Source organism: Chlorocebus sabaeus, chromosome 5 (genome assembly GCF_047675955.1).
Source record: "Chlorocebus sabaeus isolate Y175 chromosome 5, mChlSab1.0.hap1, whole genome shotgun sequence".
NCBI classification, from domain to species: Eukaryota; Metazoa; Chordata; class Mammalia; order Primates; family Cercopithecidae; genus Chlorocebus; species Chlorocebus sabaeus.
Window position 1 is genome coordinate 63131720 of NC_132908.1, and position 72089 is coordinate 63203808.

The following is a 72089-nucleotide window of genomic DNA, read 5'->3' on the forward strand; positions in this document are numbered from 1 at the left end:
CAAGACCAGTCTGACCAACATGGAGAAACTCCATCTCTACTAAAAATACAAAATTAGTCAGGCATGGTGGCACATGCCTGTAATCCCAGCTACTCAGGGGGTTGAGGCAGGAGAATCGCTTGAACCCAGTAGGTGGAGGTTGTGGTGAGCCAAGATCACACCATTGCACTCCATCCTGGGCAACAAGAGTGAAATTCCATCTCAACATATATTTAATGCTTACCACTAGTCCTTATGTTGTCTTTCTAGTCGTTTGGGTCATCTGAAGTTCATTTGCCAATGGATTTCTCTTTAAAGACTCAAAAGAACTGTATTTCTTGAGTTCTTGCATACAGGTAAGTTTGTTCCCTTTTGTACTTGAATGTCAGTGTTGATGGGCATAAAATCCTTGACTTACACATTTTTTCCTCAAGTATATTTAATATGTTACTTCTTTTTCTTATGTAATAAAGCATCACTTTCTAAAACTGTCATGACAATCTCATTTTGTTACCCTTTAAAATCACTGGTTCTTTGGGCCTAGATGCCTACAGTGCTTTATTTTTTTCTTTATGGTTCAGTAATCTTACTGGGATACATCTTGGAGTTGTTTTATTTCCATATCTCAGGACTAGAGTATACTCTTTCAATACGGAGTTTTTAAATCATTTTATTTCAGGAAAGTTTTGTTTTATAGTTTTGGTATTTATTCTGTTTTTTTGCTTTGATTTTCTTCTTCCGGGACTCCTATTGTCTACATATTGGATTTTCTTTGCTTATCTTTAATATTTGCCTCTTTCTCTTGATTTCTTTTTCCTATTTTCATTTGTCTTTCATTTTTAATTTTTTTTTCCTTTTCACCTCTTTCAATTAAGACATTTACAATGTTGACATTCTGTTCAGTTCCTTCCAGTTCAGCCTTTTTTTTTTTTTTTTAATGTGTAATTCTTGAGTTCTGTCACTTGGATTCTGTGTTTTTCTCATTCTGATTTATGGCATTCTTTCAAACATTGTATTACAATGTATTTCATACATTTGAAACAGAAGGTTATACTTTTGTTGTTTTGTGGCTTCTTTGTCTGCAAAAATGCTATTCTGTTCCTTATTCTCTTGCTCTCTTACAAAAACTTTGGATTGGCTTTGGTCTTGATTCTTTCCTGTGGCTCATTTTCATGTAAAACTAATTTTCCTGAACTTCTAGGAGGCATTGTTCAGAAGTTCGAAACACAGACTTCACAGGGCTCCTTCTTCTGTTGTTTTTGTCTGGTCAAAAATATGTGGCTTGCTCTCAGAGATTTCCTGGCCCTGTTTTCTCCTATTTATTTATTTATTTATTTATTTATTTATTTTTTGAGACAGTCTCACTCTGTCGCCCAGGTTGGAGAGCAGCGGCGCAATCTCAGCTCACTGCAACCTCCACCTCCCGGGTTCAAACGATTCTCCTATCTCAGCCTCCCGAGTAGCTGGGACTACAGGCGCCCACCACTACCCGGCTAATTTTTGTATTTTTAGTAGAGATGGGGTTTCACCATGTTGGCCAGGCTGTTCTCAAGCTCCTGACCCCGTGATCCACCCCGCTAGGCCTCCCAAAGTGCTAGGACCACAGGCATGAGTCACCGCACCCAGCCTTTCCTCCCACTCTCATCTGGACTTTATCTTTGTCTCTACCGTCCCTGTGTGGCTCAGTTTTGATTCCGCAGTCAGCAGTTTCTCTTGCGTGTGGGAGCCTCGCCTGGAAGGGGATCTTGGGCCATCAGTTTTAAGAGCCCACTAGGGCTTCCCTTGCATGCTCCCTCTATGGGTTGGAGCAAAATCTCTCCCAGAATTGGCTGGATTCTCTAATTTGCCTGCCATCTGCAGTCATTATTGGCTAATTTGCGATTTCCCTGCACTCAGGTTTATCGAAGACTCCATTTCTTTCTGCTGCTTCTGCTCACACAGTTGCTAATACCGTTAGATCGTGTGGCTGTCAGTGATTTTTTTCCCCCCACCGTGGTTTGGAATTTGTGAAGATACCTTAGTAGCTAACTTTGTTATAAATGTTGTCCATGTACCTTTGGTTTTGTTCTATAATTGCTTCATCTGGTTTCTGAGGGATCTAAGGACATTCAAAAACTATGTTGCTGACATTGATGGTTTTTTTCATTTGGGTTTTTTTGTTTTTCTCTTTTTCCCCTGTAGCCTTTTTACACTCATATTTTTTAAAAAAATGGTTGGGCGCAGTGGCTTACACCTGTAATACCAGCACTTTGGAAGGCTAAGACAGGCAGATCACTTGAGGTCAGGAGTTTGAGATCAGCCTGGCCAACATGGTGAAACCTTGTCTCTACTAAAAACACAAAAATTAGCCAGATATGGTGGCGCATACCTGCAATTCCAGCTACTTGGGAGGCTGAGGAAGGAGAATCGCTTGAACCCAGGAGGCGGAGGTTGCAGTGAGCCAAGATCGTACCTCTGCACTCCAGCCTAGCCGAGAGTGAGACCCTGTCTCAAAAAAAAAATTAAAATTAAAAACTTATTTTAGAGACAGGGTCTTGCTCTGTCACCCAGGTTGGAGTGCAGTGGTACAATCACAGCTCACTGCAACCTCAAACGCCTTGTGGGCTCAAGCAATCCTCCCACCTTAGCCTTCCAAGTAGCTAGAACTAAAGGTACAAGCTACCATGCCCAGTAATTTTTTTTTTTATTTTTGATAGAGACGGAGACTCGCTATGTTGCCCAGGCTAGTCTCAAACTCCTAACCTCAAGCCATCCTTTTGCCTCACAGGCATGAGCCACTGCACACAGTCAACATTGACTTTTTATTGTGTGAATTTTTGTAGTCTTCGAGTTTTTCACCACAATGAAGCATTACATTTTTAAATTTATGTCTCAGTTTGGTACATCACTTCTCCAGGAACGCTATCCCTGGATCTACCCTACACTAATACCAGATATCAAATTATAACCCTCAGTATAATGTGTCACAGCTTTGTACCCTTCCTTCACGTCACTACTCTCAGTTTATCATTATAAAAGAGTGTGATCATCTTACAGTTGAGGAAACTGAGAGCTTAAGAAGCAGAGGTAATTTTCCCAAAGAAATGAAGCTGTTGGAAGTTAGGAAATTCATCCAGATCTGTCCAACACCAGGGCCCTGCCTTCCTGTGTGTGGCATTACCCCGCAAGAGCCAGAGGTACTTCTCCAAAGACTGCAGTAGGCAGACACCAGTGTGAGGGCAGTATGCAGGGTGGAGCCAGAGGCTACAGAGAAAATGTTTCCCTAGCTGAAAACTGGGACATATGTGCTTAGCATGGAGGTCCTTGTGGGTCAGCATGGAAGCAAATCTATCTTATACAAGACGCAGTAATATACAATGGTTAAGTGCACAGCCCACAGAGCAGGGACACCTGGGTTCAAACTCTGGTTCTGCAACTTAATAGACCTCAAGAAAGTTACCCACCTGCTCTGTCTGTGCCTCAGTTTTCTCATCTGCAGAATGGCAAGATTTATTTCATAGTTATTTTGCAGATCCATTAAGTTAATATACATAAATCACTTAGAACATTGTCTGGCATATGATAAGTGCCCGACAATTTTAGCTATCATTATTACAAAAGAATGGGGGTGGGGAGAGGCTCAGAGTCTTCTGAGATTGGGGCTGTTTGGTTTTACTTTTCCCTTTAGCTGCATCCTCTATGCATATGGCTCCTGATACTCAGCCCCCATATTTGCACCCAAAAGAGCCCCCCATCTGGTCATATCATCCAGACCAATCAGGGATGAAAAGTTGGTTAAGGAATCAGCGTTCAGAAAAACTAGTTCCTTCTAGCCTTTGATAGACTCTCATTGGGTTTTTCTGGATTCTCCCCGCCCCCTCGCCCAAGCCCAAGTCCACAGCTTGAAGCTTCTGATAAAATTCTAAAATTCCTCCTCATCTCACCTCAGATAGGTGGGAGAAAATCAAGTTTGTACACTTCAGAGTGTCTTGATGGCCGACATTAAAGGCAGCATCAGCCCAGCCAGCAACGATGGGAAAATTTTAGGATTGAGGCTATGAGAACAGTTCCTCACTCACTAAGGAGAATATCAGAATGACCCAGCACCTTACCCACTCTATAGCCCGTTACTTAGCAGCCTCTCTTGCTAGGGCATGGAGGGCTCATAGAACTTGGTTTCTACCTAGTGCTGCGTTTTAACAGAAGACACCTTACCTTTAACCAAACAAGTGACTTCCTAATGGTGAGCTCTCAGGCACCATGGCAGATAGATGAAGCGATGGTTGTCAGTAACCTTCAAACACTCTTCAACTAGAACTCAGGTCCCCAAGCCAGAGTGAGGATGGAGTGTGGTCTTAACAATAACCTCAACAGAGAGAGTGGAGGTCCCATGTGAGTGGTGGGGCTGGATAACTTGTGCGGGAGTGAAGACCCGGGAGCCTCAAGTGCTGAGACAAGCAGACATCACTGACCACTCCAGAAAAAAACAAAGATGCCCAAAAGATGGAAAAAATGGGAAAATTACAAAGAAAAACCAGAATCCAGTGGGAGCTACCTGCATATACTTCTGTAGCTGCAAATGCCAAAGAGATAGGAGACTAATGGGCAAGGATAAGGTGGAACATTAGCTTCCGGGTGTCAATAACTCACAGGGAAACACCAGGCAGCCAGAATTACCTTCCTAGAGGGCAGGGGAGTGGGGTGAGAAGGTTAAGAGGGGACAGACCCTGGAGGGGAGGGGCTCTCTAGTAGCCAGCATAATGTTGCAGTGAGATCCTGAGCACTGATGCCTGAAAGTGTGTCAACAGCCATGCGCCCCAGCCTACCAAGAATGGCGTTATCCCACATTTAAGATGAAGAAACTCAGATGCAAAGAGGCCAAACAACATGCCAAGGATCCCACAATGACACATCAGTGGGCAACAAATTCAAATCCACGTCCTCTTGGCTCCAAAGCCTTTGCTCCTTATGACTGGACCATGGTCTAACTCCTGACTCTGTCACCACCTTGCCGTGTGACCTTGTTCTGATGACTTAGTCTCTCTGAATCTAAAATTCCTCATCTCAGAAACGGAGATGATTCCTTCAAGGCATATGTGTTTTGTAACTAGTGCAGTGCCTGGTGCCTAGAAAGTCTATCTGTGCCAACTTCCTACCATCCGTCATCCACTGCCATCTGCACATAATCTTTCAAGCAACCATTAATCTGCTGCCATCCTCCATCTTACCTGCCTCATTCTCTTCATTAAATCTATAGAAATTGCCTGCTAGAAAGAGTTATATAGCACTCGTGGAAAGTACATGGGGAAAGATTACTTTCATCAATGAATTCCAATAACTTTCACTTCCCTCCATGACATTTCAGAGCAGCCAAAATATGTGCTTTTCCTAGAGAGTCAACTGACATTTGGAGAATTATGTTTTCTGTCTTATTGCAGGGAGAAAATCCATCTAACCCTTAAACATCTGTCAATAAACCTGAGCAGGAGATCAGCTGAGGTCAACCCTCCAATGGCCTCCAAGGCCTTGTCTGGAAGAACACAAGGAGACCTGGCTGTGTGGCAGGAGGTGAAGGGAAGGACGGGGCCCAGGAGTGCTATCACCTGTGGATTCTTATCCTGACTTCAAGAGTCAGAAGGGCTTTCTGAGATGTTATAGCTCTATCTTTGCATTTCACAGATGGGGAAACTGAGGCCCAGAGAGGAGAAGCCACTTGTCCACATAACTGCTAAGTCTGAAACTTGCACTCCTAGTCCAGGAGATCAGCAGCCTGTCCTCAGGGAACTGGGGATTACCCTATCATCAAAAACAAATCCAGGCTCCATCAATTGCTGGCAGGATGCTGGGTCCTCAGCAAGTCTGTTTAGCCTTAGTTTCCTGATGTGGTAAAATAGGAATGACAAAGTCATCCTCACAGGATTTAAAGAAGTGAGGATGTGAACAGCCTGGCACAAATTTTTGCCAATAGTAGGTACTCAAATACAGTTACTTTTTTATTTTTTTATTTTTTATTTTATTTATTTATTTATTTATTTTTTGGAGAGACAGGGTCTCACTATGTTGACCAGGCTTGTCCTGAACTCCTGACCTCAGCAATCCTCCTGCCTCAGCATCCTGAGAAGCTAGGATTACAGACACATGCCACAGCACCTAGCTAATCTTTTTTTTTTTTTTTTTTTTTTTGGTAGAGATGGGGTCTCACTTTGTTTCCCAGGCTGGTCTTGAACTCTAGGCTTCAGGCAATCCTCCTACCTCAGCCTCCCAAAGTGCTGGGGTTACAGGCATGAGCCACTATGCCTAGCCCATTCCTCTTCTTGTCTAGAAGCAGACCTTGGCACAAGGATTTAAATGCAAGTCGTTTATTTGAGAAATGATCCCAAGAAGCCCCAGATGGGGAGTGGGGAAGTCAACAGGAAGGAGAGAAAGACCATGTAGAGAATGTTAATAAGTAGGGCACACTCTGGGCTCCTGGGCCCAATCCTTCTGGTGACCTCTAGAGGACACTGTGGAACCCCCCTTTCATCCTTGCTGAGGATGAGGAAGCTAATTATGTATTCACTAACTCTCATCCTTTGCTGGCTGAGGGCTGCTCCTAGGGGCCTCACAAAACTCCCCAGCACTTCCTGCCTGCCCTGAGCACCAGCTGAGCAAGCCCCAGAAGGCCCTGGGAAGGGAAGTCACAGGTGCTTGCTGTTGGAAGCCATCTACATGTGTGAGAACTGTGAGCACCAGTGGAAGACCGGCACTGCACTGGGAGCAGCTGCCACAGCCCAGCCCTTGTGCCACTCAGATCCAACCATGCTCCAAATTAAGCTTACTCTCTTCTGTCACTGGATTTTCAATGTGATAACAGGTTTCAGTTTCTTGTATACATAAATAAGCAAGCAAAGAAATTTAGAACAGGGGGAATCCTCCCATCTCATCCTGACCTGCCACTGAGCCTAGCTTTTTTTTTTTTTTTTTCCTAATTTTTTGTAATCGGGGTCTCACTATGTTGCCCAGGCTGGTCTTGAACTCCCAGGCTCAAGTAATCCTCCTGCCTCAGCCTCCCTAAGTGTTAGGATTATGTGTGTGAGTTGCTACGCCTGGTCCAGTGTGGTTCTTTATGCAAAGAAAGGCGAGGCACCCAGGCTGGAGTCCACGGTAATTCAAACAAATTTAGAACAGTTCTTGCTGGGACAGTTGGTCCTGAGATTATCATTAATATTCATCATCAGTTGGGCGCAGTGGCTCACACCTGTAATCCCAGCACTTTGGGAGGACGAGGTGGGTGGATCACCTGAGGTCAAGAGTTTGAAATCACCCTGGCCAACATAGTGAAACCCCATCTCTACTAAAATACAAAAATTACCCAGGTGTGGTGGCAGGCACCTGTAATCCCAGCTACTAGTAAGGCTGAGGCAGGAGAATTGCTTGAACCCAAGAGGCAGAGGTTGCAGTAAGCCCAGATCACACCATTGGACTCCTGCCTGGGCGACAGAGTGAGAGTCCCTCTCAAATATGTATGTGTGTGTGTGTATATATATATATGTATAATCAACCTCCTTGTTATAGGCTATATTGTATCCCCCAAAAAATTCATCTGTTGAAGTCCTAACCCCCAGTAGCTCAGAATGTGACTATTTGGAGACAGAGCCACGGAAGAAACTATCTAAGTAAAATGAGCTCAATTAGGGTGGTCCCTAATCCAATATGACTGATGTCTTTATAAGAGTCCTTTTGGACACGTACAGGCACAGAGGAAAGACCATGTGAAGACACAGAGACAAGATGGCCATCGACAAGCCTTTAGAAGAAACCAACCTTGCCAACACCTTGATCTTGGACTTCTAGCTTCCAGAACTATAAACAATGTGTCTGTTGTTTAAGCGACCTGGTCTATGGTAATTTGTTATGGCAGCCCTAGAAAGCTAATACAATCCTCTGCCACCATTTCTAGAATCCCCCTGGGCAGTTCTTCTATTAGTTCAGGCTCTTGCCACTCCATTCCTAAAGGGTCTGAGTTCCAGGTACCATGTACTGGTACCATACCTGTCACTGCTTGTTCATGGCTATCTCCAGGATTGCAGGCACCAAGAGAGGCCCCAGGTCATCCCCTGAATTTTAGACATGCTCTTTCCTGCCCCGGCTGTGTAGCAACTCTACTTCCATGGGATAACCATTGTGATAAGTAATCATTACCCCACCAGTATTTTAACTCCTTTCTCTGGCTGCTGGTGCACCAGCACAGAGGAGCCCAGTGTGGCCAGGCAAAGGCTGTGATTTTAGGGGAACCCTTGCTGTATTCCCTGGGAACCAGGACTTCAGTTCAGCAGAGCCTAAAGTAACAAGGATAGGAAATGCAAATCCCCGACATGAGTCCCTGGGAGTGATGGTGACAGGGCCCACTTCCGCATCCGGTTCTTGTTCGCACTCCAGGTTGCCATATCACCCCGTAATTGGATCCAACCACCTTCTACTAAGTGGGTCTCACAGGTTTTGTGCCAGTGACTGAGGGCAGTCCTAAGCTCCATCAACCTCCCCTTTTTCTCCTAGCAGCTCATGGATGTGGTTCAAGGAGCAAGTCCAGTCCAGTGTGGTTCTTTATACAAAGAGAGGTGAGGCACCCAGGCTGGAGTGCACGGTCATGTGCCTTCTCCCTTCCCACCCCTGTGCTGGGGTCCCCTCCCTCCTCACTGCACCCATTGTACTTGCTATTTCCATCAAAGCACATGTTCAGTTTGTCTGAACAATTAACATTATTGGGGGTGGAGGTCGAAGCAGGGGAAAACAGGTCTGAGCACCCCTTGACCCAAAGCCCACCCCACCCTACCCCTGCCCAAGGAGCCCTGCTTGAGAAGCCAGCTTTAAGAAATCTGGTTCTGAATCTGGCTGCAAAGTGTAACCAAAATATCCCACAAATGTCCTACTTTTCAGTGTGTAAAGTTAAAAAAAGTTTTTAGGAAACAGGTGTGTTTACTCTGAACGCAAAACAGCATTTGGTTCCCTTTTTTAATCTATGTCTTTAAGGCAGTCACAGCCGGGAAGGCTACTGGGTGGCATTTACATTTATGAGCAGGTTGATGCAGTTTCGTCTGCCAAGGTGCCACACTGAGGAACGAAAAGGAGTTGTTTTGGGGGGTGACAGGCTGTCATGGGCCCCATGCCATTCCCCAGCCATTGTGGGGCAGGGCTGTGGGAGCCCTTTGAGAACACAGAACCTTCTTTCTGCACAGCATGTGGCCTCTGCTCTGTCTCCCCTTGGATAAAAGGACAGAAACGCTTTCCATTGATGCTGACATTCAGCCTTGTTTCACGGTTTCCACAGAACCCATTGCTTAACTGTCTCATGACCAAAATAAAAGAGACAAGGCTTAAGGGGCACCTAGACATGTCCCCCACGTCTGCTGGAGCTGGCATTGCAATGAGATCATTGTGCTTTGTGCTGAGCAAAGACAGGGCTCTGGGCCTGGAAGCTTTTATTAAGAAGGGGTAGGTGGGGTGGTCTACACCTGCCCCCAGCTGATTTTCAAAGCTGTAGGGCTGGGAAGGAGAGAGCACAATGCCACAAAGTTCTGGACACAGCCAAGGGGAATGAGCATCAGTGGAGGATGCCTGGTTGCAAGCCCTTTGAACAAATGGTATAATAAGTGGGGACTGGGTTTGAGATTTCACAGACCTGGTAGAAGCCCCTCTCTGCCACTTAATGGCTGTACAACCTTGCATATGGGCCTTTCCTTCTCTGAGCTTTCATTTCATCATCTGTATACTGGGGATGACAATACCCATCTCACAGGAGCAGTGTGCGTCTTAGGTCGGGTTCCCTCTGCTTCCCTCAGAAGCAGACCCTGAGATGAGGATTTAGATCAAAGTGATTTTGTAGGAAGTTTCCCAAGAAAACCAGTAGGGTAGAGAGAAAAGGGAATCAGAAAGATCAGGCAAAGATGCTGTATCAAGGTTTCTGTGTGGCCTGTGAACCTACAGTGACCACCATCTCAACATCATGTCTGGGACCAGGCTGGGTGACATCAGCAGAGGCAGCTGGGGAGGGTGCTAGGGACCCAAACTAAATGCATGATACACTAACAGGGATCCACCTACAACCTCCCTCCCGCCAAACCCCAGCACCTCTCTTTGTGGGAGCCTCTATGCTGAGCTTCCCTCCCTAGGCTGGCAGGCAGGCAGAACAGGTGACCCACGGGCACCGAGGGAGAAGGGACAAGTCAACAGATGTGAGACTCAGACAAAATAGGTTTTGGAGAAGGGTCTTCTTGGCAAGACCATGAGATGTGACGCCGATATCTGCAGCAGGAGGAGTAAGAGGTGCTCGGCTGGGCTCTGTCTGACTTTGAAGGAATGAGGGAGGGAAGCAAGGGCAGGAAACCAGTAGAAACTGAAGTCCACAGAGAGGCGACAGCTTTGACCAGCTCCCTTCAGTGCCACACCTTAGCACATGCTGTCAGTTCCCTGGCCCAGCCCCTCGCCAGAGTCACCATTTCCCGAGCCCCTGCTTTTGTGCTTTTGCTTACAACAGCCAGCACCTGCGTCTCCCCAAGCAGAGGGCTGCCCTCAAGCAGCCAGGGTGGGGACCTGGAGCTGCCTGGGAATTCACACCGCCCCCCCACCAGCCTGGGGGTTCCTTAACCAAGGACTGATCCTCCTGGATGGGGCATCTCTGAGGCTTGTCCTACACCAGTGTGAGGGGCATGGAGTACAATGTCCCTTCAGTGCCACCCAGCAGGGGCACTCATGCCAGCCCTATGACTGTGGGTCACATCACCCCCTGCTCCTCCCTCTCTCCTAGCATGCCCAGACCTCTCACCTCTCATTCCCACCTCAGTTTCCCCACCTTTCACACCATTTCCCTGAGAGACTAGAGACCTGCTGTGAGGCTCAGCCTGCTGTACCTGGACCTGAGATCCTTTCCCCACCTATTCTAGCCTGGATCCTGTTCCTCCCACAGAACTCATACCCTGGACATGGTCTGAAACATCCTGTTGCCCGGCTCCCAACTCCACTGCACAGTGATATACTCCCCTTTTGCATGACCCTGGCTGGGGTTCCACCCCGTAGGTAACCAACCTAGCTGCTCAGTGATTTCTCCTGCCTTGGCATCTGGACATGACTCCCTCCGCCTTACACATCATGGAAGGCTGTGAAACTCTAAAGTGACTGGCAGGGCCAGCTTCATTGGCATGGGACTGACCTGGGCTGTCACCCAGGGCCTACACTTGGTTTAATGTTCTGCTATCACCAATTTACGGTGATCGTTTTTAAACATGAGTTCCCTCCCTCCAGGCCCTTCCAACCTACCTTCTTTCCTCTACCTCTCCCACCACTCCTCACTCCTTCATTGCCCTGCCCTAACTAAGGGCCCAATAGATGGTGACCTTTTAGCTAGGAGACCGAGGTTGTCATGGTTCAAGAATGGCCCAGGTTGGGGCTGAGCACAGTGGCTAACGGCTTTAAACCCAGCACTTTGGGAGGCCAAGGCGGGTGGATCACCTAAGGTCAGGAGTTTGAGACCAGCCTGGTCAACATCATGAAATCCTGTCTCTACTAAAAATGCAAAAATTAGCTGGGTGTGGTGGCAGGTGCCTGTTAATCCCAGCTACTCAGGTGGCTGAGGTGGGATAATTGCTTGAACCTGGGAGGCAGAGCTTGTGGTGAGCTGAGATTGCACCACCCACTCCAGCCTGGGCATCAGAGTGAGACTTCATCTTAAAAAAAGAAAAAAAAAGTCCTTAGAGGCAGGGAGTCCTGTGTTCTGCCCCCAGGCTGGCCGGGCCCCTGTACCTGGGATTTATGTACTCTACACTTATGCCTGGTGTATTAATTCATTTTCATACTGCTATAAAGAACTGCCTGAGACTGAGTAATTTACAAAGGAGAGAGGCTTAATTGACTCACAGTTCAGCATGGCTCGGGAGGCCCCAGGAAACTCACAATCATGGTGGAAGGGGAAGCAAGGCACCTTCCTCACAAGGTGGCAGTGGGGAGGGAGAGTGCTGGGTGAAGGGTAAGAGCCCCTTGTAAAACCATCAGATCTCGTGAGAACTCACTATCACAAGAACAGCATAAGGGAAACCGCCACCAGGATTCAATTACCTCCACCTGGCCTCTCCCTTGCTACATGGGGATTATGAGGATTACAATTCAAGACGAGATTTGGGTGGGGACACGAAGCCTAGCCATATCACCTGGGTCATCAGGTTAAGATGCAGGACTCTGTCAACACCAGGAAAGGAAGTCTTGAGCAACCTGAGTTTCTCAGCCGTGTTTACAGCGGCACTACGGCAGCCAGAGACAGAGTTCTCAGCCCTGGCTACAGAGAATCACCTGGGAGCTTTCAGTTATCCTGATTCTGTTGGTCTATGAGGAGGTCAAGGCATGAAGATGTCTTAAAAGCTCCCCAAATGACTCTTAGGTGCAGCCGAAGTTGAGCAGCGCTGATCCAGGTGCTGTGCTGGAGGCAGAACGAGCATCCCGGTGCCCTGCTCTCCACCAGCACAACTGGACCCACTTAGCCACACAGTGAAACCGGGCCCCGGCCACCCTGCAGCAGAGGTGAAGCCCACCCAAGGTCAGTAGCTGAGGGCACAGCCAGGGCCCTGGATGTTCTCCAGCCAGCTCCTCTGTTCTTCTCTCTGGCTCTGCTGGGATCCTGAGTCTTAACCTGCCCTGCCCTCAGCTCCGGTCTCTGGATCCCCTACCCCATCCACTTCCTTCTGGAGTAGCTACAGTGAGCTGAAGGAAGCTGTTCATTATTTTGACACAAGTCAAAACAATGTAATCCCATGATTACATTATTACATGATTATCCCATGATTACATGATTGTAATCCCATGTAAAAATCAACTCAAACAGGAATGCACAAAGGCCTGATCCCACCACCCCAACCTCATCCCAACTGTCATGTCCACCTGGAAGTTAGTTCACTGGGTCTTTGAAGATTTCAGATCTCTACATAATCATGGATTGTGGATGGAAGAGCCTAGAGGGTGGAGCAGAAGCTCTGAATTCAAGTCCTGCCTCTGTCACTTCCCAGCTGGCTCTGTCAGTCACTTCCCAGCTGTGCGCGTGGACACCGATGATGGGTAAGAAGATGTTGTGAAGCAGCTGCTGCTTTTGCCTGTGTCATTCATTCCTCACCCCCCGCATGTAGCTTCGAGGGGGCTACAGGTCAAAGACTCCCCTCTCCCAGGCAGGAGGTGGACACTTGGCCCAAATGAGGCTGATCAGACTCACCATCCCAGGAATTTCTATCTTGAATGGTGCAACCCAATAATTAAAACAAACAAACCATTTAGCCCCTTCATCTCAATGGGGGGGCAGCCTGAGGTCTGCTGGCTAAGTTCCCGGAGGTGCTGTGGCTTTGCCCTTTCAGGGAAATTGCTTCACTTTTTTGTTGTTGTTTTTGTGAGTTCTCCCACCTATCTCCTCCCAACAAATTCCTTTTTAGCTTAAGTTAACTACAGTCAGAATCTGCCGCTTACAGCTAAAGAATCCTAACTAGCATAACATGTCTTAGCATCCTCACTTCACAGATGAAAGAACTGAGGCCCAGAAGAGGCCAGGCTACATGTAAGGCTCTATATCCACTTAGTGAGAGAGTCAGAGCTTTAATGAGATCGCCTAACCCACACCTGTGCATCAGACTTGTCTCAACAATAGACATTGGCAAGAAAGTGCTGGAGAAATCATTTCTCTACAAAGAAATAAACGCAAGAAGGGACCCAGACGTAAAGCACCAATACCATTTGTTTGGGTTCAACGCAGAGTCCCAACCACCCCAACTGGGCAGTACAAAGACACCAACAGAATTAAAAAAAAAAAAAAACTTAAACCTCCATGCTCAGGACTGAACTTTCAGACAACCTGGCCCATGACTCATAAAGAGGGAACCCCAAAACTGGAGATGTTCCCTTTTTTTTATTTTTTAAGGAATATTTGTGATAATTATATATAGTTTTTAAGGTTAATGGCATCTTGATTCACAATAATGAAAGTTTCATTTATCTACATATTAGTGTCCTGAAGCTAGCTTAATTTACATAATCATAAATTACATTTCAACTGTCCTCAGCAGCTAGTTCCCCGTTTGATGAAAACATAAAAGGTAATTTTATTTGGGCTCAGTTGCATAAATACTGCATTTATGCAGCATCAGGAAATAGCATTTTAATCTAACCAGCAAGTTGGGCTCATTACAACAAAATTAGAATATTGGTTAAAACATCAACTCGTTCCCTGAGCGTCTTTGAAGGCCCTGGTCATTGTTGTGTTATTACCCAGTTGGTTTTAATTGTATTTGCTCAAAACTGGGAAAAGCTAAGTCCTCAGGATAAAAACATTCATTAGATTCCAGGTAGCCTGGAAGGTGCAGGTAGCCAGTGGGGCCTAAGATTCCAAGATAGCACCACGGAGGGGGACCAAGACCTGAGAAGGAAACTATTCATTATTTTGGTTTTGGTGGGTGTTTCTTTTTTTTTTTTTTTTGAGACAGGGTCTGGCTCTGTTGCCCAGGCTGGAGTGCAGTGGCCTGATTTCAGTTCACTGCAACCTCCACCTCCCAGGCTCAAGCCATCCTCTCACCTCAGCCTCCCCAGTAACTGGGACTACAGGTGCACACCACCACACCCGGATAATTTTTGTATTAGCATTTTTGATAGAGGTGGGGTTTTGCTATGTTACCTAGACTGATCTCAAACTCCTAGGCTCGAGAGATCCTCCTACCTCGGCCTCCCAAAGTGCTGGGATTACAGGCAAGAGGACCAAACCCAGCCAATTTTGACACAAGACCGGATGGTCCAGCATAAAAGTCAGTTCAGACAGGTGTGAACACAGGCCTGACCTCACCACCCTATCCCCACCCCGACTCCTATCCCCACCTGGAAGTTAATTCATTGGGTCTTTGCGGGTTTGAGCTCTCCTGTGGATCACTGGTTTCTTCTACAATGCCAGGACCTGAGCGAGGTGCAGTGAAGAACCCCAGATATACATGAAATCTTGCCCTGTCCTCACTGGCAGGAAATAAGATGCACAAACTGCTTTGAGACAAGGAAGAGGGAGCAGAAAGACCCTTCCTCCACAGAGGCTCTGGGAGGTGGACCAGCCTGGCCTGGCGGAGGGGGACACTGAGGCTCGGAAGGGTGAAGCCACGTGCTCAAGTTCACTAGCTACTGCGGGGTCAAGATGCAAGTCAGGAGAGGCTAGAAGAGATTCTCAAATGTTCACTGGGAATGTTGCACTCAGGTTCCCAGGGAAGCAAAGGGGAAGGCTGGGTGCAAAGCGGCAGTGGGATTCCCTGCGGCATCACCCTTGGCCACAGCTGCTGCAGGAAGCACCAGCCCACAGGTCAGCACCTGCAGCTCCCACCACAGCTGAGGGCTTCTGTACTGCTCTCCGAAAGACAGGTGAAAGGTAAAGTGAGAAAGGCACATCTCGTCCGCAATATCTTCAGAGCCAGCTTCATTCATACCATCTCTGGGCTCTGTGGAAGCACGACACATTTCTTACTAATCAAAGCTCTGTCTGATGCCCACGTTCTGCACAATGGAGGTCACAGCTGTCTGATCCATAGCTGGAAGCAGACAGAGGCTGCACTACATGGGAAATGGGTGGATTGGGTTGTTAGGTGCAAGGAATGAATGAATGTTCTCAGCTGCTCCTAGCATTTGTTCACAGAGTGTAGAAGCAGTGGGCAAGACAAGAGATTTGTCCCAGTGGAGAGCAGACCAGGGTGGGAAGAGGTGATGCATTTATTTCCAGTGACTCCTGGCAGGGAGTTAAGCCCTTTAGAAGAGGATTCTCAGACGCTACCATTCTCCGTAAACCAGAGAAGGGACAGAGGACCAGCGGATGCAACGCAACCAATTTACAGGATGGAGTGATCCCACAACAGCCAGCACAGCTCCCGGCTCCTCCACACGCGTGTCACATGGGTGCAGTTCTTTTCCTCTTTCACAGTGCTTTTGTGACATGCAGCACACCCAGGACAAACGTGCCTTGTGAAGACAGTGCTCTGAAGGGCAGCCTTTGTCAAACCTGGGTCTCCCAGGGAACCTGTTAAAACTGCAGAAGCCAAACCCCATCCCAGCCCCTCTGAATCTCCACTTGGTTAATAAGCATCCCAGGCAGCTCTGGAGGAGCCTGAGGAGAACACAGCTCTTTATCTCTTATGGTCTTCCCAGGAGCCAGGACTCTGGACCCCATCCAAATTCCTAGTCCCCTTCCTCCAGGAATGCATCTGTAATACCTCCCGAGAGCAGTTTAAACTCCCGACTTTAAGATAACAGCAAAAACGTTTGACCGAGGCCACATTCTATGAGAACACTTTGCTGTAATTTACTCTCTAGAACTTACAGGCAAATATTTGTTGAAGGAGTGATCCAGGGAACTCGGTGATTTCCAATCTCCGGCTTTTCCATTCTGAGGACTGGCAATGACCTTAACCAGGATAGCTGGGGAGATGCCCTCCAAGATGCTCTATCTGCTCATCCCTGCGTGCACTGCATATTTCTTGGGACAAACCGCACACTGGGATGTCTGTTTCTTGTTCCTGGACCCCTGGATCCTGAGCATTTGCACATCTATTGCTTAAGGCAGGCTTCAGGGACCTCCTAGTCACTGTCAGGTGGCTTCGGGCCAGGCCACTTTCCTCTGCATGTGAATATGTGTTCTCTCTGGTACAACCAACAGCCTCCTGGGTACCATGGCCAAGGGTTGTGCCATCTTAACTCTGGAGCTCAAACTGAAGCACATGGAGGCTTTGATACCTACTGTGTGACACCGTTTAACATGCCTCACTAGGAATAATTCAGGGCTGATGTTAAGGTAGTGAGTTTCCTGTCACTGGAGAGATCCAAGCAGAAGTTGATCTACCATATATCAGCAATGGCAGCAGTCTGTCACTAACAGCCATTAACCAAGGCATTGGACCTCTGGACCACGGATGTCCTTCCACCTCCAGGTGTGTTTGATTCTGTGAAATTTTTCTTTCTTTTTTTTTTTTTCTTAGAGTCTCCCACTGTTGCCCAGGCTGGAGTGCAGTGGCGTGATCTCAGTTCACTGCAACCTCCGCCTCCCGGGTTCAAGTGATCCTCCCCCCTCAGCCTCCCGAGTAGCTGGGATTACAGGCGTTTGCCACCACACCCAGCTAATTTTTGTATTTTTTGTAGAGATGGGGTTTCATCATGTTGGCCAGGCTGGTCCTGAACTCCTGACCTCAGGTGATCCACCCACCTCAGCCTCCCAAAGTGCTAGGATTACAGGCGTGAGCCACCTCGCCCAGCCCGATTCTGTGAATTTCAAATGTGACTTCCGCAACTGCGTCATTAAAAACATCTAAATTCTGCCCACACAGCTCTCTAACACTCAGACTGGTTTCGCACAAAGTTGTAAAATACAATTTAAATATCTCCTAAGTGTCAGAACCATGAGAAAGAAAAACAAATTAATCAACAAAGAATCCTGTTTCAACAGTTTTCAAGCCAGCTTGTGTCTGTCACCAAACCACAGGTGAAATGCTAATAAAATCCAGCTTACATCAACAGCATAATAATTTAAAGATGGCCTATTTTTCCGAAGAAACACATATATAATATATTTCCAGACATGGCCTTTTTAATGAATGTGAACTTTTTTAGAAGAAAATTATTAGAAGATAGCAAAAGTCTGCTGGAGAATAAAACGTGGCAGAGTCGCTGTTGAATGGCAGAGAAAATGATCCGGGAGGCCCATCAGCGGGGGCAAAAGCTGTCTTTTTCGGGTAATCTAGCAAGACGAATGCAGCAGGAAGCATCCTCAGAGAAGAGGCAACCAGCAAGACAACAGTAATGAAGTCATTTCACCTTTCTAGCCTAATTTGAAGAGACAAGGCAATGGGGCCTTGCACCAGCTCTGCATGCTGAGTGTGAATTGCAGCCGGAGAACCAACATGTGGGCTGAACCCATCATAGTGAGAACAGAGTCCCAGCAGACTAGGAGCTGACTCCCACCAGCCCTTGAACCTCAGCATTGCCCTGTACCATGTGACTTGCCTTTCTCAAGCCCAAAGCCTCTTCCTACACTTCATGCTTTTGCACATCTTCTTCTCTCTGTTCCTTCTCTCCTTATCCACCTGAACCTTATTCCAAACCCAGATTCAAAAACTACCTCCTCCAAGCTGTCTTCCCTGATCTGCTGTGTAATGTTGAATACTCCTTGCTGTGGGCCTGTGAGCTTTCAAATCCTGCACTCTGCCCACCATTACCCACTTTATTAGAACATTTCTCACTCTACAGTGTATTTCCTGCCTCCTAGACAGACTCTTATACTAGATTGGAAGCTCTTTGAGGACAGGGGCCATGTTGCAGACATCATTGTCGCCCTGGTGTAGACCGCAGAATTCAGCAGCCAACAAATGCTTGTGGAAGAAAGGTAAGAGCCAAGGTGGAAGGCATCACCTTAAAAAGCCATTGACCCAAATGTTTAGGCCACAAAATCTCCTTGAAATGTCTTTACTAGGGTGGAGATGTAAAAGGATATGACCAAACCGGTGATTGTCTGAAAATTCTAGAGATTTGGATATTATGCTCATGACCTGAAAGGCATGATCCCCTCCAATGGGATCTGGGGTTAAGCTTTGAAGTCAGGCAGGATCAGACTCACAGCCCAGCTAGCCACCTTGCTGGGTGGTCTTAGGCAAGTTACACAACCTCTCTGAGCCTATTTCCTCAACCAACATGCAGAGATAACTGCCCTGTAGGGTTGTTGAAAGGTCGTCATGAAATAAAGTTAAGTGGAAATGCCAAACACCACAATTCTCAATAAATGTCATGCTCTTCCCCCACTATGGTCTGAATGTTTTTGTGCCCCCCAAGATTCGTATGTTGAAAACTAGTCTTCAGTGTGATGGTAGTGGGAGGTGGGGTTGTTTGGAGTTGATCAGGTCAAAGGCCAAGTCCTCATGAATGAGATTAGTGCCCATATAAAAGAAGCCCCAGGCAAGGCACGGTCACCTGTAATCCCAACACTTTGGGAGGCCGAGGCAGGCGGATCACCTGAGGTCAGGAGTTCAAGACCAGACTGGCCAACCTGGTGAAACCCTGTCTCTACTAAAAATACAAAAATTAGCCAGGAGTGGTGGCAGGTGCCTGTAATCCCAGCTACTCAGGAGGCTGAGGCAGGAGAATCACTGGAACCTGGGAGGTGGAGGTTGCAGTGAGCTGACATCTCGCCACTGCACTCCAGCCTGGGTGAGAGAGTGAGACTCTGTCTCATAAAAAAATGCCCAAAGAGCTGCCTTCCCCCTTCACCATGTGAGAACCCAGCAAGCAGACACCGTCTATGAACCAGGAACGGGGCCCTCACCAGACACTAAATCTGCCCGCACCTTGATCTTAGACTTCCCAGCCTCCAGAACTGAGAGAAATAAATTTCTAGCCACCTAGTTTATGGTATGTTGTTATAACAGTCAGAACAGACTAAGACACCCTTTTTGTAGAAGTACCTGCTGGGAGATTTTAGACCACATGGCACCTCGATCTTTCCACCTGTGGAATAGGCAGGCATGCTCTCGATTTCTTACGTCACTTCTCAAGGAACAAGCTTATGTAAAAAGATGATTAATATTTATAACGAACTCCATTTATTCCAACTGTTGTGTAAGTGTGACATAGTCATCCTGTTCTTCCTAAACAATGTAGGACTTACCATCTGTCATTTCTAAGAGGATTAAGAGATTGTCATCCATTAAAGACATGCTATTAGCAGAGTGAATGGTTGCCCGTGGAAGAGGTATATCTCCCCAGCGAGGAGGGACAAGTATGTACTCTGCTCTCCGCGGATCATTGGTCCTCCCAGCTTTGTGTGTTCCTCCCGAGATGTGCTGAAAGAGGGTCTCATATAATCCCTACTGCAACATTTTGAGGCTGGTAGTATAACCCACATTTTACTGATGAGGAAACCGAGGCTCAGAAAGGCTTTCTGAGTCCAAATCCAGTGCTCTCTGCTCATCCTTGCCCAAGATGCTGCATGAGGGATGGGTGCATTGCAGGGAAGATGGAGCCAGGTGACTGCTAGGGTGTCTTTCAGGTGTGAGTTTCTCCAGGGCTACAAAAATAGCAAAGGCTGAGAATTACCGGAGTGGGCATCCCTCTTCACTTCTCAAGAGGGGAAAGAGGAGGTACCTGAAGTGGGAAGTGTGGCTGTTGGAAATATAATAGCACCCAAGATCAAATTCATGACACACCCCCTATAGTCATCTGCAACGATGTAAAAGTGTCAATGTTTTCATCCACAAAGGGGAAAAAACCTCAGCTATGCTCACGTCCTTGGGAGACGATTCTCAGGGATCTCTCAGGGTTAGAGCTGGGTAGCCATGCATCCCAGGCTGCCTAGGACAGTACCAGTTATGCACACTGTCCCAAAATAATGATTAATAGTGCCCGAACACACTCTCAAAAGTATCCCGATGTATGTGGTCATCCCATAATCAAGATATGGGTACATATTAAAATCACACAGGAGCTTTGTAAGCACCTTGATTAAGTCAGAATTCATGGGGGGTGAGATCCAGGCATTGGTGACAGTGATTTTTTTTTTTTAAGTATGGTTTTACTGAGCAGCCAAGGTGGAAGGCCACTGTCCTCGGTAGAAGACATGAGCCTCCTTGGTGAGCAAAGGGCCATCAGGTCCCTGGACAGCAGTTGCCGGGGCAGATGGGGGGACTCCAGCTAGTCCTGCAGGGGACTTGGAGCAGCAAAGGAAGAAACAGGAGGCTGGTCCAGCAGACACCATCCATGGCCCCGCCACGCTCACTGGTTCCTCTCCTGCTTGTGTTTACTTACCTGCATGCTTCAGGAAGGGACTGGAGGCTCCTGACAGCTCATGCCGGGTGCCAGCTTGGCAGTGAGCGGGTAATTAGTGCTCATCGTGCTCCCAGAGAAAGGCAGTGAAGGAAGTCGCCTGTTTCACCTTGAAGCAAAGAAGGAGAACCCAGAGAAACAGATTTTTCCACACATTTTGGAGAGGTTCTGCCAGAGAATTCCATCGAGGCACGTGGAGTCAAGCCACTGGCACATATCAGCCCCAGAGTCCAGGATGAAAACGTGTCCTGTGCAGGGTTTCTTGAACAGATTGTCTCCAAATGTTGCATCTCTCCTAATTAATGCTGCAAGGTAAGTTTCTGGCCTCTGGTTGCACACCAGGGAGGTTCTTGGGAAGAGAAGGGCCTGCCATCTCCTTGTCCCAGCTACAGAGAGAACAGCCTATCCCCAGGGAGTTCTGTTGGGTTTGGAATCACTTTTGCAGCCCTGGCGTTTATGCTCCTGAACAAAAAGCATTTGCAAGAGGAGAAAATGAAGGTGGAGGTTTGTGAAAGGTTTCTCTTCCTAAGAGGGGCAGCAAACATCACTGTAGCTAGACCTGAATAGTGTTGGTAGCTCCCAGATATATTCTAACTACTTCCTACATTATACCTGTCAGTATTTTTCAAACTATGCTCCTGAAAAACCTCTTCAATGATGTATTAGGAAAACTTATTCTATAAAATACTATTTAAGAAACTTCAACATACGTGGAAAAGCATTATCATTTGTGGATTTAACAATCACAGTTTTGACTTACGAGTAAGAAAGATATTGGCAGGATATTGGTTAGATATTGCCAAATTCCCCCCAAGAGAGTTATAACAATTTACGCTACCACCAATATCACACTCATACACACCTCTCACTATCTCGGCATTTTCTAACTTTTTAATCTTTACCACCCAGAAAACATGAAAAAGATTATGTCCATGTTTTGCAGGGGTTTTCTGGCTTTTTTTTTTTTTTTTTTTTTGAGAGGGAGTCTTGCTCTGTTGCCCAGGTTGGAGTGCAATGGCACAATCTTGGTTCACTTCAACCTCTGCCTCCCAGAGTCAAGCAATTCTCCTGCCTCCATGTCCCTAGTAGCTGGGATTACAGGCACCCACCACCATGCCTGGTTAATTTTTGTATTTTTAGTACATGTACATGCCCCACTTGTACTGCAGCCAAGGGACCCCAGAAAGAAGCCCACACTGGGTTTTATACCTGGGAGATCTATGAGACACTGGGCTAAAGCACCGAAGGACATCTGAGGGACAGGTACAGAGCCCAGGCTGTTTCAGCCAACTCCTCCTTATTAGAAGATACTGCATTCCCAGCACAGTCCAGAGTTATTCTTGACAACTACAAGTGAGAATGGCAGAAGAGCTGTGTCAGTCCACGGCCACCCAGCAACCGTCCTGCAAGCAGATGGTAACCTGACATCATTCCTGCTCCTGTCCACACCTCCCTAACAGCTCTGCTTTGTCCCCCGAGGTGGTCCAGACTCTAGATCAGAGAAAAGTGATCCTGTAGATGCATTAAAAGAAAGCCATATTCAGGAACAGGTCTCAGCCCAATTGACTTGGTCTACAAGGCAGAGGATTCAGAATTTGTCGAAAGCAAATGGGTATGGATTAGGGTGAGATGGGGTTAAGTACAAGTTTACCCTTGACCATTTGTGTGGTCTTGGGAAAGCCATTTGGCTTCTCTGGCCTCAGTTTCTGTAACTGCAAAATAGGGTTGAGAGTAGCGCTGACTTCCTAGTATTGTGATAAAGATGGAAAGGCATGTAAGTGCAAGCACTGTGTACTGTGCTTGACACACAGTAAACTCCAGACTCCACATACGCAGGATCAGAGCATGGAGCTGTATGGTCTTATTGCACACCCTGTGTGGGCACATGTGCAGGTGCAGAAGGAACAGGACAGGCATGAGTCTGGAGGTGAAAACTGAACCCAGCACCTCCCTTGAGCATCAGACCAGAGACTCACAGGAACTGAAGACTGACTTTGGCCTACATCACCAGCACCTGTCTTCTCCTCTGGGTCCCCAAAGTCTTGGGATCCACCCTGGAACCCTGGCACAGTGACTGGGCATCCTGAACCTTTCGTATGTTCTACAAACAAAGCTAGTCCCATTTTTCAGTCTTCTTCACCTGGTCTCCAGGGCACTTCCTTGCTTTTCTGTCCCCGCCCCTCAAAACACTATAGCCATTCCTCAAGTTTGCACGGAGCATAGAAACACCTCCCCAAGTCGATCTTGTGTTTAAGATCACATCATTCCTAAATCAGGGTACTTGTAGCCTGAGAGATCGTTTATTTGTGCAGGAGGAAGTCAAAGCTCAGAGAGAGAATGACTTGCCCAAGGTCAACTGCTAGTTGGCTGTCAAGCCAAAACCAGAGCATCTGCATGCTGACCCCTGCCCAGTACTCCCCGCCAACCTGCTGAGGCTCCCAGACACAACTGTCTCCCACTTTTCTGGGAGAGTCTCCTGGTGAGAACTCTGCTTTTTCACTCTATCTGGGATGAAAATAGAACAGACTGACTTTGTAATGTCATCAAATATTAAGCTTGATTTTCCCAGCTACTGACATCCAAATTGCCAGCAAGCTTGAAAGCCCCAGTGGAGCCCATTGGCTGTGCTAAAAGAATCAGGGGCTTGCCGCTCGGGAAGAAGAACAGCCCCTCTCAATGGCAGGAGGAGACAGGCTGGGGGAAGGGGGCCTGCAGAGCTCAGTGACCACCAGGAAGCCAGGGACAGGGCAACAGCGAATAAAGACAGATGGGGGGTAAGGGTCTTCCATTAAAATTTTAAACCACAGGCACTCCATGACCAGGCATACTTGAAATGCCATCCCTGGGAGATGGAAGCCAAGAGGCTGTTAAGGTTATTGTGTGAAGTTGCCAAAAATGGAAGACATAATGCATCACTTGTCCTTTGGAAATTTTTTGAAAGGAAAGTTCTCCATGACATGGAACCCCTTGTGCAAATGGGGGCAGGGAAATCAAGCAACATTTTCTCAGCAGTTTTCCTGAGAGTAACACCAAAGTCTCATCATATTTGAGAGGGTAGAGTTAGAACAATCTCTAGAGTTAGAGACATGGGTGCTGCAGTTAGAAAATTCTGGATTGGTCTCTGGCTTCATAAATTTTTTCACTGGGCAGGTCCATTAACCTCTCTGAACCTTGGTTGCCCTACTTGTAAAATAAGGCTAATAACATGCCCTCAAAGGGCTGTTCTGAGGATTAAATGGAGGGCATGACTAGGACTGTTGGGTCATGCCTATAATCCCACCACTTTGGGAGGGCAAGGCAGGAGGATCCATTGAGGCCAGAAGTTCGAGACCAGCCTGGGCAACAGAGGGAGACCCCCATCTCTATAGACAAAGAAATAGCTGTGCATGTCACATGCCCATAGTCCCAGCTATTCTGGAGGCTAAGGTGGGAGGGTCGCTTGAGCCCAGGAGTTCAAGGTTGCGGTGAGCTAAGGTGGTGCCACTACACTCCAGTTTGGGCAACAAGGGCAAGATTCTATCTCAAATAAATAAAAGGGGTACGTTATAAAGAACCTTGATGGAACCTCACCTTAAGTAAGGTCTTAGAAAAGAAGAGAGAGGGTCTCTCTATTTTGGAGTTTAAAATGGACTTTATGGTTAATTATTTTCATGACTTAATTTTTCATATGGGGAAACTGAGTCCCAGGTGATAAAGTGACTTCCCCATGGCCCCTGACAGCAGAATTGAATTCAAGTCTTCTGATTCTCTGGAAATGGGCTTTCTCATATCAAGGAACACCTCCTCCCCAACATCTCCTGGCTTCTTTTCCCCAAAGCTCAATATCTCTTAAATATTCAGTATGAGGTGTGGGAGTGTGGGAGAGAAAACAGACTGTGTGTTACTGTTTATGATGCTCAGCCTTTCAAGGCAAGGCTGATGTCTAACCCTGCAAAGTAGATGATTCCTGTGCAACTTTTCCAAGAAATTTGAGTCCTGTGAGGGTTAGCATAGCAGGAAAAGAGAAAGAAGGGCAGAAAGACTCTTAGAACCAATCGCAGCAATGGCCAAGCACTGTAGCTCATGCCTGTAATCCAGCACTTTGGGAGGCCGAGGTGGTCCGATCACTTGAGGTCGGGAGTTCGAGACTAGCCTGGCCAACCTGGTAAACCCTGTCTACCAAAAATTTAAAAAATGAGCCAGGCATGGTGGTGCATGCCTGTCCCAGTTACTTGGGAGGCTGAGACAGAAGAATCACTTGAACCCAGGAGGCAGAGGTTGCAGTGAGCCGAGATCATGCCACTGCACTCCAGCCTGGGCAACACAGCGAGACTCCATCAAAAAAAAAAAATGAACCAATCACAGCAAGATAAAGGAGCCATGCCCTGACACTGTTTTCAAACAATTACAGGAGAGAAGTCACAAACAGCTATAGCTGAATGTGTGGAACCAATGAGTGAATTCAGAGATGCAAAGTTGTAGAAGAGTCCGTGTGAACACACACCACGCATGTGCAAAAGGGAGCGGGGACCCTCGCGGGACTACAGACCAAGGGATGATGGAGGTGTCATCTTGAGTTAAATTAAAGCAAAGTGCTCATGATTTTTTTCTTCTTATCATCTATCTTGATGGGAGTTTTCTGATCTTTGCAGTGCCAAGTGCACGTAGAATTTAAGTAGCTGTTTTCATGCCCTTTTGTGTAGATCTGGGTTGTTTCCAACCATTAAAATATTTCCTCCTCTAAGAAGTTGGAGGATGGGGTGAAACCCCTCACCCCCACCCGCAGGTAATACTAATTTTACTGCTATGCAACCACAGGCTCTGATCCCACATGTGTGGGGCACTTACTAGCGAGCATTCAGGGAAGATGCTTGGCCTCAGGAACACGCGTTCCAGCTGGAAGGCAGAGGTGAGATTGTGTGCAAGTGAAAAATAAAGAGATGGTACTTAGAAAACCACGGAATGAGGTGAAAGGGAAAGATCCTAGGGATAGATAAATTCAATTCTCCAGTATGTCAAATGGAGACACTGAGTGGACCAAAGAAGAGAAATGACTTGCCCAAGATCATACAGCCAAGTCATGGTGTGGTGAGGACTAGAAACTGTCCTTTTTGATCAGTGCTCTGCATCCAGAGTTTCCTGTTGGCTGCACTCTTGCAAATTAAAGATAATGGAGTTAACAGAGAACAATTGTAAGTCAGATACCAACAGGTGAAATGAGCCCAAGGAAACTTCATCTAAACTTATGCTACACTCTGCTTCTTCTTGTTGATGTCAGGAAGGAACTGAGAAAGTTTCATCCATCTTCTTGTGCAGGCAAGACCCTCCTCCTGAGCCCAGACAGACCCCTCAATCAGAAAGAACCAGATCACGCCTGTAATCCCAACATGCTGGCAGGCCGAGGCAGGCGCATTGCTTGAGGCTACGAGTTTGAAATCAGCCTGAGCAACATGGTGAAACCCCATCTCCACTAAAAATACAAAAAAATTAGCTGGGCGTGGTGGTGGGCGCCTGTAGTCCCAGCTACTTGGGAGGCTGAGGCAGGAGAATGGCGTGAACCCGGGAGGTGGAACTTGCAGTGAGCAGGACATGGCGCCACTGCATTCCAGTCTGGGCAAAAGAGCGAGACTCTGTTTCAAAAAAAAATACAAAAATTAGCTGGGCATGGTAGCCCCAGCCAGTAGTCTCAGCTACTTGGGAGGCTAAGGTGGGAGAATCACCTGAGCCTGGGGAGGAAGTTGAGGCTGCAGTGAGCCACGATCATGCCACTCCACTCCCAGGAACAGTGTGACCTGGTCTCACTGTGTCTAGTAAATTGCCGCATTAAGGATACTGCCCCAGGGCGTTGCCTTTCAGCCCTATAAGGCCGATGCTGCCCAAGTCACCATATATATCCAGGAGCTGAGGCTCCAATGTCCCAGTAAACACAGATGTTCTTATAAGTTGGCTTCATGGCTCTTACCTTTCACCTTCAAACAACTGATCACCCCATATCTGGTCGGCTGGACATTGGCCACGATAATGTCTGTTGGTAGATAAGAGAAAAAATAAACCTTGCCCATTGAATCAAAATGGTACGGTGAATCTGGAAGGCATTTCTGGCACACTGTGTCCAAGGACCCAGAAAGACAACCCCTCATCCACAGGGCCACGAGGGAGGGTGTTTTCAACAGCTGGCATTAACACACGGGCTGACGGGAGACTAGTGGCCACCTCCCCTGGTAGGGGATTTCAGCAGCCCCCACTGGACTCCCACAAATGGCAGAAATCATGCTGGTGTGACCATGGCAGGCTAAAATCCTCCAAAAACGGCTGTCTGCCAGGGGACTCTGATGATTTGTAATCAAATTGTGTTTCATTAAAGAGAAAGCATCCAGAGTTTCCTGTTGGCTGCATTCTTGCAAATTAAAGATAATGGAGTTAACAGAGAACAATTGTAAGTCAGATACCAACAGGTGAAATGAGCCCAAGGAAACTTCATCTCTTTGGATGCATGTATGTGGCTTATGGATCCTGCCTGAGCTGGTGGGAGGCGAGCCGGATTCTATCTTTGCCCAGAAAGCATGGTTCACATCAAAAACAGGTCGGGGGTCCCTAACCGTATAACTCTGGGCCAGATAGTCTCTGCCCTGACTCTGGTCTTTAAAACAAGAAAGATTTGTAGGGTGACCAGCAAAGTGACCACTTTGCCAAGAAATGGGAAGTTTCCCAGGCCACAGTCCTTACGGTGCTATTAATTATTATTAATTATTAATATTAATACAATCAGGAAAATTCTGGACAAACTGGGATGAGTTGGTCACCTGACTGGGTTTCCCAAGATCCCCTGAGTTGCAAGAACTCATGAGCCTGTAACGAATGTGTTGTGAGCCTAACGGGGTTTCAGGCACACAGAAGGGACTCTGCGAGAGCCTCCCCTTTCCTGCGATCTTGGCCAAGCACTGTCCCCTTAGCCTGTTCTGAGATCTCAGAGTTCCATGCTGGTGAAGCCTCCAGAAACATTATCACCTGCCACCTTCACCACATATTTGTGCCCTTCCTTATGTAGAGAATGCAGTGTATAAAACAACAACCTGCAAAGATTGGCGAATATCTCTCCTCCAGCTGAAAACATGGAGGCCCAAAGCAGTTTTGTGATTTTTCTTGAGGCCATGTGGAGCTAGGATTCCAACACAAGTCTGTGGACTCCAAGCCCAGTGACTCATTGACCACGCCAGGCTGCTGTGTCTCTCCCCACATACACCCAGGCACCCCTATGCCTTCAGACACGTGAGCTCAGGGCTCTAAAGCGCTGTGTTCCCCGACCATGAAACATCTGCTCACTGCCTGCTCCTTTTGTCCAGAGCTCCTCACTTCCTGGGTACCCACTCAGAACTGGGCACCTCACTTATGGTCACATCAGCACTATTTCTGCCCTTTGTGGGAGTCTGGTGGAGGCTGCTAAAGTCCCCCACCAGCCCCTGGTCAGCCCATGTGTTAATGCCCAGTGGAGGGAGGAGTGATCAGCGTCCCAGCAACCTCTTATCCAGGGGTCAACCACACTCCATGTCATGCAACAGGGGACCTCCCTGAATCATCGGGGTCTCAGTCCTTGCTCCCGTCTCACCCCCAACAACTGCCCAGGAGTAAGGGAAGGACCTGAAAGGGAAGACAAGTGGAAGACGGGCAGGCTGCCCCACCCCGCCATGGCCAGAGGTTCCCGGGAGCAGAAACCCTTGAAGCCTGCTGTCCTCTGAGGCCCAAACTGGGCCAGAGAAACCTGAAACCCTAGCCAAGAGGGACAGAAACCCAGGAGGAAATGGGGCCTGCGAGGAAGCGGCAGCGTGTGATTTTTAATTTACTTTTTCTTGCCCTGAGACAAAAATTAATTTGACTTGGGAAAAAAAAAAAAGTAACTTTTTACTTGACTTTTAAAAGTAAAATTTCTGCAACTCTTTTTCCACTTAACAGAACATTTCCTCGACTTCTAAGGCATAATGTTAATATGCGCCAAAGATGGGGAATTCCCTGGGCTCAGCGCACATATCATTAAAAACTGATTTTTTTCCTAATTTCCTAGTAATACTGGCTGGGTTATGCTAACAGGAGAGTTAACAGCTAATTTTGCTATAGGGAAGATAATAACAGGAAATGATCTTTAATAATGAATTAAACAGACTCCTTGGTTCTTGATTCTTTTTATTAGATAAGGTCAATGGCATCTTAAATGAGCAAATCTGTCCTAGGCCAGCAACAAGATACAGGGAAAATTGGCAAGCTGACTCACAGGATAAGGCATGAGTGCTGAAGATCAGACCGCAGATGGCAAGGGGTCTGACACAGTGGAAAGTTCACGAGCATTGGACTCACACCTGAACACCAACCCACCCTCACTGTGGGACCTTGAGCAAGACCTCACCTCTGCAAAGCTGCCTCCTGTGACCTCACCTCTGCAAAGCTGCCTCCTGAACTGTTCACAGGATAAGAATTCCTACTTCATGGAGCTTTGGAATCCATTATACTTGCCCCCTTCAGTTTGTAGAGAATGCAGTTTATAAATCGTCTTACTTCGTCTATATTGTCCTTGTGGCCGGGCACAGTGGCTCACGCCTGTAATCCCAGCACTTTGGGAGGCCGAGGCAGGTGGATCACCTGAGGTCAGGAGTTCCAGACCAGCCTGACCAATATGGTGAAACCCCGTCTCTACTAAAAATAAAAAATTAGCCGGGCGTGATGGTGGGTGCCTGTAATCCCAGTTACTCAGGAGTCTGAGGCAGGAGAATTGCTTGAACCTGGGAGACAGAGGTTGCAGTGAGCTGAGATTGCACCACTGCACTCCAGCCTGGGCAAGAAGAGCGAAACTCCATCTCAAAAATAATTTTATGTATATAAATATGTATATATGTAAATATATATAAATATATAAATATATATATAAATTTATATATATATATCCCTTGTTCTATAAACTACTTGTCTTTTTTTTTTTTTTTAATCACACAGATTTTTTTTTTTTTTTTCTCCCTGAGACAGGGTCTCGCTCTGTCACCCAGGTTGGAGTTGCAGTGGCGAGATCTCGGCTCACTGCTACCTCCACCTTCCAGTTTCAAGCGGTTCTCCTGCCTCAGACTCCTGAAGAACTGGGATTACAGGTGTGTACCACCACATTCAGCTAATTTTTGTATTTTTAGTAGAGACCAGGCTGGTTTTGAACTCCTGACCTCAAATGATCTATCCACCTCTGCCTCCCAAAGTGCTGGGATTACAGGCATGAACCACCACACCTGGCCTTAATAACACAGATTTTTTCAGGAGACATCACCAACCTATGTATTCATTAGTCATATACATGTTCTACTCCATTCCTAGCATAGATTTATATACATCAAATATACACAAAAATAGAAGAAGTCAATATAAACTAAATATCAACTGAAGTTCTAATGTTTTCTTACAGGAAGAGGGAGATATGGAAAACTTGGAGGGATGGGGAGAGCCAGTTTTTGGCCATGGAAATCATGATTGCCTTGTGGCTGGGAGCAGCTAGATCTGCTTCATTTCATCAGAGAGGAAACAGAGGCATGGAGAGGTTAGAGGCTGTCTCAAAATCATGCAGACCTCACCTCTCCCTGCCCAGTTCCCTTTGCATTGTATAAAGTGGAATTGGTGTTGATGTCACAGCCTTAGGGAGCCACAGTGGGAGTTTGAGTGAGGGCAGGGTAAGGCACAGCCTGCTTCTGAATGCTTAGCCCAGTAACTTACACAGGCATGGAGTTTCATCCCAACCAAAGTGCTGGCTCACGTCATCCTAGCTAAAGCCCATGTGTGGAGGTTCCGGTTCCCAGAAGTTTCCAAAGCGGGGGATGTAATTACAATGTTTTAAAGCAAACAAACACACACCCGAGTGGGAGGACTGCATATTTATTTGACTAATTAGAGGGAATTCACTGAGAGGATGTACAATAACATCAGCCTCTCTTTTTTTTTTCTTTTTGGTAATACTAATTGACATTTTCTTTTGACATTTTATTAGTAGCTCATCTTTATTTTTATTGTGCTCTCAATAAAGTACCAAGGCAAAGCATCATACTCTCTGGCAATAAATGAGCGTGAATCATGCATCACGTAAATAGCAGTGTCTCGGGAAGCCGGAGGGGCAGAGCGCCAGTTATCAGCCTGATGCCGGGAGAGGAGGGGAAACCCACGGGCATTTATCAGGCACAGACTAAGGCTTTGCAATTTGTTGCCTGGCTGCTGAGAGCACTGGTTGTGCTTGACCCAGTTCCCAAAGAGGCTGCTGTCAGCACTCCTGGGCCCAAGTTGATATTGCATCCTGATGACCAAGAAAGACACACAAGTCGGTAGACATCTCAGCCCCTTCTGCCGCCTCCGCGTGTCTGCTGTTTATACCAAGAAAGAGGCAAGAGACTGTTGTCTCAGTCAGCACAGTTAATACATGTTTTCTGAGAACCCAAACCTGTCTGGGCTCAGCATAACGTCGCTAAAAGAGCAACTTAGAGTCCTGCAGATCTGGATTCAATTTCAGCTCTCTGAGCCTCCATTTTCCTTCTGTCAAATGGAAATTAAATACCTACTCATGGAGTTATACTGATAATTTAGTTAGAAAATGACATAAAGCTGCCAGGTGTGGTGGCTAACACCTGTAATCCCAGCACTTTGGGAGGCCAAGGTGGGCAGATCACTTGAGGTCAGGTGTTCAAGACCAGCCTGACCAACATGGTGAAAACTTATCTCTGCTTAAAAAAAAAAAAGAAAAAAGAAAAATTTGCTCGCTATGGTGGCACACACCTATAATCCCAGCTTGAACCCAGGATTGCAGTGAGCCAAGATCATGCCACTCCACTCCAACCTGGGCAAAAAAATACGAAAACTACATAAAGCACCTAACACAATGCCTTATGCAGGCATGTGTACCAATAAGATTTATTGTGGAAAATATAAAACTAGGACGTAGTAGTAAAGGAGTGTGAAGAATTTCACCCCAAAACATTGCTCCCTGGGATAAAGAGTGTTTTGTAGTGAAGGCCCTTAGAAGGCCTTCAGATGCTAGACGAGACTTTTGCTAGAAGAGGCAGATGCTGGAAGAGACTTTTCCTGATCTGCATAAAGACAGGACAGAACCACGAAGAACAGCAATTGTTTTTCCTCGCCATCCTTCCTGTCTCTAAATTCTCTACCTCTCCCAAAGCATGGGCTGAAGCTCCCTTATTTGCCCAAAGAAGAAAACAATGACCTCTGACCCCTTCGCTGAAATTTCACTAACTGAACCCATGTCGCAGGAAGGAAGACCCAAGTCTGTCAACACACCTGGACAGACTTTGGTCACAAACCCTTGTTTGCTCTGCTGACCCAACCGATTTTGCCCCAGACTATTGTATGTTCTTCAAGCCCATTGAATTCTCCTAAAAGTCATTTACTATCCCCCTAAAATCACCCACACTTCCCCATCTCCCTTTCCCCTAAGAAAGCAGGGCATATAAGCATCTGTATCCCACTGAGCAATCATTGGCATTCTCGCTGTGTGCACCGTAGTCATACATTTGTATGCCTTTTCTCTTAGTAATCTGCCTTTTTGTGAGTTGATTTTTCAGCGAAACTTCTGAGGGCAAAGCCGGGAAGCCTTCCCTTTGCACCCACAGTAGATGCACAATAAATGCCCCTAACAGACACCATAATAAAAACTCTTTATTTTTTTCTTCCTTAAAGGTACCCACCTTTCTTGGCGGTGGAGAGAGAGGAAGTCAGAAACACAAATCACTGTAGTATATGACTGACTCCAACAGGTTGGGCAAGTCGGGAGCCACAGAAGGTCTTTGAGCAGCAGAGAGGGATGGCAAGAGCTACACCGCAGGCAGAGAAGCAATACTGCCTATAGCACTGAGCACTTGAAAAGTGGCTAGTCCACACGGAAACATGCTGTAGGTATAAAATGCACACTGGATGTCCAAGACTGAGTGCCATAAAAAGAATATAAAATGCTCATTAATAGCTTTAAAGGTCAGGCACAGTGGTTCATGCCTGTAATCCCAGCACTTTGGAAGGCCAAGGCAGGAGGATTACTTGAGGCCAGGAGTTTGAGACCAGCCTGGGTAACATAGTGAGACTCTGTCTCCACAAAAAATTTTAAAAATTAAAAAATAGAGGGTGTGGTGGCTTGAGCCTGTAGTCCCAGCTATTCAGGAGGCTGAGGTGGGAGGATCACTTGAGCCCAGGAGGTGGAGGCTGCAGTGAGCCGAGATCACGCCACTGCCCTCCAGCCTGGTGACATCTCAAAAAGAAAAAAAAAAAAAAAAAAAGTGTTTATACTGGTTAGATGTTGAAATGATAGTATTTTGAATATATCACGTGAAATGAAATATATCTCAAAAAGAAAAAAAAAGTGTTTATACTGATTAGATGTTGAAATGATAGTATTTTGAATATATCACGTGAAATGAAATACATTTTTAAATGAATTCTACCAGTTTCCTTCCCTTTTTTAATGTGGCTGCTAAAAAATTCAGAATTACATACATGGCTCACATTATGTTTCCATGGGACAGCACTGGCCCTGGAATGTTTGCGGGACGTATCAGAGCACGGCTGGGGGCGGCAACATCTGGGCCACTTCATTCCAGCCAAACTGCAGATGCCCCTCAGCCCCACCCTGCCTCTCCCACTGCTAGTTCACCGAGTAATTAACATGCCTTGAAGCAAAAAGCCCCGGCTCCTGAATGTGCTTGATGAGGATGCTCCGAGAGTTTTGCAAAGTTGTGTCAACAGGAAACATCCAGACAGTGTTCTGAAACACCCCGTGTTATCCAGAGGAGGGATCCAGTGCCAAAGTGCCTGGCTCTTAGCCCCGTGATCTGGTGGCCATAGCTCGCTCCCAGCAGCAGTTATTTCACAAGGTAAATTAAAAAGCAACCAGCATTTTCCTTTCCAGCTGGCACCAAATGGATTGTTTTTCTCTATTTCCCTAGTGGAGAGCTCTCTAAAGCCTGCAGGATCTATCCCAGTGGACCCCATGCCTGATGCTTCCAGGGATGGAGACTGCACAAAGCAGATATTGTTCCTCTGCACTTGGCTTTGGTCTGCATGCCGCAGGCTCAGACTTGAAATTCAAACCAACAATGCCACTGACCTTCTGGGTGGGGACCTTGAAATTATGCCTCTCCTTTTCTCTATCAGCAAAATGGCAACACTGGGTTGCACGATCTGGAACATTCTGGGAGAAGGCATGCTACTAGGGTGGTTAAATGGATGTGTTCTGCAGAAGGGCCAGGGTTCAAGTCCCAGTTCTGCCACCAACAGGCCAGGCAGCGTGGGGCAAATTACTTTGCCTGTGTGAGCCTATTTTCTCATTTGTAAAATGGGAATGCAGAGAGGGATGATCTCGTGGATTGCTGGGTGGTTAGATTAGATAATCAGGGAAAGATGTGTAGTGAGATATTTGGCACCTAGGAAGCACCAAATAAAGTCATCCAATAAATAAAGACTTCACAGTTGGTTTTGGAAGCATTTGTCCAAGCCTCAGAAGGCCTTGGTCCGTGCTGGGGTCTAATATCTCTTCCAGCTGCTGCTAAGCAACTCGGGATGCTCAGATTCTGATGCTGCTTCCAGATCCAGAGGATCCTCACCCAGCAAAGGCAGGGACAGGGAGGGGCGAGGGAAAGAGCTCTCTCTGGGGATGCTTTCAAACTAAAAGGAAGCACAGATGGGACTGGGGGGATCACAAATCTAGACAGGAACAATGCTGTCATTTCATTTTAGAAATTCCTTAATCTTAACATTTTTTATTTACATTTCAGTAGTCACATTTTGAATATTCAATGTCTTCGGGCAGAAACAAAAATTTCTCAGAACTGTCAGTGGCTGGGTGGCCCCATGGCCTCTTAGCTAAATTTGTGTTTGTTTTTTGTTGGTGGTGGTGGTGGTGGTGTTTTCTTTTCTTTTCTTTTCTTTTTTTTTTTTTTTTTTTTTGAGGCAGAGTTTCACTCTGTTGCCCAGCCTGGAGTGCAGTGGCGCAATCTTGGCTTACTGCAGTCTCCACCTCCTGGGTTCAAGTGGTTCTCCTGCCTCAGCCTCCAGAGTAGCTGGACTACTGGCACCCATCACCACATCTGGCTAATTTTTGTATTTTTAGCAGAGATAGGGTTTCACCATGCTGGCCAGGTTGGTCTCGAACTCCTGATCTCAAGTGATCCGCCCCTCTTGGCCTCCCAAAGTGCTGGGATTACAGGCATGAGCCACTGCACCTGTCCAAATTTGTGATGTTAAATAAATGCTCTCTCTCTCTACTGAAGTCAGGAGAAAAGCAAGATATTTGAGGCTTGCTTCATCTTTCTCTAGGATTTTCTTTTTTTCGTTATACCTATATTCTTATGTTACATCTGGATCAGTTTTATCATGAACATCATACATAACTTCAGAATTTTTCCTCCTATTTTGAGGTAGCAAAGGTGACATTCCATTTCTAATTCATCCAGTATATAAAAAAAATCCATAATATTTTCTTGAAATCCTCATGACCTAGATAGAATTCCTAGATAGAATTATATAACTAAAAATTAAAAGCAGTTATTAAAGTTTATTTTGTTGAATATTATGAATGCAGGTTCTATAAATATTGTAATTGTGATATAATCTAATTTCTATTATTCTGTTCTGTATTATTATTTAAATTTTATAAGCATTGCTTGGCTCAGAAAGGAAATAATATTCTTCCTAAAGCTATCTAGCTAATACTCTCAATATTTATATTAATTGTAACTCTGTCTCCCTATTTGTCAATTGAAAAAATTTAAGATGATTTAGTAAATCGAATTAACTCTCATAATCAAAATTAATTATTGCAACACTTGACTCTCACAACAATTTATACTTCCAACAATTGATAAAATTTTAAAAAAATCGGCTGGGCACAGTGGCTCACACCTGAAATCCCAGCAGTTTTGGAGGCTGAAGTGGGAGGATCACCGAGGCTAGGAGTTGAGGACCAGCTTGGGCAACACGGCAAGACCCTGTTTCTACCCCATCCCCCCCAAAAAAATCACTCTACGATACTTTCAGAAAGCTTACCTATATTTGAAAGTAGATATTTAGATAGTAACAATAAATCCAAAAATATACCATCTCATATCATTACTTATTGTTATATAAATGTTCACTCAATCATTGATGACTCACAACCTTACAAATCCCAGAAATGACACTGAACTAAGCATTTGGCTGTTCAGCCATTCAAAGCTGAATACCAAGATCAAAACCAAACCTGTTTTCATCTTTGTAACAGTCAAGGCCCAACCAGGGAAACAGAAATCACTTTAATTGAATTAATGCAGAGAACTGGTTATACAAGTAAAATGGCTAATTTTGTGCCAACTTGACTGAGCCACAGGGTGCCCAGATATTTGGTTACATGTTATTCTGGGTGTGTCTGTGAGGGTGTTTCTGGATGAGTTTAGCACTTGAATCCATAGGCTGGGTAAAGCAAATTGCCCTCCCCCATGTGGGTAGTTCCCATACAATCCACTGAAGGCCTGACTAGAACAAAAAGGTGGCATGAGGGAGAATTTGCTGTCTCTGCCTCATTTTTTCTAGCTGGAACACCAGCCTCCTGCCTCTGGACTTGGACTTAGGCTGTAACTGACACCATTAGTAATCCTGGTTCTCAAGCCTTGGGACTCAACCAGGGAATATACCACGAGCTCTCTTGTTTGACAGTTTGACAACTACAGATCCTGGGTCTTCTCAGCATCCATAATTGTGTGAGCCAACTCTATGTATGCATGTGTGTGTGCACATATGTGTGTATATATCTCCTATTGGTTCTGTTTCTTTGGAGACCCCAGACTAATTGAACAAGCAATGGATGAGTACCAGGGGACAGTGATGCCATCCAAACGTCGGAAATAGCAGGAGACTCCCACCTCTAGGCTGGAGGCACAGAGGGAAGAAGTGGAGTTACTGGAGCCCAGAGCTGGGATCACGCAATGGAGGCTGGAACCTGAGGGCACTTCTATGGCAGGAGCTGAAAACACAAAACTACGGAGGAGATACAACCACTGCCTGAGAACCCACTGGAGGCAGAGAGAGGAGGAAAAGAACACTGGCTCCTCTCTTCCTCCTACCCGGCAATCTCCTAAGAGTGCTTCCCACTGGCTGAGCCCAGCTGGAAGCCAGCTGACACAGGAGCCTCTGGGGATCATCCCATCCCACTGTCCTACAGACCAGAGTCAGGGAAAGGCAAGAAATAGACCTAACCACAAACATGCTCAGGACCATCCCTGTACAGTTTCTTATCCTCACAACAGTCCTAAAACCTAGGTGGTTCACAATTACCAGCTGAGTAAGTGTAGTTCAGAGAGATAAAGTAACTCTCCCAAGGTCACACAGCTAGTAGACAGTGAAGTTCAACATCTCAGCAACTCTAAGACCCCGCCTTCTCACTTTCTCTATTTGTATTATAAAGGTAAGACCCCCCCTTCTCACTTTCTCTATTTTTATTATAAAGGTAATACAGCAATTGTTGTAAAAAAAATTTAGAAAATCCAAAAATAGAAGAGAACTACCCCTAATCCTACCACTTAGAGCTACCAACATGGTAGATGCTTTCCTCTCTAGTCTTTCTTCCAAGCATAATAAACATCTTTCCCAGCAAAACTGGGATAAGCTGGACATGCAGTTTCATGTCTTTGATTTTTCCATCTCTGTGGTCACGGTGAGAGGCAGAGTGGTGAACAGTTAGGGAACACTCACTGCCACGTGGGCCATAAGTCCTGGCTCACTGCCTTACTGGCTGCTGCTTCTCCATCTGTAATGTGGGGATTATTCTAATATTGCATCTGCACCACAAGGTTGCTAGGAGGAATAACTGAGTTATTCCTTGTGAAGTCTTAGAGCAGTGTCTGGCACATTATAAACACGATTACCATGATTATTATGTTTCCATGGCAGCAAAAATGCACACGAGCACCATTTTAAATGGCTGCATACCATTCCATTGAACGAATGGATAGACAGAAGTTATTTAAGCCCTTCCCAATGGTTGGACACTAGGAGTCTTTCCAAAGTTTTGCTACTGTATCCAGTGATAAATAACCTCAACATAAATCTTTTCACATCTGTGATTTAACTGACTTTCATCCTAGAAAAGCAATTGCTGGATCTAACGATAGGAGCTTGTTTAAAGCTCAATGCATGGTGCTAAATTGCTCTTTGGAGCAATCTGCACTGTTTCTGTATCACTGTATGGGGGGAGACTCTGCAGCCCGGGCATTATCAAGTAGTTGTTTCAATGTTATTATTATTTTTGCATACATGCCAAGCAGCTGGGCAATAATGATAGCTGTCATTTTAGTCAACGTGTCTTCTCTTTAGCTACTTCAGTGAAACTCTTCTACCCCATCTCTCAGCACTCCACACCAACAACCATGTATTTTCTGCCCGCACCTCCTGACACAGACAAACCATCCATTTCCCAACCATCAGCTGAGATGCAGGGGAATAACTTCTCCCAGGGGACTGAGGTCACTGAAGACACCAAAACATGGCCATCCTAAATTGCTCTTGGGACTTGTCAGCAGCAATGACAAGGGCAAAAGACAAAAAAAAAAAAAAAAAAAAAAAAAACGGAGAGAGAGAGAGAACAGCTCTGCAAAGTATTTGGAAGAAAGGCTTCTGGGACCAAACCTCAAGAGAGACCAGGACCAATGGCACATTCTAGAGGCCAGGAGGTACATGTTTTCACCCAGCGGGAGGGTAGGCAACACTTGGGAGATCCCAGTTGCCCAAAAGCCCTGCAGAGCCAAAGGCTCCAAGGCCACAGGTGAACAGGGATCAACCTGTGCCTTCCAATCAGGAGACCAGGTTTCCAGCCGCCACTACTTGGCTCCCTTGAGGTCACCCACGGAATACTTAGGGTATTTTATCCAATTATCAATGAAAATAATTGCTTTTCAAAACTGTAGCTATAATTCATCTATTCAGGATAGAACCAAGACACTAAGCCTGCAGCATGTTCCAGGTGCTCAGGGACTTTCCACAAATGTTTACAGAATAAATAAATCAACGTAGTAGGGAAAATTGGTTTGGGATTTGTCAAAAGTTCTGACTGAACTCTCTTGTCAAGACTTAAGAGATCATTAACAGAAGAAAAAAATCAATATGTTTTAGCTGACTGTGATGTGCCAGGCATTTTGCTACATGCATGGAGACATTAGAGGGGGGGAAAAAAAAAAAAAGGTGGTCCCTGACCTCAAGCTGCTCCAGTTAAGAGTGTGCCCTTGGATGCAAAGAGATTTGGGTTTGAGTCTCAAAATTTAATAGCTGAGTGTGTGTAGGCAGTTGTCATCATTCAGTCTTCAACCCTCAGTTTTCTCATCTGTGAAATGGAACACTAACAATGACTGCCTCCCAGAGCTGTGTGAGAATAAATGAGACAATGCTTGCAACATGCCAGGCAATGAATGAACAAGAAAGGGCAGCTGCTCCTATTTTTTATTTTTCTCAACAAGGATGAGAAGAGGCTGTGCTGATCATTTTGGCAACCCCAGATGAACTGTTTGCCCTACAGCAGGAAGACCAGCTCCAGGCTTTATTAATGATTGGATTTAGGCATCCTCCTATCACCTTATATCTTAATTATAGCTGCAAAGAACTTGTATCTTTTTTTAATTTTATTTTTCTTTAGAGTCAGAATCTGGCTCTCTCACCCAAGCTGAAGTGCAGTGGCGTGATCTCGGCTCACTGCAGCCTCAAGCTCCTGGGATCAAGTGATTTTCAAGCCTCAGCCTCCTGATTACTTGGGACTACAGGCATGAGTCACTGCACCTGGCTGAAGACCCTATTTCTAATAGATCACGTTCACAGGCCCGGGAGTTAGGACTTAAGCATTTACTTACGGGGGACACAATTCAATCCACACTGGTCACGCCCTTCCAGTCGGCTGGCTCCTTCCCTTGCTTAATGCCAGGCCCTGCCCAAACATCACCTTCCCAAGAGGCTTCCAGACCCACCCTATCCCGGGCAGCCCTCACCACACCTCTTGCCCTCCTTTTGCGTTACTTGACTTTTCTCCAAAGAACTTGTCAGCACCTGCTATATTATGTATTTCATGTTTGTTATCTGCCTCCCTAACCAGTGCATAAACTTCCTGAGGGCAGGGGTCAGTCTGGCATACAGCTGGCACTCAATAGATGTTTGTGGAATGACTGAGACAGTGGGTGATGACTGGAGAGTTGCTCTGCTGGGACGCTGGGGACACCTTTTCCTCCCTGCCAATTACAAAACATCTTCTCATTTTGGAGACACTGGGGTAGTGAGGAGTAGTGGCCTCCTAAAGACATCTTCATCCCAGGAACCTGTGAATGTGACTGATACAGTTTGCATATTTGTCTCTTCCCAAATCTCATGTTAACTGTAATCCCCAGTGTTGGAGGTGGGACGTGGTGGGAGGTGACTGGATCATGGGAGGGGACCCCTCATGGCTTGACACTGTCCTTGCCATAGTGAGTGAGGTCTCATTAGAGCTGGTCGTTTAAAAGTATGTGGCACCAGCTGGGCCCAGTGTCTCACGCCTGTAATCCCCGCACTTTGGGAGGTCCAGATGGGTAGATCACCTGAGGTCAGGAGTTCCAGACCAGCCTGGCCAACATGGCGAAACCCCATCTCTACTAAAAATACAAAAATTAGCCAGGCATGGTGGCACATGCCTGTAGTCCCAGCTACTCGGGAGGTTGAGGCAGGAGAATTGCTTGAACCTGGAAGATGGAGGTTGCAGTGACCCGAGATTGCACTACTGCACTCCAACCTGGGTGACAGAGTGAGACTCCATCTCAAAGTAAAAAAAAAAAAGTATGTGGCACCTCCCTGCCACCACCACCACCCCAACTTACTCCTGCTCCCGCCCCTTCACCTTTTCCATGATTGTAAGCTTTCTGAGGCCTCCCCCGAAGCAGAGGTCAGCACCATGCTTCCTGTACAGTCTGCAGAACAATGAGCCAATTAAACTTCTTTACTAATTTATAAATTACCCAGTCTCAGGTATTTCTTTATAGCAATACAAGAACAGCTGAACATGGTGACCTTACATGGTAAAAAGGAACTCTGCAATGTGATTAAGTTAAGGATCTCAGCCTAGTGCAGTGACTCACACCTGTAATCCCAGCACTTTGGGAGGCTGAGGTGGGTGGATCACCTTAGGTCAGGAGTTCAAGACCACCCTGGTCAATATGACAAACCCCCGTCTCTGCTAAAAATACAAAAATTAGCTGGGCATGGTGGTGGGCACCTGTAATCCCAGCTACACCGGAGGCTGAGGGAGGAGAATCGCTTTAACTCGGGAGGCGGAGGTTGCAGTGAGCTGAGATCACGCCACTGCACTCCAGCCTGGTAGACAGAGTGAGATTCCATCTCAAAAAAAAAAAAAAAAAAAAAAAGTTAAGGATCTCCAGATGAGAGATTATCTGAGATTGTCCATGTGGGTCCCATGTGATCACAAGCATCCTTAAAAGAAGGAGGCAGGAAGGCCAGCATCAGAAAAGGCGATGTGATGGAAGAACCGGAGGGAGTGGTGATACAGTTTGAAAAGAGAAGGGATGCAAAGTCAAGGAGAATGGACGGCCTATAGCAGCTGGGAAAACTAGGAAACCAGTGTTCCCCCCAGAACTTCCAGAAAAGAGCGCAGCCGACTAATGCAATTTTAGGCTGGGGAGGCCCATGTCAGACTTCCGACCTCCAGATCCATAAGATAAGAAGTCCGTGCTGTTTTAAGCCACAGCAGCCATAGGAAATGAATATAGAGTCCTTAAGGCTCTCTCTGAAGCAGCTTCCCCTGAGCCAGGCAGGTCAGCAAGGCAGTGCCTATTTGCAGGTGAGGAACCAGGGCCCAGAAAGGTCAAGCAGCTTGCCCCAGGCCACACAGCTGGGAAGTGGCCAAGCCAAGAGTTGAACCTGGTTTCTCTGGCTCCGGAGTCCTGGCGTTGGCCCCAGCACCAGAATAGAGGGTCACTAAGCAGCTTTGCATGGCCTGTGAGACAGTCTTAGCCCTGCCAGACCTCTCAACAGCCACCCGTCCCTGGGACCCACATCAAGATGGCTGTTTGAGGAAGGTTCTGTTTCTAATGGCTCGTCCTAGTAGAAGTGCACTTTCAGTGATATTCATGGACACATCTGGGCCCTGTTGGGTCCAGGCCATAGCCTGATTGTTTGGGTAGAAGAGTTGATGTGCCCCCCAGTTGTCTTCACACTGACACTCTACAGGGCCCAACCTCCATGGGCAGCCCCAGCAACCACCCCACCCCAGCTAGAGCAGGGAAGGAGGGATGGAAGCCCCCAGTGCTCAAGTGCCAGAGCGTTCTCCTACCCAGTTCTCCTCTGGGTCTCCCAACAACCTATGGGGGTTTCTCATTACGTCATTTCACGGGGCAGGAAACAGAAGCTTGGGGAGGATGCTAATTTACCACAAGACCCCACAGAGAGAAGAAAGAGCTAGAATTTGCATCCAGGCCCTGAGGAACTCGAAGGCTGTCCATCCACACTGGCCCCAAGAGCCCCACACCGTGACTGTGCCAGCAGAGGCGAGAGGGTGGAGTGTTCACGAGATGAGCTACCCAGTCACCCACTCATGGTCAGGGCCATGGGCCTGGGGATTCCTTAACACCATTCTATGGCTCTTCTGGAGACCCGTGTATCTCTAACGGCTATAGCATGTTTTCTAGCAGTCTTTTTTTTTTTTTTTTTTTTTTTTTTTGAGATGAAGTCTTGCTCTGTCACCCAGGCTGGAGTGCAGTAACATCATTTCAGCTCACTGCAACCTCCGCCTCCCAGGTTCAAGTGATTCTCCTGCTCAGTCTCCCAAGTAGCTGGGATTATAGGCGTGCACCACCATGCCTGGCTAATTTTTGTATTTTTAGTAGAGATGGGGTTTCACCATGTTGGCCAGGCTGGTCTCAAATTCCTGACCTCAAGCAATCCGCCCACCTCAGCCTCCCAAAGTGCTGTTTGGGATTACAGGCATGAGCTGCCATGCCCAGCCTCTAACTGCCTTTTTGTTATTTTTTTTTTTTATTTTTAATTCCTGTGGGTACATAGTAGGTGTATATATTTATAAGTTACATGAGATATTTTGATACAGGCATCCAATGCATAATAATCACATCAGGGTAAATGGGGTATCCATCACCTCAAGCATTTATTCTAAGAGTCTTGAAAATGACCTGGATTCTAGCTTCATTCTCTCTTTTCTGTACACACACACTTATATATGCACATATACACCCTTTCCCATGCATATTTACACCCGTACACACAGAAACACACCCACTCACACAGGTATATGCATACACACACTCACTTAGATACACATGTGCACACACACGTACGTGTACACCTGTAAACACACATATGTTCATGCACACACCCAAAAACACTCATAAGCACACATATACACATGCCTGGGCACACACATGCACACAACACACACACAAGTGTTCACACATTTGCACACACCTTTACACAGACTTACACACAGACATACAGACATGCACATCCACCTACATGTGCACATACACCTTCCCCAACACAAGCACACATACACACACTCACAGTTGGGCCGTGGCTGCTGTTCCTGCAACCCACCTGCTTGTTTATTCAGGAAGATGAAACAACCCCGACCTATTGTTGACTCTCGTAGAAGAAAAACAGACTATAAAATCCTCAGCTTAACATGATCTAATCCCAGCTCCCCGCACATCGATTCCCTTCTGATGCTGCCGTCGAGCACATCTCTTTCCACAGAATGTGCATTTGATATTGGAGAAATCACAGGATTAGTCACTTGACCTTACACGTCTCCTGCTCACCCCAAATGGGTCTCCAGGCTCCCCAGCCCCAGCCTGATGCCATCTCTCCGAGCATTTCTCTAGCATGGCAGAGTCTCACCTCCTGCAGGAGGAGGAAGGTATGCATGAGCCATGTGCACAGAGACCAGGAAGAGCTGCACCACCCTCAGCTGCCACCACGGACAAGGATACCCCTACGGTCCTTGGTTTCCTTGTGTAGTATGCAGATAAAAGTCCTTGCCCTGCCCTCTGCACAGAGCAGAGGGATGACATGGAGATGTACTTGACTCCAGAGAGCAGGACAGGGGATGGCAAAAAGCAGTATAGAAGATTCTAGAAAAGGTGTGGACGCAGGGGAAGAGTGAAAGCAGAACACACGGGGACTAGACTGAATGCTGCATCTGGCCAGCTTTTAAAGGGCTGAGCATTTGCCACCCAGTTCGGAGACTTGCTTATGAAAGACCCCACTCAATGTCCGGGTTTCAGCAACCCTGGGGTTAACTGTCAGTCTCTTTGAGACACCTGCTCTCAGGACTCACCCATGGGAATTCTGCATGTGCACAGGGGTTAAGATTTCAAGTCAAACCATGCAAGACCTTTCTACCAACTAGGTAGAACTCTGTGGCTATGTGTTCTCATGAGATGCAGTCGCCTGATTGAGCTTAAAATAAATGTTCAATGACCAGTCCCTGAGCTTTTAGAAGATAGCCTTGACTTCTGAAAGGGGCCAGCAGGTAGAAGCAGAAGGATCTGAGCCCAGATCCCAGCTCTGGCATCTACGTACTAGTTGGGTGGCCAGGAACAAGTTTCTTAGGCTCTAGAAGTGTCTGTTTTCTCATCTTTTGAATAGGAACAACGCCAGTTCCACCTCCGAGCGTTTTGAGAGGATTTAGTGACTTGCTATTCACAAAGTACCTAGCACAGCGCTCACGCACCGTAAATGCTCATAAATGTGAGACCCACTCCTCCCCTCTGAACACTTACCAGCCTGTCCTGGGACAAGGTCATAGTGAAAGCCAGCTCTGAAATCACACTCCATCTGGGTTGGGACCCTGGTTTGTGACTTTGGGCAAGTCACTTGGTCTTGGAGTGTCTGGGTACACCCCTCTGCAAAATGGAAATCATAGAAGTACCAACCCCATGGGCTGTCAAAGAAAGTGACACACAATTACATGGAAGGGGGTGCCTTGTGAATGCACAGGAAGGGGGTGCCTTGTGAATGCATGGGCATTGCAAGCTCTTGATTTAGTTTCAGTTTCACCAAAAGCAGCCCCTGAGACAAAGATTTGGTGCAAGTAGTTAACTGAGAGGCGATGCCAGAATATGGTGAGGGAGTGAGGAGGTGATCAAGAAAGTGAAGAAAGCTAATGGGGTGGGGGGTGTTCCTGATACAAGTCATCACAGTGAGGAACTGGGCTCACTACTGCTGGGATGTTCAGGACACAGTGTCACACAAACCTCAGAACTGCCCCATGGAGGGACACTCCCAACTGCGAAGGATTGTCTGCTCCTGGGACAGTGACCCCCAGTACCCTCATCCTTCCCCCCTGCATGGGCAGAGCTGCTCTAACAGGTAGAGGACACCCTACCTGAGAGAGCGGATGCCCTGGGTGGGAAGTCATCAGTGTTCTGGAACTTTCCACAGCAGCTGCAGGTAGCATCACGTGGGCTTAGGGGATGAGGACAGAACCTGCCAGCACCTGCCTCAGCTGTTATGGTTGCTGTTTTCACCACAAAATCCCTGGGTCTGTGCTCAGGGCCGTCCCCTGGGGACTTGGATGCATGGTGCTGGGCACTCCCCAGCCCTCAAATGTCCTCTGGATGGTGTCCTTCCCCATCAGCCTGGCTCCTGGCACACCTGGACAGGGTGACTGCCGAGAGTTCAATGGAAGGACTTGTCTGTATCTTTCTGGCGATGTCACAACAAATTACCACACACTTGGTGGCTTAAAACAATGGAAACGTATGATCTCACAGTTCTAGAGGCCGGATGTCCAAAATCCATGTGTGGGGCAGGACCCTGATCACCTGGAAGCCTCCAGGGGGGAATCCCTCCTCGCCTTTTCCAGTTTCAGGCGGCTCCAGGCGTTCTGTGGCCTCTGGCTCCCTCCCTCCGGTCTCTCCTCTGTCTTCACATGGTGGCCTCCCCTGTGTCTCTGTGTCTTCTCATCTGTCTCTTACACGGACATTTGTCTTATAACTTAGGGCCCACTTAGATAATCCAGGATGATCTCATCTTCAGATCTCTAAACTTAATTACAAATGCAAAGATTCTTTGGCCAAATAAGGTCACATTCACAGGTTCTGGGGCTTAGAGTGTAGGCATACCTTCTGGAGGCCACTATTCATCCCACTGAAGAGTGTTTACAGAAGGCTTAAGGCAAACCCACAAGGGAGGTAGAGCTCCAACAGCCAAATGTGGTTTCCACCCGTCGGCCTCCAGAGTTGGGCGGGGAATAGGGACCTTGGAGGGAGCTGGAGCTGTCTCAGGAGCCACTGTTAACCCACAGTTCAGCAGGAAGGGGCAGGGAAGAAACCTCCTGCTGCCGCCTCCCACCCATGAAACTGACCCAGAGGCCAGAGGATGAGAGCCCTCGTGTTGCAGACAATGCCCTGCAGCTCCCGGCACACAGTGGCATGGAGAATGATCCGGAAGGGCAAACCGGAATATACTGCACGCCCCTCGTTTCTTGCTTCAATGCCTTTGGTGCAAACATTTGCCTGGTGAACAAGCATCTCATTAAAGGAGAAACAGATAAAAACTTGGTGTCTATTGAGCTGGGATATCCTTCAAGGGGCTCCAGACTTCTTTAGCCTCTGGTAGTAAACTCTTAAGCCCCAGGCCCCTTTCTCATGCCTGTCCTAAGTCCATGATGTCCCCAGATTCCTGACAGGACACCTTGTGGAACCAGGCTAGACTGCCCTGCTTCCCTGCCACACCAGAGAGGAAGAGACTGGGGCAGTAGTATGAGGGAGTGATTCGGGAGAGTCTGTGGTCCTAGAACAGAGGTGGGATGGCCCCACCTCTATGCTTCCCATTATAAACAGAGTAAGGAACCTGGAGCCAAAACGCAGCCCAGCCCAAGTTCACTGCCAATGCCACATGCCCAGCCCAGCCCTGCCCAGCACTCTGGAGCTGGGCATCAAGGGGTGCTAGAGGAGAAACCAGTGGCCTGGGATTCACTGGGCAGAAGGGTTCCACCCTCACCAGCCCCAGCATTTCACCCACAAGTGTCACCTCCTCACCACAACCAAAGCCCAGAATCCCACCCCATGGGCCACTCTACCCTGCCACACAGAAAGCAAACCTGCAAATGACTCCAACTGCTGTTTATCAAGTGCCATGGAACAAAACATACTGCAGAAATCACCCAGCTGCTCCGTAGAGGGGCTGAGCGTCCTCCAATTACTGTCACATAACCTTCTCCAACTTGATTCCCCTTATCTTATCTATAATAGAGAAATGTCCTGCCCAGGGAAGGGAACATTTCCCAAAAACCTAGTATAATAAACCAGAAAAATGCCAGCTGTCACCAGCAGGAAGCAGTCCCAATTAGTGGGCACAGGACAATCCTCACAGTTCCCACAAAGCTGCCCATCCGGGCAAGACTGTTCCTGAAGTCCCCCCACCTTCCCCACTCACTCAGTCAATGACATTTATGAAGCGCTCACTCTGAGCCAGCCTGGAGGACAGCATGGTGCCTGCCGGCCTCCAGCTCCTCCCAGTATGGGGGAGCAAGCAGCCAGCCCAGAGACGATGTCCTTGTCGTCCAGAATGTCGTGGACACTGACCATGGGTTCTCTCTCCTCGACCTCCTGTCAGCCACTTGGAAGAGCCCGGGCAGGACAGCCAGCGGGAGCTTTGGTTAAATCCGCCCTCTCTGCAGGAGGTACGCATCCTAATTTTGCCTTGGCAGAGACATGAGCGGCTGGCGGTCCACGCCATGGTAGGGGATGGCAGAACACGGGATAAGGTTGCCCGTGGGCCTCACTGCTTCCTGACTGGGCACTAAAGTACCCACACTGCAAGGCTCCAGAACTCTGATGGGCTCCGGAAAGCATGAGGGGCCGGGCCAGCTGCAGAGGCCATGGGACTCCAGGGGAGAAGGGAAGGCTTCTGGAGGAAGCACAAAGAGAGGGGATTTCTACCCAGGGCCATCTGTGCCCCTGTCACTACCAGGCCCCACTGGTTGTTGGAACAAGCCCTTTTCATCTCGTCCATCCAAGGTCTCCTTGAGCCTTCCCCTCAAGCCTGTGGGGTCTACCCAGGGTCATCTGCGCTCCAGTCACTACCAGGCCTCACTGTTCGAACCGGGAGCACAGGCCTTTTCATCTTGTCCATCCAAGGTCTCCATGAGCCTTCACCTCAAGCCTGTGGGGCAGGGGGCACAACAGTCAGTGAGAAGGGTAGAAGCCTGGGTTCAACCACAGCCTCCCTGTCTTAGACAAGCCACTTAACCTGCCTGAGCCTCAGATGCTTTGTCTGCAGAGTCAAGCTAATATAGCTGTACCCACCTGAAAGGGTTGTGAGGTCAGCTGGGATGAAATGAGAGAAGCGCACATAGTAAGTGCTCATTCAATGACAAATATTAATATCGTTACTACTATTATTTCCAAATGGGGAGCTAAAGGGCCAGGTGAGTTATCCCCAACAACACATAGCAGGAAAGGAAGTTGGAAGGCCCTGTCCTGGAGTGCCAGCCTGCTCTCTGCCAGCCCCCCAGGGTACCTCCCACTCTAACACCTCCAAGTTCCTCAAGGATGTGGCTCCATCCCAAATCAGACATGTTCCTGACGTGGAAGTAAGTTGTGGAGGTTATAACACAACCTACTGGACACAGCTAAGCCCAGAGCCCTCTGCACTGGATCACTTCGGGGTGAATCTTGGCTGAGTATCTTGAGGCAGGTCACCAGTCCTATGTGGGCTCATTTTCTCCAGCTATAAGATGACATGGGGCTGGGCACAGTGTCTCATACCTGTAATCCCAGCACTTAGGGAGGCCGAGGCCAGTGGATCACTTGAGGTCAGAATTTGAGACTAGCCTGGCCAACATGGTCAAACCCCGTCTCTACTAAAAATACAAAAATTAGCCAGGTGTGGTTGCAGGTGTCTGTAATCCCAGTTACTCCAGAAGCTAGACAGGAAAATCATTTGAACCCAGGAGGCGGAGGTTGCCGTGAGCCAAGATCCCACTACTGCCCTCCAGCCTGAATGACAGAGAGAGACACCGTCTCAAAGAAAAAAAAAAAAAAAAAAGGCAGTGGAATTGGATGGTTCTGCCATCCTCTGGAACCAGAGAACGATTCATTTCACCCCACAGACTCCCTGCCCTCTCCCCTGCAGGACCCCCCAGCCCTCAGTGAATTTGAATACTCTAACACTATCAGATAAAGCCTATTGCTGCTTGAGGTCAGAGCAAGGGATGTCAAAAATTGCCGGAAATTTTTCAGTCTCGAAAAAAAAACAAAACAAAACAAAACAAAAAAAGCAGAGGAGAGGCTGGAACACGAGCAGTTTTCAGTATGTATTTTTAGGACCCTGTACAGGCCCGAAGTTCCTTTGATGAGTTTAGAAACAAAAACATGTGTGTGTGGTATGTTCGCTTGATTTAGACATGGGTGTGACTAGAGTTAAAACAGCTTCCCCGTTTGAATTTTGTGATTTGTTGGGAAAAGCCAGAATGTTCTTCAGAACAAAAAGATATTCCTGGCCCCCATCACCACTGCCCCATCTATCTTCCTTTCTTTTCTTTCTCCTTGGTCTTCCTTCCCTGCTCTGAGTAGGCGGCTCAGTCTCTGAGCAATCAGACCCCACCCCCACCCCATGAGATCTCCCCAAGTGTAGCATCCATCCCTGACCGCAGCCTACGCCTCACCCCGGCAGCTGCAGACAATTGCATCCAGATGTGCATGCAGTGGGCCAGCCAGGAACTGCCCTGGCGGCCGCCACTGGAGAGCCCAGCAGTGACAGCTCAGCCTCGGGGCCAGCAGGCTCCCAAGACCCCCACTCACCTCCCAGCAGACATTCCTCACAAACCCCATCAGGAAACGCTCCAGAAAGATCAGGGCATTCGTTCCAGGCTCTGCGGGGTTGACCCTGAGCACTCACACCCCATCCCACATGCTGTCCAGGCATGCTCACTGGCTCTGATCCCCACAGGAAGAATTCGCCCAGCTTAGGGCCGGTTTTCCTGGACTGTGGGGGAGCAGATGTGTCCACGTCACAGCCGGGCGTGGACCGTGGGTCTGAGCAGGCAGAGACCTCTGAGACCACAGTGCTGTGGTTTGTTCCCTGCATCTGGATCCTTACAAGGTGGGGCCAGGCAGAAGCCACAAGCCACATATCCTCCTACACACCTTCTCTCCTAGGACCCCTGCAAGCGTCCTGTTGAGCAGATGTTACCAGCCCATTTCTGGATAAGCCCAACAAGCTGAGAAATCTTCAAGAAGGAACTGAACCAGTGGGAAATGCAGGTCTGCGTGATTCTAGCCTGAGGCCTGAGACTGAGCCCAGTTTCCTCGGGCTCCAGACAACTGGGTGGCCAGGACCTGGCTGGTCAGCCCCATCGGGGGTGGTCAGGGTGGGGCACAGATACTGAAAGTCGCTCCCACAGTGCACAGGCAGGGCCTTGGCTGAGGCTGGTCAGGACTTTGGCACCTGTTACCCACATACACACAAAACCGCACACACAACCATGCACACCCATGGAGGAACGGGGCACAATAGCAGACACACAGGTCTCACATACGCTGACATATATGCAGGTTGATCCACACACACACACCCTCACTGCCCTGCTGGGCTGGGCTGGCAGGGCCTGGGTAGTTCAGCCCTTTGAGGGGAAGGGCAGCTGCTCTTGTACTTCTCTTTGTGACCCCCAGAAGGCAACTAGATATGAGCCCTTGAGTCTGGACTCTGGCCAAGGGGAGGGGGACAGAAGGAATAAGAGTTAGAAGGGAGCAACGCAGCGGAAGAGGAGAGGGAGAAGAGAAGAAAAGGAAAAGGAGGGAAGGAGGAGGGGGAAGAGATGAGGAAGAGGAGAGAAAGAAGGGTGCAGGGGGAAGAGGGAAGCAGGGAGAGGAGGACAGGGAACAGGACAGGGGAAGGACAGAGTGCAGGAGCAGGCCGTCTCGTAAGCCACAGCGCGTGCACAAGACATCATCTCCAGGTCTGGAATGAGACACAAAATACATTGGACTTCTATGAGCATAGGTGACCTTATGCAAATTACTTAACCTTTCTGAGGCTCAGTTTCTTTTTCTCTAAAATGGAGATAATATAGTAGCCCCTTTCATAGAGAGGCACAGAACATATTGAACAGTCCCAGGTACATGGGAGAGCTTGATTAAAGTTGGAAGAAAGATGGAACAGGTTACGGGAGGCCCGAGTGAAGCCATATGCTTCCCGTGTCTGGCCCGTGGTGAGTACCCGGAGGATTTAACTGCTGTTATTTCTAATACTGCCATCATCTTCCTCACATGCCAAGCACTGCTCCAAGTGTCTTTGTATCTATTACCTCATCTGACCCACTAACAACCTTACAAGTGATTAGACACATGATCCCTATTTTACAGATGGGTTAGGCAGAGGCCCAGAGAGGTTGAAAACCAGCTTGTTCAAAGACACACAGCTGGCAAGTGGGGAAGCCAGCATACAGGATGGTCTCCAAAGCTTACATTTGCAACTAGCACTATAGGGCACATATTTCCTGTTTAAATCGTGATTTTTAAAAATTAAAGTAAACTGCGGGGCGTGGTGGCTCGCGCCTGTAATCCCAGCACTCTGGGAGGCTGAGGCAGGCAGATCACCTGAGGTCAGGAGTTCAAGGCCAGCCTGGACAATATGGCGAAACCCCATCTCTACTAAAAATACAGAGATATCCTCTTCACCACTCAGCTGGAGATAGATCAACCTCATATTGTGATATTGAACAGTCTCTAAGATGTATTTTTAAAATATATTTTAAGTCAAAAGCAAGGTATAGAGCAGCCTGTCTACGGTGCTATATTTTCTAAAGGAGGCATGTGGACCGACACGTTTTTCTCTGCACAGAGTATCTGGAAAGCTATGTAGGAAGCTCGCACCAACTGCTGCCTGCAGGAAGAGGAACTGGGAGGCTGGGGTCGAGGATGAGGAGAGATGCAACACTTTTAGACCCTTTCCATGTTTTATTACTGCCTTTAAAAGGATGAATGTGTAGCGTGCCTTTCAGAAAGAAATGATTTTCACTCCTTGGTCAGTTTCATGGAGACATGGTGTTAGCTGGTATTATCCAGAGGGTACTCCCTGCTCAGGACTCAGGTTAGGGAGAGGCCCAAATTTCTGTGTGATCTGTCACCCTCCAGCTGGAAATGACCCTCTCATTCTTGACAGCACACTAGAACAAGCTTGTCCAACTTGCGACTGCGGCCCAAGATGAGTTCAAGGTTCCAACAATCAAGTCTAAGGTGCCTGGAGGGAGGGAGGGGCTGGGGGCAGCAGGATGGACGCTGCAGCGCACAGGAAAGCAGATCCCCTCTGAGGAGGAGAGACCCGGAATCAAACCTGGAGTCCTCTGCTGAACCAGCAGCTAGAGAGAGGGAGGGAGGGGAGACAGGGAGGGAGGGAGGGGAGACAGGGAGGCAAGAGAAGAGAGAGGGAGGGAGGGGAGACAGGGAGGGGAGATAGAGAGGGAGGAAAGGGAAGAGAGAGGGAGGGAGAGAAGAGGAAAGGAGGGAAACAGGGAAGGAGGGGAGGGAGGGGGGAAGGAGAGCCCCAGGAAGAACGGAAGGAAGGAAAGAAGGAGGGAGGGAGGGAAGAAGAGAGGGAGGGAGGGAGACGAGGAGGGAGGGGAAGGAGAGAGAGAGGGAGGGGGGAGGTAGGGCCCCAAGAAGGAAGGAAGGAGGGAGGGAGGGAGGGATGGAGAAAGAAAGGAAGAGAGGAAGAAAGGAAGAAAAGAAGGAAGGGAGGACGAGGACGGGAGGGAGGGAGGAGAAGTAGAGGAGAGGACAGGGAAAGGAAGAGAGAAAGGAGAGGGTGGAAGGAAGGAAAAACGGAGGGAGGGAGGGAAGCAGCCTACTCCGAGGCTGAGATCAGAGGAATCTCAGCTGGGATCTGGCTGAGTCGGGCACCGAGTGCAGGGCCCCATGACTGAGAAGAGAAACCTGAAGACCTGGGGCTGAGGAGCGGCCACGCGGGCGGCAGGCGGTGCCACTTTGCAGAAGCGCAAACTGAGGCCAGAGGGGCGGCGGATCTCAGCCGGGTCCCCACGCTCGGCAGGAGACAGGGTGCTCCCCGCGGGGCCTGCGAGTGGGCCGCCCTGGCTGGGCTAGGGGTGGCCTCGCTGAACCGGCAGCGCCGCGCGGGGTCTGGGTTCGCGGGGAGGCCGGCGGCGGCCGCGTGGCCACAGCGCCCCCTGGCGGCTACGGGAGTCCTGCGCGCAGCGTCCGCGTCTCCGCGCCCTCCTGGAGCAGAAGGCTGCCTGCCCGCTGCGCGGCCCCGGGGTTCAGGTCTGGGCAAACGAGGTACCCCGTCTGTATGTGTTTAAAAGGGGACAGCAGGATTCCCGCTGCTGTCACCCCACTGCCTAAAGAGGACAGACACTTATCTTCCCCTAATGATGTAATTCTGAATTCCAGTGTGACCCCTCTCCTCATCGGACTTTAGTTCAAACTCAGGCAGAGGAGGGCATGTCCTTTTTCAGTGTGAAATTTAGGATTCCAAAAGGACAGCCCCTGCCGCCTGCACTGCCCCCACTCATAACAGCTTACACCTCCCCATCCTGGCTGTCCCGGATCTAAGCACTTCCCAGGCCTTAGTCCTCACATCAGACCTATTATTATCCCCTCCTGGGCGAGGTAACTGAGACACAGAGAGAGATTAAGGAACTCGCCCAAAACCACACAGGTAGAGGGGAAGCTAGGATTTTAACCCAGGCAGCCTTGATTGCAAAGGAGAAAAGGGGAGAAAAGGAATGAGAGGGGACATAAAGAGAAAATTTTCTTCTAAGACAAGGCAGTGCTGGAGCGCGTCTGCCTCCATTTTGTGTGAAGGGTCTAGGAAGCCTTATTAGAAGTCCCCCAGCTCCTTTCCAGAGCCTGGCATCAGGATGAGGCAGTGAGGCGGCGAGCCCCAGACTGGGCTCACACACAGGGAGCTGCCCAGGCCAAGGTTTGGGCAGCTGAATGGAAGGAGAGGAGTTTTGCCCGCTCCACCCATCCCATGCACCCAGGCCTCTCTCTCTCTCTGCTGGCCTGGGGATGAGTCCACCAGGGTAGAGGTAAGCAGGTTCTGGAGAAGAATGCGGCATGGAGCCTAGGCCTTTCTAGGTGACTTCTCCAAGCCTCGGAAGATGCCCGTGGCACAGTGACTCACTGTGGCTTCAGATTCAGCTCTGGCCCTCCCTTCTCTCAAGCCCCACCCTTGGAAGAGATGCAAGGACAGAAACTTCACTGAACTCCTGATTTTTGTGCCTGGCCCCAAACACAAGAGGGCTAGGGTCTGCATTCCAGAGCCTTCCTCTTAACTGAGATCTGAAATCCCCAGGTTTTCCAGTCAAGCTGTTGTAAACCCATCCAGATCTCTACCCACCTCCTCCTGGTGGCCTGCAGGCTGCCAAGTTGAGCCCAGAGGCCCAGTTCAGTGGGCAGCCCACAGGGGAGGGAGGGGAACCAGAGCCAGGAGAGGAGCCTCTCTGAGGCTGAGCTCCCACACACCTAGAATCATCTTTGAGGTGGAAAGATTAACACAGGATTCAGTTTCCCCTTTGTGAATGAGTGGTGTGGAAACCAGACAAAGATTCCTGTGTGCCGGTCAGGCCCCACAACCCCAGGACCAAGAGAGGGATGAACCTTGATAAAACCTTGGGATGGAGAAAGGCAGGAAGGGTGCCATTCACACACACCCCATCAGTCTGATTGTTCCCTGCCATTACCACTACCCTGGAGAAGGATGCCAAATAGCTGCTTATTAAAACACATTACCTGAGGCCAGGCTTGGTGGCTCACAGTCCAATCCATGACAGGCAGATTGCTTGAGGCCAGGAGTTCAAGACCAGCCTGGCCAACATGGCGAAACCTCATCTCTACTAAAAATACAAAAATTAGCCAGACGTGGTGGTGCATGCCTGTAGTCCCAGCTTTCTTGGAGGCTTAGGCATGAGAATTGCTTCAATCCAGGAGGCAGAGGTTGCAGTGAGTCAACACGGTGCTACTGCGTTCCAGCCTGGGTGATAAAGCAAGACTCTGTCTCAAAAATAAAAATAAACACATTACCTGAGCCGCCGAATGTGTCAACATTCAGATGGACTCCCTCTTTCTTTGTAAATGGCTGGACCTGGTGCAAGGCATGCTGGGAACTTGGATCTGTGGGGACGGGGATCAGGGGAGCCCCTGATGCCTTCCTAGAACAGGCCATGCTCCTCCCGCCAGCCTCAGGCCTTTTGCATGTGTGGCTCGTTCTGCCTTGACTGCTCTCCCCCCACCCCTTTCACCCATGACACAATGAGTCTTTCTTCAGCAGCAAGAAAAATGGCTTCTCCAGGAAGCTTTTCCCAAGCCTAGTGTAAAGCTCTAAAGCAGCAGGGGTCAGGTGGCTTATGTGGGGTTCCCAGAGAGCACAGCCTGTGATAAGACTGGGGTGCAGGTAGTTTATTTGGGAGAGTTTCCCAGGCAGCAGGAGTGAAGGATTGAGGGAGAATGGCATAGGAAGGAACAAGATCATAAAAAGTTGTGTTGCGTCATCAATGCTGTGGGCAACAGAGGCTCAGTGCAGCTGGGACCTCTTGACAAGCAGCTTGAAGGCCCCAGAATCAGTCCCCTAAAGACCAAGAGCCTGGCGCATTCATCTACTGGCTCCTCATTGGCTGAGAGCTGCCCTGGGCAAGATTCATGCCCTGTATTGACTGTATTTTCTTATTCTCTGTATTCCTGATGTTCTGGCATCTGGGGCCTTGATCCTGGAAAGACTGCCCCTCCCAGGGCTAGCTAATACCTAGAGACAGCAAAGGACTCCCCTGTGACTGCACCTTTGATGTACAAAGCAATCGTTCCAGAGCTCACAGGGACTCTGGAACGTTAGTCCCCAAACGTCCAACTGCCAAGTCAATATTCTTCCTGCCCTAAATCACCACAGGGCCAGAAACCAGACAACTAGGAATGATCTTGAAAGCCCAGAGCCCTCCACAATTATTCACACTATCCATCCTAAGCTAACTCAGTCTACCTACCCTGCCTTGCCCACACCTTTCCAAGAAATCCTCAACAAAGGCTCTGAGCCTTGCCCTCCCCTCGCCCTCTTCTGCCTCCTGACCAACCCTGGCGCTTCCCACATGTTCCAGGCAGCAGTGTGCAGTACTCTAAGTGTCCAGAGTACTTAGTATAAACTTCTTCCTTTATGACAATCATTTCCCTGCCTGCGTGCCTGACCATACTGATTAAAACAAATCCTGGGTACATTTTAACTCGTGCCTTCACACTGCCAGGCTTGCACGGGCTAAGAGGGTTCCCACAATGCTGAAGAAGACCCTGAGGCAGAAAACCAACAGGCGTCTGGCCCATACATGAAGTGGATGCTGTAAGAGCAAGGCAAGCTTTCTGAGCTGTCAGGGAATCGGCCACCAGCCACTGTCGCTGGCACTGAAATCAGAGCCAGCCGAGGAATGTGATGAGCAGGATGCCAGAGGTGTCTGCTGCATCCCATGTGCTTGTTTGCTTGTTTTTCTCACCATTGATCCCCCAGTGCCTAGCACAGTACTGGCATGATGTGGGGACTTAGTCATTACCTGCTGAACTCATGAATTGAATTAGTGAGTGACTGAGTGAGTGAACCTTGTAAGCCCCAAAGGAGAATGACTAACAGTCCAGAAGAAGACATCCAAAGGTTCCCAGCCAGTGAGGTCCCGTGGTCAAGTTTATCCCAGCAATAACCCAGCTAATAGCACCCTCCAATCGTCAAGGTCCCAGGGCTGGTCAAAGCTAGGTCAGGTGGCAGAGCTGTCAGCCCAGCAAGGAAACTGAGGTGGCAAACTAAAGGAGTTCATGGGATGTTAAGCCTTCACTCCTGCAATGCCTTCATTTAAACAAGACTCCTTCCAGGCCCCAGGGCAAGTTCAGGTATGGGCTGGCATAGTGAATACAAAGAAGCCCAGAGATTTACAATGGGCAGGACCAGGGTAACAAATCCAAACAGAAAAAAAGAATCCCTAAACCTCTTCTCCTAGGCTTCAGAAGGTTCCAGATTCATCTCCCTGAATGGCCACCACAGAGAAGTGGCACAAGAGTGCCACACCTAGGGTGCAAAGTACTGCCTGTTATCCATCATAATCATCAATGTGTATATTGTCATAAACTTCCAGAAGATGGCAGTAAAGAGCCTCATGCTAAGAAAATCAGTACATTACAATAACTTTCCATATATGGAAGTGTCTTGAGAAAGGGAGAGGTTTTGCCTAATACGTTTAAATGTGCTGTGTGACCTGGTGAGCAGATTTGTTTCCCCTTCCTCAGTGAGTTTTGCCCAGGCTCAGAAACCCCCCAGGCCCTTAGAGCATAAACCAAGGGAAAGCAAAAGTCAACAGACATACAGGCAAGGAAGCTGGGGCAGGTGGCAGGGCAAGGCTGGTTTTCTCTATGTCTCCTTAGTTGCATCTCCAGCCTCATTCATGCAATAAACGCTTGCTGAACTCCGCTGAGCACATTGGGGGTGGGTGAGGGACACATAGGACCAAGATAGAGTCCTTTTGCTCGGTGTCATGGAAAAAAAGACTGATATAGTTTGGATCTGTGTCCTTGCCCAAAGCTCACATCAAATTGTAATCCCCTGTGCTGGAGGCGAGCTCTGGTGGGACGTGACCACATCATGGTGGTGGGTTTCTCATGAATGGTGTAGCACCACCCTCTTGGCGCAGTTCTCATGATAGTAAATGAGTTCTCATGAGATCTGGTTGTTTAAGTGTGTGGCACCTCCCCCTTCACTGTCTCTCTCTCTCTCTTGCTCCTGCCCCTGCTATGTAGGACGCGTGCTCCCCCTTTGCCTTCTGCCATGATTAGAAGCTTCCTGAGGCCTCCCCAAAAGCAGAAGCCACTATGCTTCCTGTAGAGTCTGCAGAACCATAAGCCAATTAAACGTCTTTTCTTTGTAAATTACCCAGTCTCAGGTATTTTACAAACTTTGCTGTTAGGTAGACCTGGGTTCAAATCCAGCTTCTACTGCTCAGAACATAGAAAGTCACATACCCTCCCCAGCCCTCAGGCTCCTCATCTGCACGATGGGGATAACACCACCTGCTTTACAAGATGTAAAAAAGACCACGTGAGTAAAGTGCCTTGTGCAGAGACTGAAACAAAGACGGAGCTGGAGTTGGAGAAGAATTGCTATTTCCTTCTTCCTCCCTTGATATCATTGGAAACTCCTTCTTTAGAGGTTAAAATCCAGCTGCTGAAGCAGCACATATTTGGTTGACTTTGACTAAAGGAAAATATTGCCATTATTTTATGATGTCACAAAGTGGTAAAGGATTTGGTAAGAGATTCCTGGGCCCAGTGTAATGTGGCACAACCATGAGAAAACCTCCTATACCAGAACTATTCCCTCGGGTTGAAAACCAAACACTGACTTGTGCATCCAGTGTTCTGGCTTGTCTGGGGGCTGCCTGAGAGACTGATTTCTGTCTTGCGTGACTCAGAGCACAGACAGGAATGGCAGCACAGAAGCCACTGAAAACAGGCAAGTTCCAAGGAACCTTGCAGCTGCAGAGATTATGCAGTTCCACAGGAAGACAGCAGGAGGAGCAAGAGATCGTGTCTCTTGAGAAGAAACAGACGGGAATTTTAGACAGTTAAAAAGGCATGCACGAGGCCAGAGAAGGCACATCCCCAGAAAAGATTTGAGACGTCCCAGAACCTTTTGCCAGGCTGATTGGTAAAAGTCTCCCCCTGCACAAGGCCAATCCATAAAGACTGGGAGAGGTGGTTGTTTTTTCAAATGCCAAAATCTCAACAAAAAATCACAAGGCATACAAATAAACGGGTAAGCATGGCCCCATCAAATGAATAAAATAAAACTCCAGTAACCAACCCTAAAGAAATGCAAATTGCTGAACTTTCTGACAAATAATTCAAAACAACTGTGTTAAAGATGCTTAGTGAGCTAAAAGAGAACACAGATAGACAACTAAGTGAAATCAGGAAAATGGTGGATGAGTCAAATGAGAACGTCAACAGAAAGAAACTAAAGGAAAGAAACAGAAATTCTAGAGCTAAAAAATACACTAACTAAGTTGAAAAATTCACTACAGTTTTCAAAGCAGACTTAGGCAGAAGAAAGAACTAGCAAATTTGAAGATAGTTCATTTGAATCAAGTCAGAGGAGCGCAAAGAAAAAAATTAAGAAAACTGAAAAGGCCCTAAGGGACTTTTGGGACATCATCAAGCAGACCCATTTATACACTATGGAAATCCTAGAAGTAGGAGAGAAAGGGGCAGAGACAGTATTTGAGGAAATGGCCAAAAACTTCCCAAATGAGAGGAAAGAAATGAAAATACAAGTCCAAGTTCAATGAATTCTAACTGGTATAAAATCAAAGAGGCCCAAACTGTGATACATTATAATCAAACTGTCAAAAGACAAAGGGAAAGCCTTGAAAACAGTAAAAGTGCTTCATCACAGACAAAGGGCCTTCTATAAGATTATCAGCAGGTTTCTCAGCAAAAACCTTTTAGCCATAAGGCAGTGGAATGATGTACTCAGAGTACTGAAAGAAAAAAGCTATCAATCAAGAATACTAGGCCGGGCGCGGTGGCTCAAGCCTGTAATCCCAGCACTTTGGGAGGCCAAGACGGGCAGATCACGAGGTCAGAAGATCGAGACCATCCTGGCTAACACGGTGAAACCCCGTCTCTACTAAAACTACAAAAAAACTAGCCGGGCGAGGTGGCGGGCGCCTGTAGTCCCAGCTACTCGGGAGGCTGAGGCAGGAGAATGGCATGAACCCGGGAGGCAGAGCTTGCAGTGAGCTGAGATCCAGCCACTGCACTCCAGCCTGGGCGACAGAGCGACTCCGTCTCAAAAAAAAAAAAAAAAAAAAAAAAGAATACTAAAACTGGAAAAACTATCCTTCAAAAATGAAAGACAGTTTTGTTTTGTTTTGCCTTTTCAAGATGGTGGATTAGGGGCTTTCAATGTGCTTCAAAAACTTGGAAATAGCAAAATACTACATAAAGATCAACTCGGTGAGCTTTAATTCAAAAAAAAAAAAAAACTGGGAATCCACTGGAATCATGAAGGACACTCTAGATCCTGGGGACGAGAATGTGGGCAAACAGCCCCTGTGATGGTGTCTCAGTGATAAAAGTGAGTAAAGCCCCAGTGCATGGGTAGGGCAGAGAGACTCCTTTTGTGATTCACTTTTCCTCGGGGGAACACAGCAGTCCAAGCCAAGGGAAAACGCTTTGTTTCTCCCAAGCCCTAGAGCCAACTCAGGGAGAGGCTTGGAGATGCTAAGAGTGAAAGGCACCAGGAAAAGCTGCAGGTATTGTCCCAGACCTGGAACTGAGAGCAGGGTGCCATTTTTAATATGAGTGTATACAAAGTCAGTTACTCTTTGGCAACCTGGCAGTGTGGCTGCACAGGCATTTTAGTCTCAGGCCAGAGACTGGAGCACTTGCTCTGGACCAGGGTACAGGCCTCCATGGCCAGAACTGTGGAAAGCACCTCAACAGTAAGCATTGGAATTGTACTTTTCCCCATTGCAGACCGGGGGAAGGAGGAGGGCTGCTACAGCATGATTTCTTCTGGGTGATGAGAATTGCAGCCAGGGCCAGCTTGGCAACGTGGAACCAGTCTGCATGTGTCACTTCTGGGTGCCCCAGCCTGCTCCCTGGGATCATGGTGCAGCGGGGCCCTCTCTGCTCTACCTCCTGGTAGAGCTCCAGGCATTAAGAGCACCCACTTGCCTGGACTAGCAGCCTGAGCTGTCCCACCCTTCTTGGGAATGGACTGTGGTGTACTGGGACCCTCTCTTCTCCACACCCAGGCAGATCTCCAGGCGTTCAGAGCATCTGCTCCCACAGACTAGTAGCCTGAGTTACCCCATCCTTCCTGTGCAGCAGCCTGAACTGCCCCACCCTTCCTGTGCAGAGACTGGTAGAGCAGGGCCTTCTCCCCTCCATGTCAAGGCAGATTTCCAGGCATCTGGGCACCCACTCTCCTGGATTAGAAGTGTAGGCTCTTCCCCTTCCCATACAGAGAATAGGGGTTGAGGAAGTTTCCCAGATGCACATCTAGTCATACCTCGGGGTGCTTGGTGGGCACTCACTGGATTTTCCCTCAGCACTTGTGCTTATGCTTGCTACTTGGAGACCTATAGATGGACCTGCCTGGTCTGGCACTCGTCATCCTGGCCCCAACCTCCAGGCCTGAGCAGGGAGCTCAGGCCATTGTGCACTCCGTGAATCAGCCCATTACCTAAAGCAACAGAGAGCTTCTCACAGTAAACAAGGATCAGGTATATACCTAGCTGCACTGGCCACAGCTAGCTCTTATCCACAAGCTCCATCTACTGACTTCTAAGTCAAACCACATAGCCCAATACAAAACCTGCTAACAGAAGTGCTTAAGGTTATAGAAGCAAAGCCAAAAGACCCTACTCAACATTCTCTACAGTCACACCCCCTAGGGAGGTGGAAAAGGGAAAAGAAAAAATAAATTGTAAGGAAAGAAAGAAAAAAATTCTATCCACATGAAAATAATCATAAAAATTAGAAGAGCCGATGCCTTCAGATGAGAAGGAGCCAGTACTAGAATTCTAGCACTATAAAAAATCTGAATGTCATGACGCCACCATCACACTAGCTCTCCAGCAATGGTTCCTAACCAAAATGGAAACTCAGAAATGACAGATAAAGAATTTAAAGCATGGAGATCCAAGACATGGTTGAAAATCAACACAAATAACTTCTAGAACAATCCAGGAAATGAAGGAAGATTTAAACTGTTTAAAAAGAAATCAGAGGTTCTAGAATTGAAAAAGTCATGTAAAGAATTTGAAAATACAATTGAAAACTTTATCAATAGAATAGACCAAGCAGAAGAAAGAATTTCAGAGCTTGAAGACCAGTCTTTTGAACTAACCCAGCCAGACAAAAATAAGGAAAACAGAATGTCAAAAGTCATTGAGACCTATAAGATTATGTAAAGCCATCAAATCTATAAATTACTGGCATTCCTGAGAGAGAAGGAGAAAAAGTAAACAATACGGAAAAATCATTTCAGGGAATAACTGAAGAAAATTTCCCTAGTCTTGCTAGAGAGGTGGATATCCAGATACAAGAAATCCAAAGAACACATGTGAGATATTATACAAAGCAAACATCACCAAGGCATATATCACTAGGCCGTCCAAGGTCAAGGCTAAATAAAAAATCTTAAAGGCAACTAAGGAAAAAGATCAGATCACATACAAAGGGAACCCCATCAGGCTAACAGCAGACTTTTCAGCAGAAACCTTACAAGCCAGGAGAGATTGGGGGCCTGTTTTAAGTATTCTTAAACAAAAGAAATTTCAACCAAGAATTTCATATCCTGCCAAACTTAGCCTCACAAGTGAAGGAGAAATAAAATCCTTTGCAGATAAGAAAGTGCTAAGGTAATTCATTACCATTAGACCAGCCTTACAAGAGATCCTTAAGGGAGTTCTACACACAGAAATGAAATGTTTTTGTGCTACCATAAAAACACACTTAAGTATACACCCCCACAAACCCTACAAAGCAACCACACAATAGAAACTACAAAGCAACCAACTAACAACTCACAATATGATCAAAACTTCACATATCAATATTCACCTTGAATGTAAATTGTTTAAATGCTTCCACTTAAAAGGCACAGAGTGGAAAGTTGGATTAAAAAAAAAGACCCATCTGTCTACTGTCTTCAAGAAACCCACCTCACGTGTAATGACACCTATAGGTTCAAAGTAAAGGATCAGAGAAAGATCTATCATACAAATGGAAAATTTTTTAAAAGCAGGGGTTGCTATTTTTATATAAGATAGACTTTAAGCCAATAATAGTAAAAAAACAAAACAAAAAAAACCAAAAAAAAACAAAAAAAAAAAAACACAAGAAGGGGCATTGCATTTTGATAAAGGGCTCAGTTCAACCAGAAGACTTAACTGTCCTAAATATACACACACCCAACACTGCAGCACTCAGATTCATAAAAAAAAATTACTGCTAGACCTACAAAAAGACTTAAATGGCCACACAATAATAGTGAGAAATTTCAACAGCCTATTGACCATGTTAGACAGACTACTGAGGCAGAAAACTAACAAAGAAATTCAGGACTTAAATTTGACACTTGACCAATTGTACTTAATAGACATCTAAAGAATACTCCACCCATCAACCACATAATGGACATTCTTCTCTTCTGCATATGGAAAATACTGTAAGGTCAACCACTGTAAGACTGTACGATCTCCCAAGATTGAATCAGGAAGAAATTGAAACCCTGAACAGACCAATATCAAGGTCCAAAGTTCAACCCGTGATAATAATTTTTTAAACTTACCAACTGAAATAAGTCCCAAAACAGATGTATTCACAGTCAAATTCTGCCAGACATAAAAAGAAGACTTGATATTAATGTTACTGAAACTATCCCAAAAAATCAAGGAGGAGGGACTCCTCCCTAACTCATTCTCCAAAGCCAGTATCACCCTGATATCAAAACCTGGCAAAGATACAATGAACAAAGAAAACTATAGGCGAATATCCCTGATGAAGGTAGATGCAAAAATCCCCAACAAAATGCTAACAAATCAAATCCAGCAGCACATCAAAAAGTTTGCTCACCACAATCAACGAGGCTTTATTCCTGGGATTCATATAGTGCATATATATATTGCATATATTGCATCCAAGGAATAAAGCCTTTGAATCAGCCTTTGCACCAACCTTTGAACCAACAGTTGGTTCAACATATTCAAATCAATAAATGTGATTCACAACATAAACAAAATTAAAAATGAAAACCATATGATCATCTCAATAGATGTGGAAAAAAGCTTTCAATAAAATCCCTAGTTTGCTGCCTAGTTTGTTGATAAAAACCTTCAACAAACTAGGTATCAAAGGAACATACCTCAAAATAGTAAGAGCCATCTACGACCAACAAACATCATACTGAACAGGCAAAAGCTGGAAACATTTCCCTTGAGAACAGGAACAAGATAAGGATGCCCACTCTCACTATTCCTGTTCAACATAGTACTGGAAAGCCTAGCTAGAGCAATCAGGCAGGAGAAAAAAAAATAAAAGGCATCCAAATAGGAAAAGAAGAAGTTAAATTATTTATCCTTGCTGATGATATGATTCTGTATATAGAAAACTCTAAAGACTCTGCTGACAGTCTCCTAGAACTGATCAACAACTTCAGTAAAATTTCAGAATGGGAAATCAATACATAAAAATAAGTAGCATTTCTATACACTAATAACATTCAAACTGAGAGTGAAATCAAGAATGCAGTTCCATTTACAATAGCCATACAAAAAAATACCTGCAAATACATCGAACCAAGGAGGTGAAAGATCCCTACAAGGAGAACTATCAAACACTGCTGAAAGAAATCACAGATGACACAAACAAATGGAAAAATATTCCAGGCTCATGGAGTGGAAGAAATGATATTATTAAAATGGCCATACTGCCCAAAGCAATCTACAGATTCAATGCTATTCCTATCAAATTACAATGCTATTCTTCACAGAATTAGAAAAACTATTGTAAAATTCATACGGAACCAAAAAGGAGCCCAAGTAGCCAAAGCAATCCTAAGCAGAAAGGACAAAGCCAGAGGCATCAGATTACCTGACTTCAAACTATACTATAAGGCTACAGTAACCAAAACCACATGGTACTGGTATAAAAACAGACACATAGACCAATGGACCAGAATAAAGAACCCAGAAATAAAGCCACACACCTACAGCCATCTAATCTTTGACAAAAGTAATAAAAAATAAGCAATGGAGAAAGGACTCCCTATTCAATAAATAGTGCTAGGATAGCTGACTAGCCACATGCAGAAAAATGAAACTGGATCCCTGCCTTTCACCATATACAAAAATTAGCTCAAAATGGATTAAAGATTTGGATGTAAGACCTCAAACTATAAGACTCCTAGAAGAAAATCTAGGAAATGGCATTCTGGACATCAGCCTCGGGAAAGAATTTATGAATAAGCCTTCAAAAGCAATTGCAACAAAAACAAAAATTGACAAGTGAGACCTAATCAAACTAAAGAGCTTCTGCACAGCAAAAGAAACTATTTACAGAGGAAATAGACAACCTACAGAATGGGAGACAATATTCATAAGCTACACATCTAACAAAGGTCTAATTTGCAGAATCTACAAGGAACCTAAAAAATTCAATAAGCAAAAAACAACCCCATTAGAAAGTAGGCAAAGGACATGAATAGATGCTTCTCAAAAGAAAACATACAAGCAGCAAACAAACAGAAGAAAAATTGCTCAACGTCACTGACAAATGCTCATCCTCTCTTATGATTATCAGAGAAATGCAAATCAAAACCATAATAAGATACTATCTCACACCCATCAGAATGCCTATTATTAAAGATATGATCATGTCAAGGCAGCAGATAAAAGGGGACACTTTATACAATGTTAGTGGGAATATAAATTAGTTCAGCCACGGTGGAAAGCAGTTTGGAGATTTCTCAAAGAATTTAAAACAGATCTACCATTTGATCCAGCAACCCCGTTACTGAATGTACATCCAAAGGAAAACAAATAGTTCTACCGAAAAGACACATGCACTTAAATGCTTATTGCAGCACTATTCACAATAGAAACAACATGGAATCAACCTAGGTGCCCACCTTTCACCATATGCAAAAATTAACTCAAAATGGATTAAAGATTTGAATGTAAGACCTCAAACTATAATGGTGGATTAGATAATCCTCTAGATATCTAATGGTGGATTAAAGAAAATGGGGTACACACTAAAGAACTTACTCATGTAACCAAATGCCACCTGTTCCTCAAAAACCTATTGAAATAAAAAATTCATTTAAAATTTTTTTAAAAAGAAAATACGATACATATATACCATAGAATACCACATAGCCATTAAAAGGAACAAAATCATGTCCTTTCCAGAAATACAGATGCAGCTGGAGGATCTTATTCGAAGTGAATTAACACAGGAACAGAAAACCAAATACCACATGTTCTCACTTACAAGTTGGAGCTAAGCACTAGGTGCACATGGCCATAAAGATGAGAACAGTAGATACTGGGAGCTACTAGAGCAGGGAGGGAGGGTGTGGGGCAAGGGCTGAAAAACTACCTGTTGGGTACTATGCTCACCACCCGGGGGACAGAATCAGTCATACCCCGAACCTCAGCATCATGAAATATACCCATGTCACAAACCTGCACATGTACCCCCTGAATCTAAAATAAAAATTGAAATTATAAAAAAAGAGAAATTAAGACTGTCCCAGATAAACAAAAACTGGGGGCATTCATTACTATTAGACCTGTCCTGGGAGAAAGGCTAAAGGGAGTTCCTCAACTTGAAAGAAAGGACACCAGACAGCAGCATGAAGCCATACGAAATATAAAGACATCCCATGTTAGTGGATTGAAAGACTCAATATATTATCACAAGAACAGAAAACCAAACACCGCATGTTCTCACTCATAGGTGGGAACTGAACAATGAGATCACTTGGACTCGGGAAGGGGAACATCACATACCGGGGCCTATCATGGGGACGGGGGAGGGGGGAGGGATGGCATTGGGAGTTATACCTGATGTAAATGACGAGTTGATGGGTGCTGACGAGTTGATGGGTGCAGCACACCAACATGGCACAAGTATACATATGTAACAAACCTGCACGTTATGCACATGTACCCTAGAACTTAAAGTATAATTAAAAAAAAAAAAAAAGAAAGACTCAGTATTATTATGATGTCAAAACCACCCAAAGTGATTTAAAGACTCAACACCATCCTTATCAAAATCTCAATGGCATTTTAAAGAATATAAAATTCATGTGGACTCTCAAGAACCCTGGATAGCCAAAATAATCTTGGAAAAAAAAAAAAAAAAGAGTAAAGTTGGAGATCTCACACTTCCTGACTTCAAAACTTATTAGAGAGCTAATAAGTAATCAAAACAGCATGGTACTGGCATAAAGACAGATATATAGACTAATGGAACAGAATAGAGAGATAAGAAATAACCCCTCACATATATGGTTAAACGATCTTTGTTAAGGGTACCAAGACCACTCAAAGGGGCAGTCTCTTCAACAAATGGTGTTGGGTAAACTGGATATCCACATGCAAAAGAATAAAATTGGAGTTTTAATATTATGGACTGAATTGTGCCCACCCCCCCCCCCCAAATTCATATGTTAAGGCCCTAATTCCAAATATGATTATGTCTGGAGATAGGGCCTTGTATTAGTCTGTTTTCACCCTGCTGATAAAGACATACCCAAGACTGGGCAGTTTATAAAGAAAAAGAGGTTTAATGGACTCACAGTTCCACTTGGCTGGGGAGGCCTCACAATCATGGAGGAAGGCGAAAGGTGAAAGACACATCTTACATGGCAGCAAACTAGAGAGAATGAGAGCCAGATGAAAAGGGAAACTCCTTGTAAGCCCATCAGATCTCGTGAGATTTATTCACTACCATGAGAAGAATATGGGGGGAACCACCCCCATGATTCAATTATCACCCACCGGGTCCCTCCCACAACATGTTGGGATTATGGGAGCTACAGTTCAAGATGAGATTTGGGTGGGGACACAGCCAAACCATATCAGGCCTCTAAAGAAGTAAATAAGGTTAAATTAGGGCCTTAGTCTAATAGGACTGGTGTCCTTATAAGAAGAGGAAAAGACAACAGGATATCCCCCCACCTCAATCTCTCTCTGCCTCTCTCTCTCTCTCCCCCCACCCCATGCAGACAGAGAAAATGCCATGTAAGGGCATAGCAAAATGCAAGTCAGGAAGAGAAGTCTCAACAGAAACCAACCCTACCGGCATCTTATGTGAAAAAATTATATGACTCAGCAACAAAAAATAAAATAACTTGATTTTAAAATGAACAAGGGACTTCAGTTAACATTTCTCCAAAGATGATATACAAATGATGAATAAGCATATAAAATGCTCAAAATCACAGTAATTATTACAGAAATGCATATCAAAACCACAATGAAATATCACTTCATACCCTTTAGGATGGCTACAAAAGAAAAACAAACAGCAAATAAGTAGTGCTGACAAGGATGTAGATCAATTGGAACCCCTGTGCATTGTTGGTGGGATTGTAAAATGGTGCAACCACTATGGAAAACAGTATGTTGGTCTGTAAAAAATTAAAATAAAACTACCATATGTCCCAGCAATTCCATTTCTGGATATATGTCCAAAAGACTTGAAAGCAGGCTCTCAAAGAGATATTTGCACACCCACATTCATAGTAGCACTATTCACAATAGCCAAAAGGTAGAAGCAATTCAAATGTCCATTGACAGAAGAATGGGTAAACAAAATGTGGTATATACACATACAATGAAATAGTATTCATTCTTAAAAAGGAAGGAAATCCTATCACATGCTACACCATGGGTGAACCTTGAGGGTATTATGTTAAGTGAAATAAGCCAGACGCACAACAAATATTACCTGATACCATTTATATGACAAATCTAAGATAGTCAAACTCATAGAAACAGAGTGGAATGGTGGATGCCAGGGACTGAGAAGAAGGAGGAAGTGGGGAGTTCTTGTTAAATGAGTATAGCGTTTCAGTTTTCCAAGACTGAAAAGTTCTGGAGATTTCCTGTATAACAATGTGAATATACTTAACCCTACTGAACCATACACTTAACAGTGATTAAGAGAGTAAATTTTCTGTTACATGTTTTGGGTTTTTTCTTACTACAATTTTAAAGAGAACGAGAAATCCCTGAACTATCCTTAGACCCAGGTGAGAGTCTCCTACCTGGGACTGCACTTGAGAAAGCCCCCATAATGCAAATAGTAAAACAATTTCAATTACTTTTTGGTCTCTTAAGGAAATTTTTTGAAAATTCAGTAACCAATTGAGCAAATGGGAATTAGAGAGGGGCACAGAGCCAAAGAGCCAAAGGGCCAAAGGCCAGAGGGTGAAGGGCTGAGGGTGTGGGTGGACGTGGGCCTTATGGGGGGTATGGGGAGGGTGTGAGGAGGGCATGGGGACAGCAGCAGGTGGCTGCAGGGTGGGCGTGGAGAGGGTGTGGGGGGCGTGTGGGATGTCTCAGGGCAAGGACCGAGCAGATGCTGAGCAAAGGTGCTGAGGTGGGTAAGCACAGTATATGCTCAGGCAACACGTAGTCTGTCCGCTCCACAGAACCTCAGGGCCATGAGGGGAGATGCCGCTGGGAAGGAGAGCTAGGGTCAGGTGGAGAAAGGTGTGAATATTCCTGGCTAAGGAGTGGCCAAGGGCAGCCACGGAAGGTTTCTAAACTAGCAGGTGAAACAAAGAAATGTGTGCTCCCGGGAGCATCACCCCTGGCAGGCAATGGGAAGTAGAGGAAGGCACAGAAGCTCAACTTTGGCTTCCTTGCATCGCTAGCAAGACCAGTCACTCTAGTCCTGTCCACAACATGGTGAGTGGAGAGTGGAAGACCCAATCAAATCCTGACTTCCTATCTGTGCCTCTCTTTCTAACCCTGCTGTTCCCAGCATCCCAGCATCACTCACTTCACTGTGTGTAATGAGCATGAAAGGTTATACTGTCAACCCGCAGATGCTCTGGGATGGGGAATATTTAATGGTGTTACCCGGGAACCGTCAGGGAATCAAGGACTTCTGCATAGCAGGGAGCTCTTTTCCAGGTAGCAAGCAACTCTGAAGTTATTTTTCCCTGTCAGAGAGAAAGAGAAGAGGGAGCTTATGAAAATGCCTCTCGTTAGAACACAGAACAATGATCATGCGGATGGAACAGAAAGAAACAGCACAGAGATGCAGAGGAGTGAAGCCATCCCCCTGAAAAAACAGCTAGTAGGCAATTTCCAAAGTGTGCACTGACAATTGCAGTAACCAATTAGGAACAGCAGTAGCCAAATCTATAAGAATGCTGTTGCCAGAGGTTCTGTACTTGAGGGATTTTCCATCAACAAATTGCAGATGAAGAGACTGAGAATGCCCTGCCTGTACTTGGCCTAAAAGGGCCAGATTCAGGGAAGCTAGCCTTGCAATACACCCATGTGTGGGAAATGGAGGGCACCCAACAGCTTGACTCCATCCAAGGCTCCGCCCACCGACACTCAGCACAGCACCCCTCCCTCCATGCGTCCACTGTGCTCCCAGGACCTGCTCCTCCGTCCCCCTCATCCCCATGACTGACCCTTCACTCTGAGAAACTTCCTGTCTCTACTGACCCCAAGTAATTCAAAATACAGTCACCAGAGCTTTTCTTCTATGACTCAAAAACAAAAATTAAAATAACTTGATTTTAAAATGAACAAGGGACTTCAGTTAACATTTCTCCAAAGATGATATGCAAGTGATCAATAAGCATATAAAAATGCTCAAAATCACACTAATTACATGCCCTCAGTGTGAAATCACTAATCACACTAATTTCATGCCCTCAGGATGAAATCCGGACCTGCAGTCATCTGAAGGCTCCAAGGGGGCTCAAGGGTCCACTTCTAGGGTGCCTCATTCCCACACTTGTCAGGTCAGTGCTGGCCATTGGTGCGAGGCCTCAGTTCCCTGCCATGTGGGCCTCTCCACTGGGCTGCCTGGGTATCCCTACCATGTGGCTTCCCCCTAAAGGAGTCTGGCATGCCCCCACCCCCAAGCAAGCAATCTAAGAGGAGGAAGGAAATGCTGCAATGCCCTTTCTGGCTGAGTGTCAGATTTCTCTGTGAGCCCACATGTGGCCCCAGCCTGACTCCTAAGACAGCAGTGCAGGTTACATTTCCAGGCTCTCTGCACATCTAGGAGGTAAGGGCAGGAAAGCGGTATGAGAAAACAAAAGAAATCTCTCTCTCAGCCTCAGCACCAGGTCCTTCAGAGGGGTGACAATGTCTAGGCGCGGTGGCTCACACCTATAATCCCAGCACTTTGGGAGGCCAAGGCAAGTGGATCACCTGAGGTCAGGAGTTCGAGAACAGCCTGACTAATACGGTGAAACCCCGTCTCTACTAAAAATACAAAAATTAGCCGGGCATGGTTGCGGGCACCTGTAGTCCCAGCTACTCTGGAGGCTAAGACAGGAGAATTGCTTGAACCCGGGAGGCAGAGGTTGCAGCGTGCCGAGATTGTGCCACTGCACTCCAGCCTGGGCGACACAGCAAGACTCCATCTCAAAAAAAAAAAGAGGGGTGACAAGGGGCAAACCTCAGAACCAAAGGATATATTCAATGTACTCAGTCCCCAGATGCTCATGTGGGTTCAGTTGTTACTAATTAATCTTTCCATTGTCTTCATCAGAACCTGAGTTCCAAGGGCCCTTTGGACATTGAGATGATGGTGTGGGATGGGGGATATTTGACGGTGTTACACAGGAACCATCAGGGAGTTGAGGACTTCCGCATAGCGGGGAAGTCTTTCCCAGGTAGCAAGCAGTTCCAAGCGCCCTTTGGACATTGTGAGGATGGCAGTTGAATTCATTACTCAATGCTTCATATCAAATTCCTGCCCCAAAACTTAGTGGCTTCACACAACAGTAAACGTTGATTATCTGTCACAATTTGTGGGTCATAAATGCAGAAGTGACTTAGCTAGGAGTCCTGGCTTAAAGTCTCTCGTGAGGCTGCCCCCAGGATGAAATCCAGATCTGCAGTCATCTGAAGGCTTCACTGTGGCTCGAGGGTCCACTTCCAGGGTGGTTCATTCCCATGCTTGTCAGGTCAGTGCTGGCCATTGGTGCGAGGCCTCAGTTCCCTGCCATGCGGGCCTCTCCACAGGGCTTTCTGGGTATCCCCATCGCATGGCTTCTCCCTAAGGGAGTCTGGCATGCTCCCGCCCCCAAGCAAGCAATCTGAGAGGAGGAAGCAGATGCCGCATTGCCCTTTCTGGCCTAGTGTCGGATTTCACGCATCACTCCTGCTACCACCCTGTTGCTCACGCAGACCAGCCCTGATTCAGTGCAGAGGAGACCACACGGGATGCAGGTACCAGGAGGCACAGATGCCAGAAGGCACCGGGTCCATAATGGAGACCAGCTGCCCCAGCAACCGGCCCAGAGCGAGAAAACAGCCCCTCCCCCAGGCCTGCCTGTCTGACTTGGGTTGCCAGCATGGGTCCCTAGCAGGAAGTCTTCCCAGGGCCCATTCTGTTGCTGAGGCTTGTGTCTTCTCTGGGAAGCTGCCTGGTGCCTGTGGGTTGGTGGGAGGAACAAAGAAGAGACCATGGGCCAGTAGCCCTCAAGACAACAAGAAGAGAGACTGAGCTCCTGAACCAACC

At 46.9% G+C, this 72089-nt stretch overlaps 1 long non-coding RNA gene across 2 annotated transcripts; it reads right to left on the bottom strand.

Annotated features, from left to right (window-relative positions):
• Positions 1–17781: 17781 nt before the first annotated feature.
• Positions 17782–49827, bottom strand: LOC119627689 (uncharacterized). 2 transcript variants are annotated; one of them, XR_005243901.2, is made up of 4 exons: positions 49602–49827; positions 26729–26791; positions 20770–20896; positions 17782–20032 (listed from the first exon to the last, which is right to left on the bottom strand). It is a non-coding gene; the product is annotated as an uncharacterized lncRNA (long non-coding RNA). The 2 variants fall into 2 exon arrangements; XR_012092954.1 differs by lacking the exons at positions 26729–26791; positions 49602–49827 and adding an exon at positions 21997–23102 and having other exon boundaries at positions 20770–21249.
• Between the last annotated feature and the right edge of the window lie 22262 nt (positions 49828–72089).